The 72089-nt window shown below is 36.3% G+C and overlaps 2 protein-coding genes across 4 annotated transcripts; one reads left to right on the plus strand and one right to left on the minus strand.

Annotated features, from left to right (window-relative positions):
- Nucleotides 1-13271: 13271 nt before the first annotated feature.
- Nucleotides 13272-38580, minus strand: ENKUR (enkurin, TRPC channel interacting protein). 2 transcript variants are annotated; one of them, XM_026013680.2, is made up of 5 exons: nt 38072-38580; nt 30708-30853; nt 26741-26964; nt 22922-23068; nt 13272-14521 (listed from the first exon to the last, which is right to left on the minus strand). In XM_026013680.2, the coding sequence occupies exons 1-5, from the start codon at nt 38146-38148 to the stop codon at nt 14348-14350; spliced, it is 768 nt and encodes a 255-aa protein (XP_025869465.1). In that variant the 5' UTR covers nt 38149-38580; the 3' UTR covers nt 13272-14347. The 2 variants fall into 2 exon arrangements, with proteins under 2 accessions (XP_025869465.1, XP_025869466.1); XM_026013681.2 differs by having other exon boundaries at nt 13944-14521; nt 38064-38286.
- A 242-nt stretch (nt 38581-38822) lies between these two features.
- THNSL1 (threonine synthase like 1) lies at nt 38823-48434 on the plus strand. Of its 2 annotated transcripts, none has more exons than XM_026013678.2 (3): nt 38823-39025; nt 44717-44888; nt 46084-48434. In XM_026013678.2, the coding sequence occupies exon 3, from the start codon at nt 46132-46134 to the stop codon at nt 48361-48363; it is 2232 nt and encodes a 743-aa protein (XP_025869463.1). In that variant the 5' UTR covers nt 38823-39025; nt 44717-44888; nt 46084-46131; the 3' UTR covers nt 48364-48434. The 2 variants fall into 2 exon arrangements, with proteins under 2 accessions (XP_025869463.1, XP_025869464.1); XM_026013679.2 differs by having other exon boundaries at nt 38841-39311.
- The last annotated feature ends 23655 nt before the right edge of the window (nt 48435-72089 follow it).

The raw sequence follows: 72089 nt of genomic DNA on the forward strand, positions 1-72089 counted from the left end.
GTGAATGGAATATGGTACACAAAGGATGCTAGAGATGAATTGAAATCTTTGTAAGATATACTTCAGGTGCCCGAATACATGCCTTTATTTATGGACACCCACACTGTTCGATCAACACTTCTAGTACCAACCATTAATGGCGGGATCTTGAACAATAACCTAACTAATCGTGCCTCAGTTTCCCTATTGGTAAAGGAAGGTGGTAATCATCCTTACACCAGAAGGTTATTATGAGGAGTCAGTGAGTTTAAGTTAAGCAATTAGAACAATACAGGCTCTATAACTACTGTATATATTTGATATTATTACTGTAACAGAGAAGAAAATGTGGCAATAGCTGTGTCTCATGTTATTGGCTATGCATGGCTTATATTATAAGTCATATAATAATTTAGTTATTTTTTACTTAATTTAATGAGCAGATTTAGTCTCCACGATGAGCAAGAGCCACTGCTTTGCTCATCATACCAGACCAGAAGATACCAGATTCCACAGGCACCAGGAATTTCTGCCTCCAGAAATTCAGAACTTCTGAGTCTTTTTTTTCTGGTGTATGTGTGAGCATGTGTGTATGTATGCCCACACACACTGAGAACGTGGCAGAGATGGATCCAGCTGGTCTGAACTACCCATTCTTCTGTCATTACTCTACATAATGAAACCGTGTGATTTCTTTCAGCAAGTGCAGCTGGCACCACCTGGCCTGCCTTTAATGGACGTCATGCTCAGAAATGATGAAAGGCTTTGGATCTTACAAATGAGAATATCCTTCCAAATGAGCTGAATACTCACCACGGAGGTAGGGTAGGAAAAAATCATGGATTGTATTTTTTTTTCTCATTCAGTAAAACCCTAGTATTTCTCACTGTGTTACTTCTTGGGTAATTCAGTATTTAGATCCTTGAATAAAAATTCTTCAAGAGACTTTCCAGCAGTCTCACTGTGATCCTGACCTTTCTTTCTGTCCTTACTTAGATAGTAGTGACCACACCTTTATGTACATAGGTGTGTAAAAAATATAATTATTTAGTATATTTATATATATACATACATATATATATATTTAATTTTGACCAAATAATTTTGGCTTAACACACCCAAGACTGGATGAAATTAGTCATCCTAAAGATAAAAAGAAGTAGTAAAGCAATGCATAATTTTTTAAAAAAGATATTAACAGAGTTCCATAAACTAGGCTTCTAGTATTTCTGGTTACCAGCAAAATCATCATTGGGAGACCAAAAGAGTGGAAAATGTTCGTGGAAAATGTCATCACCTGGTAGACTTTTTAAAAGCCTATTGGTAAGTAAGATCTTATACTGTACCGTTCCTTCTTCCTTCTGATCCCCATACAGGGAGTGAGGTTTTCCCAGGCCCAAGAGGAAAGAGAATTCTGTTTCCTTTTTCTCTGACAACAATCTTCATCCAGGCCAGACAAACAAGGCAAACAAAGTGGAAGCCTAGCCACGTAGAGGTCCTCCTGCCCATGAGGTACAAGACTGCACAAATTTGCTATCTTGCAAGGCAAACTTAGCAAGCAGGAAAACCTTCTCGGTCTTTCAGCAATCTCCTTTTAAGGATGCCCACACTCCTTCAGTCCTCAAGCAGCTAATGTCCTTCATAATATCCTTTGCTCTCCAAGCTCCTCCCACGGTCCTGCCCCCTAGATCTGCCTTGAACAGCATCACTCTACGCCCATGGCTTCTTTTCAGCCCCTTATGCTGCTCCTGTTTCCTTATGTGCCTTTTGACTCCTTCAGTTGGGGCCCCTCTACCTATTTGGATAATCTAATTCCAGAGGACCTGATGAGACTTGATGGTGGAATCTCAGACACTGCAGCATGTGAAAGAGGACAGGCAGATTGTTTGGAAACCCATAGTATCATCTAGAAACCCTGTATCTTACTCTGGGTTGACCTGCACACAGAGAGTGCTACCTTTTGGAGACCCAAAAGTATAATCGCTCACTCTTTACTCTCCCAACCCATTGCATTTTGGCTTCTTTATATAAGTAGCAAGATGGATGCTGCCACCCTTCGGTAAGCTCATTCCTCCCCTTTAGTCATGAAGATTCACAATTTTAAACTCTATAGAGGACATGTTTGCTGAGGATGGGGATTATGTGCTTGAGATACAATGAACATGCTTTATAACTCCTCTTCTAAAAGCCTATCACAGAACTATAGAATCCATAGATCTCTCGTTCTGAGAGTGAGCTCTGAAGAAAACTTGACAAAAGAAAGATAAGATGAAAAGGAGACCACAGTGCAAACTTTTCTAACAAATGCTTAAGTTGTAATTTTGGTATTATCTTCTCTTTATTTCTTTCATTTTTTTGCTAAAGTAAGGTTGCAGTATATAATTTTTACAGGGAAAAATTCATAGAGGCCAATGAATTTGAAGAAAAAGATCAGGAGGGCCTTTTGTTTGCAAAATACAGGGAACACTTTTCAAAACTGTGGCTTAAGTGATGTCAATAGTTACAAAGTCCTGGGAACTGATAAATTTTATCCTGTGGAATGACATTTTAGTTCATTATTGACATTTATCCTTTCTTATCATGAGCATTCTTAGATCATTACCCAAGGAGTTCTAAAATTTTTCTAAGGAAATTCTGCATCATTTTAGAGTAGCATTTGCTAAACTTAATTGCCTTAGGAAAAAAAAAAACACTCTTTTATATCGTTTTGCTTAGCAACATCTCAAATACAGCAAACATGATGATGCATGGAAAATAGAAAGAGTCTGGGAGAAATACAGCAATGGACTGACTGGTCATGTGTTCCCAGAAATCACTTGAGGACTGTGTCTCTGCTCTTTCATGACAGCTGCCAGGGGTCAGGCTCATCCATGGTTCATATTTCCTGAAGCTCTTCCTTAACAGTTCTTACAAACAAAGCCTTATTTTATTCAGAAATCAGGTGAAAATTTTTAAAAATCAATGCTTATTGAAGGGGTAAAAAAAGTTTTTCAAGATGATGTGTATTCCCATAAGGATGGGCTGCATATTTTAGAAGTATAGTAAGTATGCACTGGTCTGAAAGTTACCATAGGAACAAAACTTTTTCCCCATTAGATGGAAGGGGAGTCACATTAGTAAATTTCCACACAAATATCTAAGCTACACCAATTGAGCATCAGTTGGGAATGAAATCCAACAGGCTGTGGATTTCATAGGTTGATGTTGGAGGGGGAGGATAAGGACTATAATATAAGGAAAATTTTTGTACATACAATGATCAAACTAGATTTGCTCAGTAAGCCATCAAAATAGGCACTTTGGTGCCTATTCCTTTTTTTTTTTAATTTTGCTCTAATTTCTCAGAAGGGCATCACCCCAACTCTTTGCGGAAAGCTGTGCCAAGCAATATCAAAGAGGAGTCTTATAGCATGGTTCATAAGAATTTATTCTGAAAAAGAGAGCAAATGTGACAGAGCACCACATAGGGTTCTGTGGGCAATGGGAAGTTTTGAGTGGGGTTAGAGTTATGAATGCCTCCACAATGAGCTGGGTTTGAGTCTAGCTCTGAATGTAAAGACATTTTAGGATTACTTTAACCTTAATCTTTTTATTTCACATAAAAATACATGAAGAAGTCTGCATCTTAAGTTGAAAAGGGCTTGAAAATCATATAAAATAAAAATTCTAAGTGAGAGATGTCTGGGTGGCTCAGAGGTTGAGTGTCTGTCTTTGGCTCAGGGCATGATCCCAGGGTCCTGGGATAGAGTTCTGCATCAGACTCCCTGCGGGGAGCCTGCTTCTCCCTCTGCCTATGTCTCTGCCTCTCTGTGTTTCTCATGAATAAATAATAAAATCTTTTTAAAAATTCTAAGTGATAAGAAAGGATTGTGACAGTTTGTTAAGATTTTTTTTTCTTAATGGTACCTGAAATGATATATCTACAATGACATCTTAAGTTTAATGAAATATGGGCATAGGAGAAGGATGAAGAAGGAAAATGTGATCTTGAAGACACGCAATAGAAAAGCAAAAGTTCAATATGTGAGGTGGAAGGGGTGGTGAAAGGTCATACCACAGAAGATCCTAAGAAAAATATTGGTTAGCAAATATAATAATTTTAGATTTAGTTTTCTCTTAAACATTTGAATAAACTATATAGCACACATGAAATCTGAAATGACTTTTAAAAGAATCTAATAATTTAAAACAGTTTTTAAAATCTATTTTAAGAAAATTAGTCTCAATGTGTGTATTAAAAGGATCTTAATGATAAAATATCAATCTAGGAGTGCCTGGGTGGCTCAGTCAGTTGAACATCCAACTCTTGATTTTTGGCTCAGGTCATGATCTTAAGGTCCTGAGACAGGGTCCCACGTTGGGCTCCACACTCAGGGGGGAGCTTGCTTGAGATTCTCTCTCTCTCGCTCTCCTTCTATCCCTCCCCCCCCCCACTCACATGTGTGATTTATCTCTCTAAAACAAATAAATCTTTAAAAACATATATCAATCTAAACACTCATTATAATTGAACTGAACTGAATTTCCGTGAAAAATACCTCAGTCTAAAAAAATCCCCCAATACCAGATGCTAAATCAATGCCAAGTAATTGCTTAAAATATACTTAAGCTTCTGAGAGAATACTAGAAACATAAGACTAAATGATGATAGAATAAATGTATCTTTTACAAAGAGCATGTTCTGCTGAAGGCCCTTGGCTTATCGTTTACTTTTTTAGAATTCTCCATTTCATTTAATTTTTAAAAGCACAAGGTCAATTGTCATCAATTTCTTGGCTCATACTGGAGTAACTAGAAATTGTGAACACTTAGAATCTTGGCACATTCTTTATTTTACTTTGTATGTTATAAAATATACTTAGGCAGAGTCTTTTAGGCTTTACTACTGTATTTTAATTCTCTAAAGGGTGTGTCAAGGAGATTTTTTTTTTTAAGCTTTGGGTGCATTACAAAACTACAGTAGTTTAATGCTATAGTAAGTTGGCAATCCAAAATCTAAGATAATGTTATAATTAATAATGCTATAATTTCACCAGTCTCACTTGTTTATACCACCCATACCCTGTAAGGCACTCGGTTTAGTGCTGGACATCATATTACTACGTGGGTGGCAACTGCCTGTCATCTCAGAAATTTTGATAAAAAGCCAAGGAATTTGTTTGAAAGTATTTGTCCAGATGAAACCACATGTGGCCTCCAGGGTGCTCTGGGCCTGAAGCCTAAGCCTGCTGGCTACGTAGAGCCACAGAGCTCATCCAGAAGAAAATTTGATGTCTCCTCAAAGCCAGTAAAGATAAAAGAAACCTGCATTAGTCCAAAACAGCACAGTTCATGTGTGGGAATTGCACAAGATTAGGGTTTGTCCTTTTTGTTGGCCTCAGAAAGGCCAGGGAATAGAAAGGAAAGTAGGCAGCTGCTGAGTCCCCTCTGTTGTGTTGTTTTCCTCCCTTACAAGAAACTTTGGACAGTTAACTTTGTCTTGATTAACCTTATTAGTGAATAAGGGGCCTTGAGCATATAATAGCAAACTCTGGCTGTTGTGTCCACTTAGGTGATACAGCCACATCATTGGAACAGAATCCTAGGAAAGTTAAGACTTGATGAGCTTTCTGTGCCTTAGAAAGTTCTGATTTCTATTATTGGTGATTGTACTGTATGGCACATAAATGATAGGAAATATTCTTGCTCAGACTAGAAAGCCATAAAATTGTCACTTGAACTGTCATAGAAGAGATACCACTCGCTTAACTGCCCCCTCGAGGGAAATTGGAAGAGTATTGTGGTAGGTTAACTGCTCCTTGTTGCTTTTATCAAGATATGATAAGAGAAAAGAAGTCAAGCAGGGGCCATGAAGTTTGCATGGAGAGATGGAAGTGAACAGATTTGTGTTTAAGGAGGGGTTCTTGGAATGCAGCTTGCAATCTAAAGTCCAAATGTGTAGGTCTCTGGTGTTAGAAAATACAATCAGAAAAGAAACACAAAACAAAGGGAGCAGTAGACTCAACAGACACTCTACCACTGAGAAGATGAAAGCAGATCTCAGATGGTTGCAGTGAACCAGGTTGGAAAATTCAGTATCCCTGGCCTCTCCTCCATCCAGAATGTATGCATAGGCTTAGTGAAGGTCAGTAGAACCATTGCTTTCCTGATGTAATCCACAATGTTGTTGGTGTATGGGTGATACAGAATGACAAGACAATAAAAAATTTATTCCTTACTTGAACGCTTACACTGACCTATGATGCCTTTCTTGGCAAGAGTCTTCTGATTCCCACAGACTGTAACAGAAGGAAATTGTCTGTCAAACTAGAGTAATTCTACAATGGATACACATATGATTGTTTTTATATTATAGGTATATATATGCATAGAATATTATTTGGAAACTTACACAAGAAGCTGGTCACAGTGTTTGCTTCTGGGAAGGGGGATTCAGTGGCTGTAGGAAACAGCATAGGGAGGCTTATCCCATTTGGGTAAATCGTGGGTCCATGTATATACATCACCTATTCACACACACACACAGCAAAGTAAAAAAAAAAAAAGTTTTTAATAAAATAACCAGGGCACATACCTTTTGACCTAGTTATTTTTTTTCCTGGGAATGATTTCCTACAAATATAATCAAATGTGTGAAATGATGTATGTTTAAAGTCATTAAATTGTAGCATTGCTTTTAATAACAAATATTAAAAACAACTTAAGTGAAATCTTAAATGTCCATCAGTGAGGCACTGTGAAGTATATTATATATAGCCATACAATTTACTATCACACATCCACTAAAAGAAATCAGGAACAGTATATATTGATAAAAATGAACTCTACAATATCACTAACTGAGAGGCAAATATTACATACACTCATTTGAATCAACAAAATGAAAGGAATATATATGTATATATAATATGTGTGTATATATAGTTATGTTTATTTTTATGTATACATATGCATACATAAATTCCTTTGTTTTTATGAAATATTTCTGAAAGGTACATAAAAGTTGATAACATTGGCTATCTCAGGAAAGGAAAACTTGGTGACAGAGGTTCGGGGGTGGGATAGATATATTTTATTCCAAAAGAATTCCACATCCATATTCCATATCACTAACAACATTTAGGTAAGTGTATACCCTTGCTTGATAGACAACATTCATTTGAGTGCCTAAGTTCAGGCATTTAAAAGTTATATATAAAACATATATATACATATATATAATATATATAATATATGTATTACTCATCCGACCATTCTTTATATAGGCAGCATCCTGTAGAATAAAAAGTGTGATTCTAAAGGCCATATCTGCATGTACAATTTTAAAAATTAATATATGCGTGGGTTTTTTACACCAATCTTGTGAACACAAGTATGTTCAGTTTCCAGGGATAATTAACATCAACTTAGTCTGTTGCTAATTTCAGTTATTTCTCACCAAGTACATTATGAAGAAAAAAATGCTCCTAATACTTTTGATGTCATTCACCAAGGAATGAATGAATCAATTGTTTATTGTAAAGACAAGATTCTTTTTCTATGTACTTATCTTTTGGCCACAGACATTGTTCTGAAAGCGTAGAGTCTGTGGCATGGTTGGAGAGAATGTTCTTCCATAATGGAACCACTCTTTCTAGTCAAAAGGACGTATTCCATTTCTTTTTTAAAATTTCCCTTCCTGGGCACCTGGGTGGCTCAGTTAGTTAAGTGTCTGCCTTCGGCTCAGGTCATGATGCCAGGGTCCTGGAATCAAGTCCCGCAGTGGGCTCCCTGCTCAGCAGGGAGTCTGCTTCTCCCTCTACCCCTCCCTCTTGCTCATGCTCTCTCCTATCTCTCTCAGATAAATAAAATCTTAAAAATTTTTTTCTCTTCCTATCCCTGTTCCCTTCCCTCCTCTTTGCTCTCCCCTTCTTTCCAGCTTTCTTTCAGTCTAGTTTCCTAGAAAGATCATTTATTTAAAGTCCTTAGACTAAAGAAGACCTTAGAGGAGTTGAAAACCTCAAGTGACTACTATTAGTAAAGTTTTCATCTAAAAAGACCTAAAAACTAGCAAGAGTTTTGCTTTAACATCCTTTCCAGTATGTCAAGTGGCAGATGGAGCTGGTGAGTGTTGGTGAAAATCATCAGTTCTGGATCTTCTAGTGATTCTATGGGCCCTGATGAGTTTAGGGACCAAACTTCTACATAAGCTAAGTTGAAAATAGTCATATGCTTTTAGAGCGATGGACCATCGAAAGTGGAGGGAGGGTTGAACAAAACCTACTTCAGTTTCTTCGCTTTACAGATGAGGGGACTAAGGTCAAGGGACACAGTGATTTCCTAAAGAGCACATAACTTACTATCAGAGCCAAATTTTTTTCACCATAGCAGGTCTCAGCCAGGAAGAAACAAATCCTTCAGAAAAAAAATATCTTGCTCTTTTTTTTGCCCTTATCTGTGCTTGTCTTTTACTTGAAATAACCAGTGTTTATGAACAAATCACCTTCTGTGGGCTACTAAGAACTTGGAAATGAGAGAAGTTATATTGCCCTCTTAGGAGTTAATTGTGCTATTAACAGCAGTGGCCATCTTACCTACCAAAAAAAAATTCCGGGAGCTGTTGAAAAGCATCCCTCACTTTGGTGATTAAACTGTTAATGTGGGCTGTAATAACAGGTTAAGTCACATGCCAATGTTGTGACATTGGTCAATGATATTAGCATATCTAGAGAGATAAGAGGATTTCAGCATAAGAGTTTGAACTGCAAATATAAAACAGGAGCAGGACAGCCAAGGTAGGAGTTGACCTGTATCCTGCTCAGAACAAGGGAGAGGAAAGCCCAGCTGGGGTGAGAATTTCATTCCCATCATCAAGCATCTCCCTTGGGTGCTTCAGTTTTGCATTTCCTTGGCCTCCTGGTTTTCTTCTGACCTCTCAGGGCACTCACTCTCTCATCTACTTGCTCCTGCCTGCTCTCCCATCTGACTTCTACATAGTAGAGTCATTAAGACCTTCATTGTCTTCTCACTGGATACTTTGTCCCAAGGTGATCTCATTCACTCATGCTGATGAATTCCCAGATTTATAGCTCTATCCCAGGTCTCTTTTCTTTTCTTTTTTCTTTTCTTTTCTTTTCTTTTTTTCTTTTCTTTTCTTTTCTTTTCTTTTCTTTTCTTTTCTTTTCTTTTCTTTTTTCTCTTCTCTTCTCTTCTCTTCTCTTCTCTTCTCTTCTCTTCTCTTCTCTTCTCTTCTTCTTCTTCTTCTTCTTCTTCTTCTTCGAGAGAGAGAGAGAGAGAGAGAGAGAAAGAGAGAAAGAGAGAGTGTGAGAGAGAGTGATAGAGCTCATAGAGGGACAAAGGGACAGGGAGAGAGAGACTCCAAAGCAGGCTCCATGCCCAGCAGTGCAGAGCCCAACACTGGGCTCAACACAACCCTGAGATCATGACCTGAGCCAAAATCAAGAGTCAGATGCTTAACAGACTGAGCAACCCAGGTTCCCCTCTGACTCAAATTATCTATCTATCTATCTATCTATCTATCTATCTATCTATCTAATCTATCTATCTATCATCTATCTATCTATCTATCTACCTATCTATCTATCCATCTACCTACCTATCTATATCATCTATCTCCAACTAGATGTCACAGGATTGTCATAAATACATGTGTAAAAGTCTATTTATATATCATCATCATTTATCATCACCTATCTATCTCCAACATCACAAGATTGTCATAAATGCAAAAGGCCTAAAATTATATTATTGATCTCTTTACCTGTCCTCCCCAGTATGGTCCACCTTTAGATTTCCCCAATCAGAAAATGGCATCTCCATTGCCCAGCTGCTAAAATCATCAATTTGGTTGTCATCCTTGAAATCACCCTCCTCCTCTCCTTTCATTACCTTTCAATCTATCACCAAATGACATAGTTACATATATATATAAATTCATTTCTTGAAGCCAACAGCTTCGCTTTGTCTTCACTACCACAGTCCTGGTATATGCCACTCTCTTCTTTACCTAGAAGACTATGATAGATCCTAGTCTCCCTCCATTCATTCATTCTTCTACTTTAATCCATGTAGTAAATAATCATTTAAAAATAGATTGTATCATCCCTCCTGTCTGCTTCGAACATGTTAACGCCCATTGCTTCCCTCTTCATCTTTAACTTGAATCCTTCTCCCTTCTTGTACATTCCAGCCCCAATGGCTGCCTTCCTCCTCTGGGCTGAGGGTTTCCTGTCCCAGATCCTTATCCATCTTGTTCACTCTGCTCAGAATTATTTTCTTTCCACAATCCTTCTCTTCCCAATCACTCTCAACGTCTATTAATTCTTCAGTATATTTTTAAGTGTCATAGAGACAGAAAGGAGAATGGCAGTTGCCAGGGGCTGGGGAGTTACTGTTTCATGGGTATAGAGTTTGTTTTATAAGATTAAAACACTTATGGAGAAAGATGGTGGTGATGGGTGCACAATACATTGAGTGTGTTTAATACCACTGAACTGTACACTTAAGAATGGTTAAAATGGTAATTTTGTTATGTATTTTATCACAATAAAAAAATTGCTGTTCAGTTCAGGTGACAACTCAGACTCATGTGCCTTTTAATTCATGTGCACCAATCTCTGAGGTCCTGAGAACAGTGAATCTGTCCACTCTTAGACTTGAGGTAAGGGCCTGGGCACGTTAATTCACTAATAAATATCACCCATGAAGCTTTGTTGGAGTCAACCTTGCAAACCCTTTTTCCTTAGTGACACTTGGCAGCATTACTGACTTAAGCTTATCTTTTTTGGGGGAATATCTGTGTGAGTAATTCAGAAAGTATTGCCAAATTATTGCCAGTTATTAAAGATAGCATCTTCCAAATGCAGTTATCATCTGCATGTGCCACTAAGGATATTAGCCAGACTAGGGCAATTTCAGGCTAGGACTTCTAAACTGTTCAATCACATCCTTTCCTGCAACTGGATTTTATAAGCTTGGGAAATTTGATTGACAATATGCTAATGGGTCCAATACTTTTGGGCAAAACAGAAGTACTACAGAATTGAAGTGCTATTTTTTTTTTTTTTTTTGAGAGAGAGAGAGAGAGAGAGAGCTCAAGTTGGCAGGGTTGGGGGGGTGGGAGGGAGTTGCAGAAGGAGAGAGAATCTTGAGGAGGCTCCATGCCCAGTATGGAGCCCCACACAGGGCTCAATCCCACGACCTTGAGAATATAACCTGAGCTGAAACCGAGAGTCGGACACTTAACCAACTAAGCCACCCAGGGGCCCCAGATTCTTGGATTCCCAGATTCTTGAATCTTAATAGATTCTTGATAATAAACGTTAGCAATAAATGTATTGCTTTTCTACATGTCAGGGACTATGCTGTTATATACATATTGTTTCATTCCATTCCCATCCCAACTCCACAAAGCATGGCTACAGGCTATCAAACCCATCTTATAGACTAGGAAAACACATCTTACAAAGATTTTGAAGCAGTTAGTAAGTGCTGAGCTGGGATGTGAACCCAAGTCCACCTGACTCCAGTGCTTGGGCTCATAAGCACTAGAAGAGATGACCTTCTCCTGACTTGATCATGCAGCTAATTGCTGTGTTATCAATTGCTTTGTTTAGTAGCCAAAATCCCTATCCTCTGAGTCTAGTGTATGTCATGATAATAATGCCAATGGGTCATTAAAATATATGTTGGGACATCATTAATTTATTCAACAAAGATTTTTTGAGCATCTTTTATATACGAGCTATGAGGAAGATTCTAAGGATGCAGAAGAAAAGATAGTCCCTTTCCCCCCAGAAGCTTGTAGTTTTGTGAGAAATGGCAGATAATCACATACACACAATACAGTATGAGCAATTCTGGAATAGGACAGAGTCTGAGGAATCAGAAAGGGGTGTCAGAGAAATGTATTGTGATCCAACTCTTGAAGAGAAGATTTTCTCCAGGCAGATATGCAGGAAGAATAAGAAAAGGGCAGAGGAAACAATGTACAAAACTTTGGGGGTGGGGCATCAGTATTATAGGAACGCCCATCACAGTGGGGAGGAGGGGAGCATTTCAAAGAACTCAACCCAAAGAGTTCACAGGCAATGGGCCAGAACACATCAGATTTTTATTCTAGTCAGAGCTCTTTTAAATAGGAATAAAACTCAAGTCAAACTAGATACAAGAATGAAGTTTGACCTTTTAGACTCAAGTGCCTGCTCCCAAATGACTGTGGTCTCTTAATTCACATCCTCAAAAAAGAGAATCTGATCAGTCACTGACCAGTCATCTGAATTAGGTGTCTGTCTCTCCTCTGTCTAGTAGGGTGGTGTGTATGTGTGTGTGTGTGTGTGTGTGTGTGTGTGTGTGTGTGTGTTGTAAATGTAGGTGGGAAATTAGTACGAGAATTTTTAAAGGTTAGGATCCCCTGTTAGGTGGAAGCATAATGTCCCAGGAATAATGGATGGGAGAGGTTCCCTAAGAGGCCTATGGAATGAGAAAGGCAATGAAGTCAATCTAGCATAACACTGTGGGCCATGAAGAAAAATCTATTCTTTAGTAGAAATTTACAGAAAGCAAGAGAAAAACCATCCATTAAACCCACAAAGATATCATTTAAGGCAACTCTCATTCATGACTCCAAAACATAACAATCACAAGGCTGAAATAACTGGAATATTTTTTGCATAACTACTGATTTTGAATTATTTAAGAATGAGTATGTATAGCAATCATTTCACAAATAAAATACTAATCTAAACATCTTATCCTTCATTGTGGCAGATAAGGGTGGCTGTACCAGCAGAGCCACTAGACAAAAGGAGACTTGAGTCCCTGAGTGACTGCCTGGAACACAGTACCCCCTGCTCCATTCATATAGGACAGTAATATAAATGAGAAATCTATGTTTATCAGGCAAATAAGATTTGGGGGTGGTTTGTGTTCGGAGGTAGTTTGTGGAACTAGGGTTTCTGACTTAGAAAATGCAAACAGGAATGACATGCACCTTTTCTAGATTTGACCTGTCCCTTCTCCCTGAGAACTCTGGAGAGAACAAGGCCTGCCACTCCATAACCCTGGGTCCTTGAGCAACTGTGTGCAAAAGAGTTCCTACTCATTTATTCATAGCATGTTATTATTGTACATTTTGGGGTTTATTGTTACAGCTATTAGCTTACCCTAAATAGCAAGCAACATTCTGGATAATCACTATCCTTAGTTTTATATCTGCTCTAAGGTAATAAAAAATACAGAAATGATTTTCATAAAAAGATGTGAAAAAACTTTAAAGTGAGTTTTCAAAAACATTTGTATATAACCATTTTTATTTAAAGTTTTTCTACAATGCTCTCAAGTTCTGTTTGTGTGAAAAAGTTTTTTAAAATGCCATTTTTTATTGTCCATAAAAATCAGTGTAAGCAGCAGATATTATTGCTCTGATATTTTATATTTTGTGTTTTACTGAATTTCTCTAATTTAAAATTTCACACAAGGATATTTTCTTTTTAGACTTTCCTTATATGCTCATTGAGTTGAAGACAGCTCTACTCACATAAACTCATTGCTTGATAATCTAACCTTAAAAGTGGAAACTTTAGAATTCACAAAATAGATACATAGGACCAAAAAGGAAAAGTAACAGCCCATTTTAGTGAAACACACATAGTGAATTATGGAATAAAGCATTTTGATTAGCAAAGTTTTTAAAAGTTGGTATGGTATGCCCAGAAGAAGGCTCTTCTCTTTCATCATCCTCCACGATGCATTTTATAAGTTGTCTTCTTGATTTTATGTTACTTTCTTCATTCCTCTCCCTCCAAATGTAAGCCTTTCGGCAGATTATGGACATGGAAAGCATTTGCAGTTGGGAAGAGCTGCAAATGACATGCACTATCAGAGTGTACGTGCCGTTAAACGTGTGGGAATATTAAGCAACATGGAGAAAACACTGGAGTAGTAAGAAAGCATACACCACTATGTGCAATTCAAAATATTTATCCATTTTTAATGTTGTGTTCTTTGTATCATGCAGTGCAGAATCTGAAGTTCTGAGTACTGACTTTATTCTTCAGCCCCCAGAAATTTATATTCATGCAAAACAAGTATGTAAAAATAATGGATCACACTACAGACTGGAACACACCACATCCAACTTTCCTTTATATGTGGAAAACCTAATGCTGTGTTAAAAAACAAGTTTTCTCTCAGGTAAGTAGAATAATTCGATGACCCTTGAATCATTGCCTATGCATTTTGGTAAAGACTATTTTTATTCTCTTCACAGTATTTTCCTCTTTGAAAAGCAAAGTTTTATTTTGATCCTTTCCAGGGTTTATTTTTTTTCTCTCTATGTTAAAACGACTATATTTTAAAAAATCTATTATTACTTATTGGCAATATAAATAATTTTGTGCTTTTCAATAATGCTGATGTCATGCTCCAGCTGCTTCATCTCTTCTTCCAGCTTCTGCTTGCGGATCTTCTTTGGGATGGAATCGATGAATACCGAGAGGGACTGGAACTCCTTATGCACCTCTTCCCAGTTCTTCTTCAGCCCCTGCAAATGGTAATGAGAACCATAAATATTAGGTAACGGCAAAAGCAATGTAAATGGTTAAAAAAATAGTGTCCTGGTGAAGAAAAATGTAAAATAGGTAAAAGAAACTGATGAAAATAACTTTACAAAACGATTATGTATGTATCGAGTACTTGGCTCCAGGCACAGAAAATATTGTGCAGAGGCAAAATCCTGTCCTCGATTGTGTGCTCAGTTCCCAGAGGGAGTATTTATTTGCTGTTTTTAATGTTACCGTTACTGTTGTTTTTGCCATTAAATATGCATATGCAGTTACGAGTAGTGTGAAACTAAGCTCATGGCAAATGCTTTGGTAAAAACAACTGAGAATCCATGTCCCCCCCACCCCACTATCACCCCCTCCCCAAGAGAGACATGTTTTTGAATAGGAAATTATTTCTTTAATAATTTTAGTTTCTATATTTAGAATTTTATTTTGAACCACTATCCCCATTCATCAAAAGACTTGATTTGGACTTGCACGGCATATTTGCTTATATTCGACTAAATGGAACTGCACAAAATGCCAAAATTCAATTTAACAAGAGATGATCCTTTGTGTATTTTTTCAATATATTAGAAAGAACTCTTCATAGAGTCAAGGGGTCTATACTTCTCATTAATGTATACCAGAAATGACTGGGATGTCATTAAATGTAACCCGCATGCTAATTCAGTAATGTAGTTAATGTTTTATATTCTCAGAAACCGACCAATTCAAAATTAGGGATCTCTAAGGAGCAATAAAGGTTATTTTCATCTGCCTATTCCCCATTTCTTATCACAGTGACTAGAGGTCTCATTGACAAAATGGGCTGAAACCTCTAATTGAATTCAAGCAATGAAATTTTTGCAAAATTGACACTTCCTGTTATTCACTATGGGTACACAAATCATTTCTTTTACATAAAAACAAGAAGTCAAACTGAAAGTAGAATTTAAAATATTACCTTGAAAAGATGGTCCTTGAAATCCATGGCTATATATTGAGGTGTAAGAGAGGATTAGAAGTGTCTTATATAATAACACCTTTCTAATAAGCCCTCATAGTACAAATTTACCTAGTAGAAACTTCTGGAAGATAATAAAATTTCAGTGGTTTATTCCTATGCCTAGGTAAAAATTATGATAGGGATAGGGCACACTGTATATACTAGGTTGGCTGGGGCAAAGGGGAACAGAGTTTGAACTCTTATTGAGTGAGACTAGAGGAAAGATTTAAGGAAAGGATAAGACAGGGAAAATACCCAGGTTACATTTTGAAAAGAGGAGGATGGGTCAACACAGTTCTTAATAGTGTATGAAATGTATTCCAAAAAGATGTCCTCAGAAGAATTCTTTTTTCATAGCCTTTCATTATGAAATGAAAAATATGTTTCCACAGTGCTCCACAGGGGTGCCTACTGCAGAGAGGAAATCTATGCATTTATATACTTTCAAATATCAAAGGTTTTTCATAGCTACTTGAGTGATATTTCCACATTACTTGTGGTCACAGCAGCTACACTCTTTCACTGGAGCCTTTATCTTTTAAAGGATAGTTTGCTTTATCTTCCAATGTGTACAAAAATGTTTGGATCAAAGTCAACAGGCAGGAATGGGAACTAAATGTAACCAATATATTATATTGAAATAGCCTCTCTGCTGTTTTTAAGACTGATTTTTGTTATTTTAGCTAAAAAAATCTTTTATTCATTACAGGAATAGTCATTTTCCTTTTTTTTAAAAATTAGCTTTTCATTTCATTTTTTTTTTTTATTCTTAGTTTGGTAAAAGCTTCAAATAAGGGAGAAGCAGTCATAAAATAAGTAAGAAGTGCCTTAGTTCCATGCTCCTTCTGTATCCACCATACCCTCATCCATTCTCTGCCTTTTTGTCCTGCCCTGGGACCAGGGCCAGGGTGTTGTGGCGTGGCGGCAGGGGTTCATCCTTGTAGGTTGGCTCCTCACATCATCCCCCAGTTCCGTTGCCCTCTAGCCACAGAGTTCAGCACTGGTGGGGGCAGAGAGAGGTTGGGGCATTTCTTCTTCCTCTCCCTTGACATTTCCTGGACACTAGTTCTGGCTCACCTGTCTGTAACTGCAACACTGCTCAGTGGCCTCTCTTCTAGGCTCCAGATCTTACCAGGCTCTGGTAACACTATTTCTTGCCTCTGCCCCTCGAGCCTAGGGTGGTGATGGATTCCCACTGTCCTTAGACCTGAGGTGCTTCATTGTTTTTTGTTGGTTCCCTTGGCCCTGCTTTACTTCTGTAAATAGTTCCTTCTTAAATACCCTTCAGAATCCTGGCTGATGGTGCCTGCATTTCTTGCTGGATCTCTGAGCTTCCTTTTGTTACTTCCATTGCACCTGTGTACAATGTAGTGGGAAAGCACTGGCATAGGAATTGGCCAATGTGGGGTTTTAGTCCTTTTTTAGCTACTAGATAATTCTGCGACCAAGGGCAAATGTAAACCAAACTCTGGTTTCACTGACAGTAAAGACTGCATTTGTCTTGCTCACAACATTATCCCCTGGACTGGATACAGAGCCTGTTCAAGTGAATGAATCGATAAATGAACAAAACTTAATAAACTTGCATTTTATATCCTCATATGTAAAATGAGAAGTGTGGAATCGTTAGACTACATGATCCTCCAGGTATAATGAGACAATTATTTTATGAAGAATGAGCAGAATGTGGCCTACTCAGGAACATACAACTATATTGTCATAGTGATGTGTGCAACTCTTAACCAGGGAGGGAAACATGATTCAGGGCTTCTCAGGAGCATAGCTGGTGGCTTTGTTACCATGGCAGCTATATTTCCTGGCTAATAAGGCATATAAGGAAGGGTCTGCTATTGTCCTTTCAAACTCTGCAGTGACCATATTAGGAAACCAAGGACTGCTTATCCACTATAGCCAAAAAGACATGGGACAGAAGGGCCTTTTCCTTCTGAGGGAAGTTCTTCCTCTCTTCTTCTTCTTTTTTTTTAAATATAACATTCTATCAGTTTCATATACATAACATAATGATTTGATATTTGTATACATTGTGAAATAATCAGCGTGAGTCTAGTTACCATATCACTGTACAAAGTTACAAAATATTTTTTTCTTGTGATGAACACTTTCAAATTTTATCTTTTTAGCAACTTTCAAATATATGATACAATATTACAACTACAGTCACCAGAGCATACATCTCCAGACTTATTTTTATAAATGGAAATTTGTATCTCTTGATTTCCTTAACCCATTTCATCTACTCCCCAACCTCATTTCCTTCTGGCAATCACCACTCTGGTCTCTGTGTTTATGCTTTTTATTTTGTTTTGTTTGTTTTTCAGATTCCACTTACAAGTAAAATCATATAGGATGTCTTTCTGTGTGACTTATTTCACTTAGTATAACACACACACACACAGACACACACACACACACACACACAGATATATATGCCACATCTTCCTTATCCATTCATACATCGATAGGCACTTAGGCTGCTTCCATATCTTGGCTACTGTAAATAATGCTGCAGTGAACAGAGGGAGGCATATATCATTTCAAATTAGTGTTTTTCATCTAGATAAATACCCAGAAGTGGAAATCACTGGATCAATTGGTAGTTCTATTTTTAATTTTTGAAGACATTCCATACTGTTTTCTGCAGTGGCTGCATCAATTTACATTCCCACCCTTTTCTCTACATCATCACCAACACTTGTTATTTATTGTCTTTTTGATAATAGACATTCTGACAGGTATGAGGTGATGTTTCATTGTGGTTTTTAATTTGCACTGTCCCAATTAGTGATGCTGAACTTCTTTTCATGTGCCATTTGGCCATCTGGCTGTCTTCTTTGGGAAAATATCTACTCAGATCCTCTGCCCATTTTTTAATTGGATTGTTTGAGGGTGTTTTGTGGTGGTGGTGGTTATTGCATTGCATGAGTTATTTATATATTTTGGATATTAACTGCTTATCAGGTACATGATTTGCAAATATCTTCTCCCATTCAGGATGTTGCCTTTTAATTTTGTTGATGGTTTCCCCTGCTGTTCATTTTTGTTTTTGTTGTGCTTGCCTTTAGAGTCAGATCCAAAAAAACTATTGCCAAGACTGATATCAAGGAGTTTACCACCTCTTCTAGCAGCTTTATGATTTCAGGTTTTACATTCAAGTCTTTAATCAATCTTGAGTTAATTTTTTGCATATGGTGTAAGATAATGGTCCAGTTTCATTCTTTTGCATGTGGTTGTCCAGTTTTCCAACACCCTTTTTGAAAAGAGTGTTCTTTTCTCATTGTATATTCTTGTCTCTTTTGCCGTAAATTAATTGACCATATATGCATGGGTTTATTTCTGGGTTCTTTATTCTTCCTCTGATCTATGTGTCTGTTTTTATGCCATTACCACACTGTTTTTTTAATTACTGTATCTTAGTAATGTAGTCTGAAATCAGGGAGTGTGATGCGTTCAACTTTGTTCTTCTTCCTCAAGACTGCTTTAACTATTTGGGATTTTTTTTTTTTTTGTGGCGCTATACAAGTTTATTCCATTTCTGTGAAAAATGCCATTGAAATTTTGATAGGCATTGAATCTACAGATTGCATTGAATCTGTAGATTGCTTTGAGTTATGCGTACACTTTAACATTATTAATTCTTTCAATCCATGAACATGAAACATCTTTGAATTTAGTTTGCCTTCTTCAATTTCTTTCATCAATGTTTTATAAGTTTCCTGTGCACAGATTTTTCACCTCCTTGGATAGATTTATTCCCAGGTATTTTATTCGTTTTGTTGCACTTGCAAGTGGAATTATTTTCTTAATTTCTGTTTCTGATAGTTGTTAATGTATAAAAACATGACAGGTTTTTTTGTATTGATTTTGTGCCATGCAACTTTACTAAATTTGTTTACTAGTTCTAAGAGATGTTTGGTGGAGTCTTTATATATAAAATCATATCATCCACAAATAGTGAGTTTTAATTCTTTTCCAATTTGGATGGCTTTTATTTGTTTTTCCTGCCTAATTGCCTTGTCTAGGACTTGCAATACTATGTTGAATGAAAGCGGTGAGAGTGAATATCCTTGTCTTGTCCCTGATCTTAAGGAAAAGTTCTCAGTTTTTCGCTCTTCAGCATGATGGTAGCTGTGGGCTTGTCATAAACAGCATTTATTGTGTTTAAACACATTCCATCTATATCCACTTTGTTGAGAGTTTTTATCATTAAACTGATATTGAATTTTATCAAATGCCTTTGCTGCATCTATTGAGATTATCATATGGTTTTTAATTCATTTTATTACTATGGTATATCATGTTGATTGACTTATGGAAATATCCATAACTATCTTTTTATCCATGGAATAAATCCCACTTGATCATGGTAAATGATATGTTTAATGTACATATGAAACATTGAAATTGGCTTGCTAATATTTTGTTGAGGATTTTTGTATGTATGTTCAACAGGGATATTGGCCTATGAATTTTGAGTGTATACAGTGTCCTTGTCTGGTTTTGGTATCAGGGTAATTCAGGCCTTGTAAAATGAGTTTGGAAGCATTCCTTCATCTTCAATTTTTTGGAAGAATTTTAGGAGGATAGATGTTTAAATCTTTGAATGTTTGGTAGAATTCATCAGTGAAGCCATCTGGCCCTGAAGTTTTATTTGTTGGAGGTTTTCTGATTACTGATTAAATCTACTCACAGTACTTGGTCTATGCAGATTTTCTACTTCTTCATGATTCAGCCTTGGAAGATTGTGTGTTTCTAGGAATTCGTCCATTTCTTCTAGGTTGTCCAAAATGTTGGCATAGAACTGTTCATAGTAGTTTTTTATGATAATTTGTATTCCTGTAGCATCAGTTGTAACTTTTTCTCTTTCATTTCTGATTTTATTTATTTAAGCCCTCTCTTTTTTTCTTAGTGAGTCTAGCTAAAGGTTAAATTGGTTTATCTTTTTAGAGAAGCAGCTCTTAGTTTCATTGATCTTTTCTAGTCTTTTTAGTTTCTTTTTCATCTATTTCCACTCTAATCTTTATTGTTTCCTTTCTTCTAGAACCTTGGGCTTCTTTTGTTCTTTTTCTAGTTCCCTTAGGTATAAAGTTAGATGGTTTACTTGAGATTTTTATTGTTATAAAATTCCCTCTTAGACTGTCATCCCATAGATTTTGGTTGCATTTTTATTTTCATTTGTCTGAAAATATTTTTTTAAACAATCTTATTTATTTATTTATTTAGCATGAGTGGGAGGAGGGGCAAAGGGAGAGGGAGAAAGAGAATCTAAGTGCAGAGCCTGATACAGGGCTTGATCCCACAACTCTGAGATCGAGCCAAAACCAAGAGTTGGACACTTAACCAACTGAGCCACCTAAAGTATTTTTTCTCCTTTTATTTCTTCATTGATGCATTAGTTGTTAATCAGAATATTGTTTAATCTTCATATGTTTGTGAGTTTTCTAGTTTTCTTCTTGTAATTGGTTTCTAGTTTTGTGCCATTATGTTTGGAAAAGATGCTTGATATGATTTCAATCTTCTTAAATTTATTGAGACTTGTTTTGTGGCTTCACATATGATCTATCCTGGAGAATGTTCTGTGTACACTTGAGAAGAATGTGTATTCTGGTGTTTTGGGATGGAATTTTCTATATATATCTGTCAAGTCCATCTGGTCTAAAGTGTTGTTTAAAGCCGAGGTCTCCTTATTGATTTTCTGTCTGGATGATCTATCCAGGTGTCTTTCCCTGTTTTTCAGCATTGGTTAGATATAAAAACCTGGCTTTCACAAAAGCATGTACTTTTTAAAAATGGTAGAATCTAAACTGTAGAGAGATAAAGTGGGAGGAGGGAAAGAAAGAGGAAGAAACAGGAAGAGGGAGGAGAGAGAGAATGGACCAAAACCCAGTACTCTCTGAAAATGACATCCAAAGTCCCACCTCCATGTATACCAGCCTTCTTCCTTTCTTCTGTCCAGCACACACATATAAACATCTGTGTTTATAATGGGCACTGGGTTAGATATGAGGGAGACTTCTTTCAACAAAAAGACACAGTCCTTGTCCTTAGGCCTCTTCTGCTGTCTGGAGTACTCTTACTGTGCAGTGTAGAGCCCCGCTAACAACACGTACCTACATCATTCAGTGGATACTCTGTCTTAGCACCTGATAAAACTTACAGTCTCTACACACACACACACACACACACACACACACTTATATCTACATATGTACATCTATACTTATTACCTTACATTCATTATATTACAACATTGTCTACAGTAGAATCTTATTTTATGCCCTTTTTAATATTCTTGAGGCTTAGCATGATAGTCTTTGCAAAAGAGGAATATAGTAAATGTTTACTAATGATTATGACATTGATAAATGTTAAGAATTTATAACAGCATACAAATACATTTTCAACAGAAGTTAATGTGGAAAAAATTTTCTGTTTTTTTAAAAGGTCACTAGAAATGACTTGGTAGAAATCTTTTAAAATAACAAAACAAGAATAAAGTACCATTTTTACCTCTGTAAGATATAGCATGATTATAGAAAAGTACAGTTAGGTGCTTAATAAATACTCTCTAAAGATGATGACAGAGCAACCCTGCTCACATCCCCTAATATTCGGGTAAAAGTCTTACATTAAACACCTAAGGTCATATATCTTTAGGCCTATTTAACTCAAAATAAGGAAAATATATTTTAAAAACTCCTAACACTTGGATATTTTAAAATTTGGACATTTGGTTTATAGGAAAGAAAGAAAAGTTGGTCTCGGAACAGTTTCAATTATTCTAGAGCTCCATCTAGTGAAAAATATCTATTTTATGGGTATTGTTTTTGAAAAATTCAGGAACATGACAATGAAATAAAAATGCCTTTTTGCTTTCCTTACACATGTTCACAAAGGAGAAGGTGGGCTTCTTTACAGCACTAACTACCCCCAGGAAAAAAACAAAGCTCACAAACTTGGAAACAAAATATTATTCAATAATTCCTTTTTTTTAAAGAGATTTATTTACTTATTCATGAGAGACACAGAGTGAGAGAGAGAGGCAGAGACACAGGCAGAGGGAAAAGCAGACTTCCTGCAGGGGGCCCGATGGGGGACTCGATCCGGAATCCCAGGATCACGACCTCAGGATCACGACCTGAGCCAAAGGCGCTGGACCCCTAAGCCACCCAGGCGTCCCTCAAGAATTCCTGATTACAACTTTTGCTCTCCTCAAATAGTCAATGTGCTGTACTGTGAACGTTGCCATAACCCAAAGAGAGTGTTCTGATTTCAAAGACAAGGTACAGGCTTTCATAATCATTGATGATGGGCTGTTCTTTCAGAGATGTTCTAAAGAGCTACATATGAATATAAATTATAGAATACTTACCTGAAGAACCGCCTCCCTTTCTTCATCAGAGAGCCTTTTCATAGCTGCTTTCCGAAGGTTTTCCTGGATATAATTATCATATTCTTCTTGGGCTTTCTTTACTTCCTCATTTCGCTTACATATATATTCAGGTGTGACACCATAATCCTTATAAGGATTTTTCAGAAAAAAAAATCAATATCCTGAATGCAATCTTAGCATGTGTACATATCAACTAATGACAAGGAGAAAAAGAAATGTTACCAATTTAAAGCCTCGGCTCAAAATATGGCAAATTGACAAAATTCAATGTTTTTTTTTTTTTTCTTTTACTATTGGGAACTAGTTGATTCTCATCTTTTAAAACTGAAATGTTACTGTGGCTGCTTGTTTGTTCTCTTCTGAATGTTTCCAGCACCTGTTCCTAGCTAATGACTGTCCTTGCTTTACCTCTAAGAGTTAGCTTTTCTTCATTTCTTTTAGGTGCTTCAGCTTTTACCTTTACATATCCTAAGTATCTTAAGGTCTCTTTTGCAAAAAAAAAAAAAAAAAAAAAGATCTTGTTAAATAAAAGGAGATAAATTCTTCCAAAGCATTGTAAGAAACAAATACATGAAGCTCGTCTACTTTAAGTGAAAATTGACCTGGAACCCGTAGGTTGTTTTTGGAATACAAAATCCATTTTTAAGGCACCTGGGTTACTTGCAAAGACTGACAGTGAAACAATCTGCTGTGATTCTTTCAGATCAACTATGATATCACTATGTACAGTAACAGAACTACTCCTTGTTTAATTTTCAAAACATTGAGAATTTACTTGATGCCAGGTATACTATAAGTAAGAAGGGCGAAGTTTTTGTCCTTATAGATGTGCATTCTATGGTGGGAGAAACTTATCAAAAATAGAGTATAAAATAATATATGTATAAGTGCTCCAAACTGAAACAAAGAATAGTAAGGGGAAAGAAAGAAATAGGATCTACTTTAGATAAATAAGGAGGTCCAGTGAAAAACTCTGAGGAAGCAGCTGTTAAGAGGTATGATAGTCATTTAAATTATCCATAAATATTCTGGTTCTTCTCCTTCTAGGCAGTTGATAGGATAACACTTTCCTGATTCTCTTGAAATAAGTAAGATGTGATCATGTGATCTGACTTGCCCAAGGAGAGAGAAAGTGACCTCTGTCCCTTTTGGGTAGAAACCTCAAGAATTTATGGATGACTTGCCATGTTCTTTTTCTGTCTAATATAATGATAGGAAATGTTTTAGGTGGCCTGGGTCCTGGAATGAGGACAAGAAGCAGAGCTTCCAACCCTTAATGGACATGGAGAATAAACAAACAATAAAACTTAGTTGCTTTTAGCTACTAAAATTGGGGGTTATCTGTTACCAAAGCATAACTTAACCCATCCTGGCTAAAAAAAGGATAGATATCCTAGCTATAAACATGTCCTGGCAAGTTGCAAAACACTCTACAAATAAATTCTAAGAGCACAGTATTCTGGTAAGTTAGTGCAGTGGTAAACAGTCCAATTCATTTCAGGAAACACTGAGGGCAAAACGTCGCTATAGCTCAGTAGTTACTGAAACTCATAATGATGATTCTGAGTCATCACAAATTGTTAAATTATATTTGGTATACTCTGTTTAATAAAGGGAATAACGTAATACATTTTAGGAAAAAGAACTATCTTACAAATGGGTGAAAGCTTCAGTGCAGTGATCCCCGTGTTGGATCACTGAGGGCTAATACAGACTATTGACATTAATAATTAATAATATCCCTCTCTATTGAACTTTTATTAGGTCTCAGATATTTTGTCAAGTGCTTGATAGATTTTATATCATTTAATCCTCACTACAACCCTGTGATAAATATAATGTGTGAAAAATCACAGAGTTAAGTGGCAGAGGCAGAATTTGAAACGCTATCTTACTACCAGCGCTGTAGACCTCAGGCAATCATCAGTGCTTCAGTTTGTTTTCACAGATGGTTTCCTGTGGCACAAATGGGCATATCATATTTTACTTGTAATGAAAACACTTTTTTAAAAAAATGGCATTGCCCTTTAAAGACTTGCTATCTCACTTACCATTAATAGATTTTAAAAACTTAACCCCAATCAGTGGAGAGTAAGTTGAGAAAGTCCTTCATGAACACTGAATGCCTCGCCAGCAACACCAAGAATGTAATATGTACAGAGCGTTTGCATGGCTTGGTAAACAAGCACAGGGAGATTAACTTAATATTTTTCTGTCTCCATGACGAATGCTCAATTTTCTGTTCAGGGCAGAGAATATATTGAAGTGGATAGCTTATGCAGAAGGCAGCCAGAAGGAGGGGCACAGTGTGGGCACTTGGTAGCATAACCCATAACTGGCAAAGGAGAAGGGTTTTTGCATCACAGTGGAGAAATAATGGATTGGAAGTTGCTTTAAAGAGCCAGCCAGAAGAGTGAAATTTCTGTTATTCCACCCCCTATGGGACAAGGGCTATGAACAGCCTTCAGGGCACAGGAGGACACATTCCGAGAAGCCTGGAATAACTTTATCATCATGTGCTGCCAACCCTAGATACCTGTTAAGGTCTTCCAAACTTGTCTCAGCTTATTGAGTGACAAGAGTTTCTAAGAGAATAAGTGTGGTACTCTGACAACAGCCTTGAGGTTCTCATTTTGATTTTAAACAGGCATTGGAAAAAAAAAAAACAGGCATTGGATTCATCTTGGTATATCACTGGACTACCTCAATGCAAACCCCTCATACATGACTATTTTTCCTCTTCTTTCCTTTCTTCCTTTTGCAGTTCCTTTCTTTTTTGCCACAACTTATTATTATGTATTATTATTCTTTAGGTTTTACACTCATATTTTACGTGTATTCCAAGCAATTTTGCACTCTCTAAGTATACAAAGTAAAATAGGTTTTCTCTAAGGTATTTTTGTAAGCTTTTTAAATTTTATTTTTATTTTTTAAGCTTTTTAAATTTTAAATATCTTCTATATTTAAACAAACTAAAGCTCCTGTAATTTTAAACATTGAAATTGTATGCTAACCTGATAAGCATTTTTTCAGATATAGAGGAAGGCCCCCAAAGGACGATTATTGTACAGTACTTTCAAGGTCTGCTTTACTCTGAATACATTCAAGTTGAAATTGTAATCTGAATTATTTACACTACATTGATAGGATGGATGGCTCTAAAATTATTTTCATCTTCATTTTTCCTCATTCCAAGTTACTGCTACCTGATGACTAAATCTTAGGACCTTTCTGAAAGGTTCTTTCTTTCCTTCTTTTTTTTTTTTTAAGATTTTATTTATTTATTCATGAAAGACACACAGAGAGAAGCAGAGACACAGCAGAGAGAGAAGCAGACTCCATGCGGGGAGCCCAATGTGGGACTCGATCCCGGGTCTCCAGGATCACACCTTGAGCTGAAGGCAGATGCTCAACCGCTGAGCCACCCAGGTGTCCCAAAGTTATTTCTTAGTAATGACTCATTGTAATGACCACGCTATTCATGAAATTTCCACCACACTAAAAATTAACATCTTTTAGAGAATGTTTGTTGAAATTGTGAAACATATTAATAATTGAAATTAAGGGAAACAATTAAAGCTTTCCCCCTTATTGGACTACATGGTGTTATTCATTCCAAATTCTCCATAACTTCATCACATTAGATTTGGACCAAACACAAATTGGAGAGGAATGAGAATTGGCAATCTAGATAATTTGCCCAGTGAGAACTCTATTAATAATAATATGGACAATCATTATGAACACCATACTTAAATTATTTGCATTTTAGGTCTCATTAATATACCACAAGGCTACCTTTTTATTGATGTATTTTGGAACTAGTCCTGAGGTTTCAAGATCATGCTTGTCTCCAGTTCTTTTGTCAACATAAATTGGTTTAGGCTTTTTAGCCACTCCCATAATGACATCGGCTGCATTTGTGTTTACAAAATTTTTTTCACTCTGTATTCCCATGACTGGATGATCAGTCCTCAGTGGCACAGGAGGTTTTCTGGGCTCATTCCGATCAAACATTTTTTCTGTTAAATACAACATTTCCTTGTTAATATTAAATGATAAACACTGCTATTCAGTACTATTTATAATATCTAGATATTTTACCACTAGTATGTTAGAGTTTTATTAATAATATATTCAAATATTTGGGAGAAAAATCAGTAATCATAAATCCCAAAAATCAAGCACAACATAATTAATATGTTGAAGAACAGTATACCAATCTAAGAGAAGAAAGAAAGCACCCCAAATCATTTGCTAGCTAATTAACATATTTTTACTAGCTATCGTGAAAATATTTTCTTATAAAGATATCAACAACAAATGTTCAGCTTTTCCACTGAAAAAAATTCAAAGAAATATTGAAACTCTTTTCTGAGTACTAGCAATATTACTAAGAATTATTTCTTCAGAGGAAAGTTACTATAAAGTCACCAGTAGGTCAAACTTGATAAAAGTCCAAGAATTATGGACTTTTTTCAGTAGAACTCTTGTTATTATAAGGTATGAAGATCATAGAGTAGCTATGTATCTAACATGCAGCTTAATGAATAAAAATTACACAAACACAGTTGAAGTTTCCAATTCACTCCTCCCTGGTTGCATCTCACTTCCTGAAATTCCTACTATCCAGAATTTATCTTATTTCTCTCTACCACATTCTCTTCATCAGCAGCAGATGAAACTGGCCATTTTTACACAACCTCTTCAACTTAACCTTTCTGACTCATCTATTTTTATATAGCTACATCAAAATGGTTTGTCAGAATGCTAAAATGTAAAATAATTACATTCTATTTTCAAGAACTAAAGGCAATAGCCTGAATCTTGGGCAGCCCTGGTGGTGCAGCGGTTTGGTGCCTGCCTTTGGCCCAGGGTGTGATCAAGTCCCACGTCAGGCTTCCTGCATGGCTTCTTTCTCTGCCTCTCTTTCTCTCTCTCTGAATAAATAAATAAATCTTAAAAAAAAAATAGCCTGCATCTTCACAAAACCTTACTCAAATCTTAGCCCCACACAATTACTAGATACTTTGATTTTATTCAATTCTGTACTGCTTGAACTTTTTATGAGTTTGTGTAACTTTTATTAGCAGGAAAAAAGATACTTATTATTAAACGTTTAAGGATTGGATTAATCTCTTGCTATGGGCCAAACTGTGTCTCTCTCAATATTCATATGTTGAAGCCCTAACACCAGTGCCAAATACACTTCTGTTTAAGCAACTGGGTCTGTGATACTTTGTTATGGCAGCTCTAGTAAGCCAATACTTCTATTAGTTCTGCACACCCAGAAATATAAAGGAGTTTTTGGATATTTATTTATTCATTAATTCATGCAATATGTTTTTGTTAAGCAAATACTATCTCCCCAGCTAATGCTCTAGGAACTGCAGATACAGTAGTGAACAAGAGACAAAGTCCCTGTTCTCATGGAGTTTACATTATAGTGGGGAAAGAAAAAATAAAATTTAATACGTAGAATATAATGTAAAAACTTGCTTGAACTATTTGTGAAAGAGGCCATGTTTAATTATAAATTGAAAGTGCATGCAAATGTAACTATAAGGAAATCTGTAGCTTTAGAAATATATATGAGGTAAAAATGAATTCTTAGAAAATGAGGAAACACTTTAGAAAGGCTGATAATTTATTCTTAGATGAGTAAATAGAATAACTTATAACCCTTTGTTGGTTGTGGTTGTCCACTGGATGGTGCCTAGAGCTGGCCCATCTTTCTCTTATGTTATACCTATTTAAACATGATCTTTTCTCTCATCCTAGGGGCAGGGGTTGGCAGTGGGTGAGGCTTGCAAAATGGGATGAGGATCTTTTTACAAATCATTGTTAGTCATAATTATAAATCTAAACACCAAATGGTTTGTTTTCTTAAGGTTATATCAAAATGGCAATGTCAACATAGCCTTGTAGTCATGCAGATGTTCTAACAATTGAATTTACATAAATGTTCATGCACCTGTTAGGTATTGTTCAGTGTGTCTAGCAAATTATTGCCTTCAAAACTATTGTATTCAAAATGACAGAACATGCAAAAAGAGCCAGGAAGCAGCCTTGGTCTATATTACCTTTAACTCATTGGACTGAACTCTCACAACACCCCAACCTTCTTGATTATTCATAGGTCAATATAATTATGTGTTTGTTTTGTCTTGTTATAAGGGGAGAGATAGACTTCTTCCCTTATTTGATATTTAGGATTTATTTATTTAGCTTGGTAGTTATATAACTTGCTTAAATCTAGAGAAGATACATGAGAGGTTAAATAATATCATTAAAACAGACTAATTCCATTTTAAGATTTTCCAGTGTTCTCAAGTGATTGGGGGTCACAAAATACCAAAACTCCCCTTGAGAAAGATCCAAAAGAGACTTTTGAAAGACATGAATTTATGCATGAATGTCATAGTTTTAGATTTGCTTTTTCCATCTTTCCTGATAATATCCTCAGCCTTTGTCATGGCATTATGGGTATGAGAGAGGATTGTAGGATATAAAATACGGCCACGGGGAGAAGTACTTTCACCTTTGTTTGTTTGTTTGTTTGTTTGTTTTTAATAATAAATTTATTTTTTATTGGTGTTCAATCTGGTACTTTCACCTTTGTCAAAAGGTATACCCTAGCTGGATTTGAGATGTTGCATTATTTCCCTGATGCCAGGTAACATAAAAAAACTAACTTTTCAAAAGAGCAAGACTAATTTTCCTCTCTCTATTGTCCTAAAACATCAGGAAAGACACATTCAGGGATAGGAAGAATCTGTTTCCATGCATACATACCTGTCCATTTTCCAGATAACTTTCTTCCTAATATCTATATACTCTATGACTATGATTGATTACATGATTTGCAAGGCCTCCATGACAACATGGAGCTCCTTGATCAAAAATTAAGAATTTCAAGGTGGCAAAAGCAGTGCATTAAACCAAGCTTTTAAGCATGAGGCCCTGTGTGACCACACACAGTATGCTGAAGAAGCTGGCTTTGGGGATCCCTGGGTGGCGCAGCAGTTTTTTGGCCCAGGGTGTGATCCTGGAGACCCGGGATCGAATCCCACGTTGAGCTCCCAGTGCATGGAGCCTGCTTCTCCCTCTGCCTGTGTCTTTGCCTGTCTCTCTCTCTCTCTGTATGACTATCATAAAGAAAGAAAGAAAGAAAGAAAGAAAGAAAGAAAGAAAGAAAGAAAGAAAGAAAGAAAGAAAGAAAGAAGCTGGCTTTGTCTCCCACTCATTCACGAAGGCCCCTCCATTACACCTGACTCATTTACTGTCCTAACGGTCTTAGAGATCTGGGAGGCTTAAAGCCCATGCCGGATAGTTGCTTCAACCAGTTTTAATAGTTCTGATTCTCATCTCTTGCAGAAAAGACCAGACAGAGTTTAGGTGCCAGGTACTCTTCTTACTGGGGCTTAGGACACTTCTTATCATTGCTATTTTTACTGAAATTGCATGGCTATGGACAAAGATGGTGAAGCATGTGGTACTGGAGGTGGGGCTTTATTGGATAGTCCAAGATGGTAGTTCAGATGCTTGCACCATCACAGGGAAAGCCTATTTGGGAGACAACTTAGCATTCTCCACTTTCTTTTGCCACTGCATTCTCTACTTCTACTTTCTCCTAGAATTTCAGATTCTCTTAAAAATGAGGAAAACATCACTTGTGAATATTTAACATTCATTGGCAGTAAGATAATTCTAGTTAAATGATCTGTTAGCACTTTTAATATTTAAAAAAAATGTTAAAACCTACTGGGTGGTAGAGTTTTTTCCTTTGAATGTTTCTTCAGGAAATCCTTTGGAGAAGGTACTTCAACTTTTGGTGGTCCCATAGACTTCATTGCCATTTTATGTTTTTGCATGTTGTCTTTTATAGACGTCTTAAAAATAGATATGTACCTAAAATTAAAAAAAAAAGTTGTAACATTTGTATTTCCAGTAAAAGTGATTTCAAGTTAAGAAATGCATACATTTTGGGCAGCCCAGGTGGCTCAGCAGTTTAGTGCTGCCTTCAGCCCAGGGCCTGATCCTGGAGACCCGGGATCAAATCCCGAGTCGGGCTCCCTGCATGGAGCCTGCTTCTCCCTCTGCCTGTGTCTCTGCCTCTCTCCCTCTCTCTCTGTTTGTGTCTCTCATTAATAAAATAAAAACTTAAAAAAAAAAGAAATGCATACATTTTAAATACATATAAGCCTATATTCATTCAGAGATAGATGTAAAGTGTAATTATCTGAGCTCCTATCAAACACCCTTGATGGAAGCTTTGCCCTCAGAAAGAGGTGCCAGGGTAAAGATTATAGTATTTCTTTGTTAACATGTGTGGCATCAAGAGTGATGTCACTTCTCTCACTCCTAATATTGGTGACTTGTGTCCTCTCTCTCTCTGCTGATCAGTTTAGCTAGGTGTTTACTTCATTGATCTTGTCATTGTGTTTCTCTAATGTTCACATGTTTTCCATTTCAATGATTTCCACACTTTATTATTTCTCCTTATTCTGGCTTACTTTGCCCTTTTTGTTTTAGTTTCTTAAGGTGCAGGTATTTGACTTTAACCAAATAGTTTTCTAACAGAAGTATTTAAAACTGTAGAATTCCAAGAGCTGCTTTTATGGCTGCATCCCACAAATCTTTCATTCAGCTCAAAATATCTTTTTAATTCTTTTTTGACCTCTTCTTCGACTGAAGAGCTTCTTCACATGTGCTTTGTTTGGTTCCCAAATATTTGGGGATTTTCCAGGTGTCTTTCTGGTTTCTAATTAATTTCTACTATGGTTAGAGAATATATTTTGTACAATTTCAATTCTCTTAAACTTTCTGACACTTGTACAATGGCACAAAGTATGGACTATCTTGGTAATTGCTCTCTAAACACTCAAGAAAGTGTACTTGGATGTTCCTGGCTGGAATATTCTACAAATATCGATTAGGTAAGACTGGTAGTGTTTTCAAATGTTCTATTAATTATGGAAAGATGATGAAATCTCTGTCTACAATTGTGGATTTGTTCATTTCTTCTTTTAGTTCTATCAAGTGTTGTTTCATATATTTTGAAGCTGTCTGAAGGTTCATAACATTTAAAATTATCATATCTTCTTTTTAAAGATTTTAATGTATTTAATGTTGGCAAATTGAATTTAAATAAAATACATTTTTCTAAAATTTTATTTATTTAACAGAGAGAGAGCACAAGCAGGGGGAGCAGAGGGAGAAGGAGAAGCAGGCTCCCCACTGAGCAAGGAGGCCGATGTGGGGCTTGATCTCAGGACCCTGGGGATCATGATCTGAGCCTAATGTAGATACTTAATCGAATGAGCCATCCAGGCACCCCAAATTTTCATATATTCTTGAACTGACCACTTCATCATTATAAAGTAATGCTCTTTATCCCTTTTAAAACTCTGTATAGAGACACCTGGGTGGCTCAACAGTTAAGCATCTTCCTTCAGCCTAGGGTGTGATCCTGGAGACCTGGAATCGAGTCCTGCCTCAGGCTCCCTGTATAGAGCCTGCTTCTCCTTCTGCCTCTGCCTCCTGTGTCTCTGCCTCTCTCTCTCTCTCTCTCTCTCTCTCTCTCTCTGTGTCTCTCATGAATGAAATCTTAAAAAAGATAAAAATAAAAAAATAAACTCTGTACTCTAAAATCTACTCTATTTCCTATTAAAATCACTTCAGCAATCCTTTGCTCTATGGCAACAGTGTTTTTCCATTCTTTGAGATATTTGCTCTTTCTTCTTCTGTATGTGATGTTTCTTTTTCCTTTGGCTGCTCTTACGTTTTTTTTTTTTTTTTTTTTTTTTATTATTACTGGTTTTAAGAAATTTGATTGTAATGTCCCTTGGTGTGGTTTTCTTCTCTTCCTCCTCCTTCTTTTTCTTCTTTCTGCTTGGAACTCATTGTTCTTGTATTTGGAAGCTTCATTAAATTTGTCAAAATTTTGGCTGTTATTCAAATACTTTTCCTGTTTACCCATCTCTCTCCTCTCCTTCTGCAATTCTAATTATAGTTATGTTAGGCTGCTTGATGTTGTCTACAATGCACTGATTGACTATTTTCCTTTTCAATTTTTTTCTTTCATTTTGTATTGTTTTATTACGATGTCTTCAAATTCAACAATATTTTCTTCAGTGTTTTAGCTACTGTTAATCCCACCCAGTGATATCCTTTATGTCCAGAAGTTAGATTTTGGTCTTTCTTTTTTAAATCTTTTTTTAACCTTTCCATTTCTTTGTATCTTACTCATGTTTTCCTTTACGTTTTTTGAATACATGAAGAATATTTAAAATAGTTTTAATGCTCTGGTCTATCAAATCTCTCATTGATGTGATTTCTTTGTCTGTTTGTATTGACTGATTTTTCTATTGGTTATGCATTATATTTCTGGATCCAGAAGAGCTTTGAGTCTAGTTCTAATTTGGCCCCATTACTGAGGCAATATACTTTTGAGTGCACTGCTCAATGCCCTGTGTCTTAAGAGGTGTTTCCACTCCGGCTGGTGGAAATTTGAACTTTATCTGGATCTACTGACTTCTGTTGGTTATTTATGTGGCCTCAGTAGTTTCATCATATACATGTACTGTCAACCAACAACTTCAGAAAAATCCTCTTGCATATTTCCATAGCATACACTCTCTCTAATTTTCTTTCTCTCCAATTCTCTTCTCTCTGGTACTGTGTCTCTGTGTTGTGAATTCTACATGCCTTAACCTCTCCAGACTCTGAATTCTGTCTTCTTTAACTCAGAGAACTGATGGGTTTTCTTTAAATTCCTTTTCCCTGGATTTTGGTCTAGAAACTTTCTAGGAAGAGTGTTGGGGCAATCCTAAAGCTTGTTTCTTTCTCCCAGGAATGACTGGTGTGTGCTGTCTCTTGTCCATTTTCTGAAAACTATTGTTTTACACTTTTTTTTCCCTGGCGTTTTAGTTGTTTAAGGTGACAGGTAAATTCCATCCTTGATTGGAAGAAGTTTAGCTATATCACTTTTAACAGCTTGTATCCTCTTCTTATACGGATAAATTTGTTTGAAGAAACTTTGAATTGTTTCTTGCTTTTAGGGGCCTTTCCTTAATCTTGAACTCAATGTCTAGGGATTAATTATGGTCTAAACTGAGTTTATTAGATACTTTCAAAAATAATGTTCAATCCAACCTTGTGCCTTAAATTTCATATGCAAGTTGGACCTGGTAAATATCCCTTGATTAATAAAATAACTTTCCCTGTGGTAAGAAAAAAGTGTGTATATGCTTACTTCTTTTTAATTTTCAAAATCTTGTGATTCAATACATTATTTTGTGAGCTGAAAGCTTACCCATTTGTTATACAAAACAATAAATTTTATTCTATAGGAATAATTTTTTACTTTTCCAAATTATAAAAATAAGAAAATATGAAACTAATATAGCAGTATATGCCAATCACAACTCAACTTTTAAAAATGAATAAAAATATAGTTTTCCTCTATCTCCTCAATCCATTTTCCAAATACATTTTCTATATTTTTATTTATGTATGAAATATAACTTGATTTTAAAAACTTAATATGATGATCTCTTCCCATATTAGTAGTTGTAAAATTTACTTTCTTTTCTTTACAAGAGAGGAAGAGAAGTGTTATTATTATGAAAGTCTGCTGAGACTAGACAGCCAAATTAAAATCTGAATAGCAATTTCTAACACTGTTATAAAACTCCAAGACCATATATTGGAACAATGGGAATTTTAACATAAAATTGAAAACATACTGAAAACAAAAACTTTAGAATATTTTTTTTACATTCTTTGAATATAAATTAATTTTAAGGGACTACTGCTTTCCCCAACTTAATTATTAGCTACAGAATATCAGCAAAGTAGGTAAGACCCTCAGGAGAAAATGACCCTGTCATCTAAGATTTCATAATAGTCAAGATTGCTTAGCAAAGTTAGATACATAACTGGACTTTAAACAAAGAGATGTTACAAAGCCTCAGAAGATATAGATTTAACAGAATGGAAATTGAATAAAATAAAAGGTAGTCCAAGAAGGATGAGAACCTCTGAAAATGAAATTCTGACTACATACCATAGATAACACCAATGAAAGCCGGAAAGCCTTAAAAAACCCCAGCCAACTAATGGGTAGTTAGACTGTAAATATTCCCATTTTTAAAAAGCATGCATCCAGAAATTCCACAAGGGTGAGCCTGATGTCAATTTTGGAAATCATCTGAAAGCTTGTAGAGAAGTAATGATTAAATGAGCCATTTGGGGTTTCAGGTCATTGAAATGAACATCATATTTTTTACAGATTATTTGACTCATGAATCAGGCAACTACCTTAGACATAATAATACACAACTTTATGTTAGCAAAGCCTCTTATCCTTACTTATAAGGTAGATAACTATGAATTGATTAATGGATGCATATGGATGACTGACTGAACTCTTAAAAACAGTATTGCTGTCAGCCTAGAAAAAGGTGTCTAGTAGCCTACTGAAGTGCAAAGTATTTGTCCTACTTAATGACAGATGGAGATATAAAAGACATTAGATTTGCAAATGTCACAAAGCTGGGAGGGATGTTTGAGACAGTATATGAAAGATTCAAAGTTCAAAACTATCTCCATAGATAACAATGAATTTAGATAAAAAACAATCAGTTACATTAATTATACGATGGGACAGATGACCTTAGCCATAATTTATGAGGGAATTTCAATGTGAGGCAATGGGAGAATATGAATGTCAAAATGCTAATAAGTGCATTAATAAAAGTATTGCGCTGTAATGAAAGGTATAATGGTCCATGGCCTATTCAGTACATACCTGGAATATTACCTTAAACAAAAGGAAAAGACAGAATGATTGGTGATGTTAACTAACCGGAGCCATCAATGGAAGGGTGACATATTTGGTGAACATCTCGGAAACCACCTCATGCATCATGAGCAACTGAAATTTTGAAAACGGATTCATGGCTTCTCACTGACTTTAACACTGTCATATCTTGAGTCCCAGATCATTAAGTTCAACCTGCAAGAGGATGCCCTTCACCCCACTTTGGTTCCATGTATCCATTTTCTATGTTCTCATTTAGTTACTTGCATCTCTCAGTAGGACTTCCAATAATAAATGGTTTTATTGTTAGTCAACATGTTAAAGTTTATATTGTAGTGTCCCAAGGAGACTGGAACTTCTGAACTATGGGAATTTCACAACGCAGTCAGTTGTTGAGGAATAGACCTCTTTGTGAAAGTTGGACGGTCATCTTGCTGGTCTTGCACAGAACTGCAGTGAGTTTTCTTGAAGCTGAATTTATAACTCAGTAATGCAAATAAGCCTCGGAGGTTAATATATTTCTTTCTTATGATTAATTCTCACTATTAGTAAAGGGATTGGGTCAGAGCAAGTTAGTGTGGTGAGAGGAATTTGTTAAATGTGTTAATACACTCTGTTTTTATGTATTACTAGTTTGCTTGCATGACATCTTGTCAAATTAAAACCCCCTCAGGGTTGTTGCAGACAATGTAGATTGTTGTCTTCTCACCCTAACAGAGAGAGTTCTTTGGCACTACATTTGGATGCCTTCTCTCCCCTTCACCACGAGGTCCTTTTCTCTACTTATTCCTTCAGAATCAACCAAGGAGTTTGTGCTGTCACTTCCAAAATTCCCCAAGAATATTCCCCAAGGGCAATGTTATACATATTAGGGGCTCAGTTATTGCTTGCCAAATTAATAAAGATTGTTCCTATAAAATTTCTTGAAAAAATACTTAGGTGCCATAAAGGTGTGCATCTTTTTAATTTACCAGTAACAAAACGCCTATCTAATAAAATATCTTACCATTCAAATTCAGTACTCAATAAAAAATACAATCTACCAGTGGTTACAGAAAGGTTACAGGAATTTCTGAGCATAAATTCATTCAGCAAGAGTTAATTAGAATACTCATAAATTCTGCAATTCCATCACATCTTACTTTACATTCCTCTTTCCATTCTCAACTAGATTTTGAGAAGCTAATGGAAAATAATATGGGTACTGCTCTTGTTAAAATTAGACACTTGGGCTTAAAATGGAAGGATTTTCCCACTTGTTGATGTTATGTACCCCAAGTAATTACTAGTAAAAATAATTGACCATTAGATCTGAAAGGAATCTAAAAGATTAGCTGAGTCATTTAGTTTGTTTTACACATCAGAAAACAAATGAAAATTTATTCATGATTCCCAAACCAATTAGTTTCAGAGCCTACTTTTTAGCCTGGTACTCTTTTCAGTGTGGTTTTGACTTGCATCAGCAGCAGAAGAAAGGATTAAAAAAAAAAAACAGCACATATTTCAAGTACTAGGAGGAATAAGATTTTCTGCACTGGTTATCTTCCATTCTCCCCATGGATTACATAAATTCTAAGCCCCTACACAAGTGAGTGACTGAGATATTTACTTGGGGGTTAGCTTTTTGGTTTATTTCAGTAGGGTTAGCTTTTTGAAATGAGGGGAGTTTAAGGGGTCCTAACACCTACACAAAATTTTAAACTCAATTACGTATTTTGGGGTCTCCACCCATCTCCTCTTCCTTCTATCCCACTATCAGATTTGAAAGAGACTTTAGAAGCTAATCTATTTTGTTTCACCTACAACTGAGCCTCAGAAACACAAATTTACATTTGACTATCATCTCCGAAATAAATAACTACTATCCCTTTGGGGAGGGAGCGGTAGTGTAGTCAGAAATAAAACAATGAACTCCTGAAATCACATAACAAGTATCCTAACACAGAATAATAAAACTGTGATTTTCCCTTTTCAACAGCAACAAGAGATTTCACGCTATTTTGTATGCCACATCATGTATGAACAATTAGATAAATTAGAAAACAATTACATACTGTATTAACAGGCAGCTAACGTAATAAAATGGCCCTCTGACAGCACTGGGCGGTCCTCTCTGTGAATTGGGAGATGATAAATACCTAGATTTTGCAATCACTTCTTTAAGAAGCTGACATTCAAGTCTACTTCACTGAGACAAAAAAAAAATACATATTTTCAACGTTATATGATGCTTAGTTAATCCCGAAATGGCATAATTATTTCCTATTCTAATTTCAAGTGATAATCTTTGCTTACCCACATACCTAGGACGGTGGGGAGGCTCCTTCCAGTCACTGGGTATGAGGTTATAAATGCTCTCAGAAAAGCAAGTTGTATCCATGGCCACCAAAACGACTCCTTAAAAATACTCAACTTTTTTCCTCACTATCCCAATATCTGTGTCTCTTCACTGTTCCCCTTTCCTTTTCCTACTCTTCTCACGGAACTAAAGTTTCTCTCTTTTGCCTAATTTCCCTTTGACCTCTTCTTAGCAGTCCTCTCTTGGGACGAAAATAAAATAGCCCTTCTAATTCTCTTTGGGGTTGCTTAGCGTTAGTTGACGGCGTGGTTGCCTTGGAAACGGTTGCTAGGCTACGGGGAAGTGGAAGGCAGCCCCGCGCACGAGGTTTCCTCTCTTCCCTCTGCAATTTTTTCTGCTTGAGTTCAATAAGGAAACCACCGTTTATGTGTGCCTTTGGGAATAATGAGCGGAATGGCGACCCCTTAAAGACATTGCTCGTCTCTGTCTGGGCGGACTTGGACAGAAAGACCCACTAGAGAGTAGGACGCGCAGCGGATTCGCAGGCGTCACACAATGAGTCTCTTGTGCGCAGGCGCCGATCCCTGAGTGGGCGGGGCCAGCCGCCGAGGCCTCCGCGGAGAGCCGCCCCGGGAGCGGGGGGAGGAGCCTGAGGAGCAGGGAGGATTCCGGTAGGTGGAGCGCGGCCCGAGAGTCACGTGCCCAGTGTGCGGGCGCTCGGGGCGTGGGTGTGGCGCGCGGGCACGCAGGCCCTCACCGGCGCAGGCGCAGGCGCAGAGGCCGCCGCGCGGGGCTGGGGGCCGGTCCGGCCTGGCGGAGGCCCTGGGCCTGGGCTGTGGGCGCGCAGGTGTGAGAGCCCCAGAGGTGCGGGACCCCGTCCCGAGGCGGCGGTGGTGGCTCCTGGACGCTCCTCCCTAGTTTCTTTCCTTTCCCCCGTCTTCTCAGTGTGATTTTCTTGGTGAGTGATTTGAGGAGAAAGAAATGGAACCTGTAGACACCGGTCCGTCCCGTTTGCATGCCCTTCCCCACTGCGTTCCTTGTTCCCCTTCCCGCTACTTCGTCGTCATCCCGCCGGTGCGCTCGTCTTCCCCGCCGCTTCTGCCGGGCTTGCGGGGAGCTCGCTGCGCGGCCCTCTCGCCACCTGTGGGAGTCGCGCCCCCGCGCGCCCCCGCCTCCCCGTGCACCTGCCGCACCGGGCTTCGCTGGGCCTCCCTCTTTCTCCGGTTCGCTGCCCTCGGCCCCAGGTACCTGCTGGTCGGGCCCCTCCTCTTAGGTCTTTATCCGCAGACGTGTGCACTCGGTAATTTGTGCAAAAGCAGCCTAAACTAGGAGGAGCCTCTTAAATGGGCCCTTGAATTGTTACCCATTTTTATGGTGTCCCCCCCCCCCTTTTTTTTTAATTGTCCTCTCGGGAGCGGTGTTCCGTTTTAACCGTCTGCTCTTCCAGAAACCTCTTTATGCTGAAAGAAATTCGTACAGAAGCCTTCGCCATCGTGAGTCTCTAAAAGACATTTTGGCAATATTTTGGAAAGACAGTTGGTCTGAATGAACCTGACAAAGGCCACTGTCCACAGGGCATAAAGATGGTCAAAGATAAGACACCACCAGTTTTGGTCATTTCACTGCCAGGGTACTCGGTAGAGAGAGAAAAACAGCACGATGGCTTCATTAACCATTAGTTCCTACTGAAAAGGCTGTGCAGAATGGGTGGGTCCTTATCATTTGGGACTCCTACTGAATTTCCTCAGATAAGAATAAATTTAGGTTTTTTCTTATCCAGTTGATCAGATTTTTATTTTTATCCCAGGCGTTTAGCATTTTATTTCAGACAAGTGGCGCTTTGGTGATGATGCTCCTGCTCTTCACATCGGATTTTCTGTCTTTCAGAACTTTTTTTTATGTATATACCACTTTGTTGTTTTCCTTTCCCCTCTGAATATTTTATGTTTTCGGTTTGGAGGTTATTTTGTTTGCTTTGCTTAGCATGTATAGAGAAAAACTCTCTTTATTCGTGCTAAGATTTGAACTAAGACTTAAAATGATGATACCATTAACCAAGCAGATGGTCATTGGCCAAAGCTTATAAACTTTCTAATGAAGAAGCAGCACTCTGGGACGTTTCATATGCATCATTTCACAAAAAATGATTAGGGCAAAGCATGATTTCTCCAATTAGTATCAACCAACCTTAGCTAGTCTTGACTTTCTGGTGTTATGGAATACAGTAGTTTCACTGATAATCAGTATATTTATTGTGGTTTTAAAAATACCAATTCATGACCTCCTCACTATTAGTATAGGTAGTTTACAGTCATGGAGAAGTTGTTAAAGCATTTAGAAAGGAACTTTTTTCCTTTCTAGATACTTTCTCTATAATTCTGCTTGCCTTTTGAAAGCATATTTACAAAGAACATATTTCTAATTTTTATAATTGCCTCAAAATGGCAGTACTGTTCAAGGAAATGTCTGTGTCCAATATGCCTACAGGGAATCAGCATTTGTCCACTGACAGAGGTCATGAACTTTATCTGTAAAGGGCTAGATAATTAATATTCTAGGCCTCTACAGGCCAAATGGTTTTGATCAAAACTGTTCAACTCCACTGTTGTAGCTCAAGAGCAGCCAAAGACCATACTAAACAGATTAATGAATAAATAAGTTGTGTTCCCATGAAACTTTATTTTTAAAAAGGGTAGTTACAGTTTTGCACAGATTTGGCCTGTTTGTGCAGACCCCTGCTATAAATGGTTTTACATACAAGTTAGAGTGTTTTGCTGAAGACTAATTCTAATTTATATGAATAAAATGAGCTTAGGTAAGAATGTAAAAAGAGACAACTAGGAGGAAAATTAACCCTGGATAAGAGATATTCTTTATAATAATATAATTCTAAGTTAGAGAATTAAAAAGGGTACTTAATTAAAAAGTCTTTTGAATTAAATACTCAAGACCATTAGGAGAATATCTAACAGTGAAAGATTAGCAAGAAGAAAGGCTTAATGAGCTTTTGGTACTAAGAGGCAAAGATGAGCAAATGAACTTGTAATTCTACGTTTGATTGTAAGATCCCTGTGATTACAGCATGGCACTAGAGTGTGTGGTCTTTCCACCCTCTCCACCTTGCTATTTCCAGGAAAATAATAGCTGACTAACAAAGGCTTGCTGAGAGGATTTTTGCTCAGTATTCCAGAGCAGCAGAACTTTACCTCCCCTGGTTAGTTTATGTCGTAGCAAATTTGCATTTTTTAATGTACTGGAAAACAATTTATTGCTGTAAGGATGCAGTAATTTTTAAGGATTTTTAAAAAAGTATCAGGATATCTTCATAAGATAATGGACCAGATTTAGTCATTCTTCTGAGAAATTTAGGTTGCATTAATATAGGATAACAAGCAGAATCATGGCATAAATATTTTTAGAAGTTCACTGAACCACAGCCAGTTCTCATGAAACAATTTTTTAAATGCTGTGTCTTACATTTTATTTTGGAATAGTATGTAACAAATATTTTAAATGGGTGACAAATGCTAAATCATCCTGACTAAATAGGATTTGGATAATTTCCCAAAGGAATTGGAAACTAGATAATTTTATAATGGAATTGAAAAATTTCTCTGGACCATTTTGGAAATAAAAATTGATAATGGGTATGATTTTAGTTGATTAGCAATCATCTAGTGGTGTCCTTAGGAAAACATCACTGTGAATAGGTTGATAAAAATTAATATGCATTTCTGGTTTAAAAATGTAAGTTTATTAGTATTCATAAGAAATAATTTTAAAATAATTTTAAAAGTGATTTCTGTACTTTTTTTTCTTGAATTCATTGTTCAGTTTTGATCACCTTACTACAGTAAAATTGTAAAGTTTTGTGCCTTGAGCTCAAAGAGTACTTGAATTATTTTATTTATGTGGACATTCTGTTTTTGTGTTTTAAAGTCTGCTGTGACACTGACACAGCCTTTTCATTTGTCTATTTGAATGACAAGTGTCTATTATGTCTAAAAAGGAACCAGTGGAGTTAGTGGATCAAAGAGCCCCACTATATGTGATCAACAGGAAAACCTATTTAAAAAATATTAATGTATAATGGAGCTGTGTAGATTTTACATCCTCTGAGGAATTAGAGAGTATGACTAAAATGTTTTCATGAAGAACTTGGCTCTACAAAAAATACTTAAGAACATTGACATAGTAAAACACGAGTACTTTATGGACAAGAGATTTGGTCTTTAAATACTGCTTTTGTTTTCTGACTCCTGTGATTGACTTACATTTAATTTGAAAAAGTTTTGTCCTTTGGCCAAAGAAAAATTGCCTATTCATGACCACTAGACTGAAATACATACTAAAGTGAAAATAAAAGAAAAAGCATAATAATATGGCTTTCAATCATATAGGAAAATGATATGCAGTTGATCCTCCCTTTTCACGGGTTCCATATTTGTGAATTCTACTCACTAAAATTTATTTATAAGCCCAAATTAATACATGCGGAACTTGTACATTCATTCATGGACACATGCATAGTGATGAAAAATTTGAGTCTCCTGGTGTGCATGCTCTTAGCTGAGACCAAGCAAGATGATGCCTGCCTTGCTGTTTCAGCTCAAATACTCTAAACGAGTGTCCTCCCATTCTATTTAATATCACATTTTTCTCATTTTTGTGCCTCTAGTTGGTGATTCTGCTGTTTAAAATGGCCCCTAGATTGTTGTGTTGCCTAGTGTTCCTAAGGTAATAAGGCTGTGATGTACCTTACAGATAAAATGTGTGTGTTAGACAAGCTTCATTCAGGCATAAATTAGAGTGCTGTTGGCTGTTCAGTGGTAATGAATCAACTGCATATATAGGTATAACTTATATACTAAAAATGTATAAAATGACTTTAAACAGAAACACATAAAATTGTTTGGAATGGAACAATTTGGAAGTGTGGAAGCAATGGGAATATTCACTATTAACTAATTCAGTATGCATGCTGACTTTATAGAATAATACCATGAATAATGAGAATTGAGTTTATTACCTCTGAAGTCAAAACTTAATTTCCAGATGAAAGTTACAATGGATATTATTCCATCCTGTCTATTGGTTTGCTTACAATGGATGTTGAAGCCCTAAAATTAATTTGTGGCTGAAATGTCATAAAACAAAGTTTTAGGGGCAGCCCAGGTGGCTTAGCGGTTTAGCACCGCCTTCAGCCCAGGGTGTGATCCTGGAGACCTGGGATGGATTCCCATGTCAGGCTTCCCTGCATGGAGCCTGCTTCTCCCTCTGCCAGTGTCTCTCATGAATAAATAAATAAAATCTTAAAAAAAAAAGACACAAATTCTATTATGTTACTTAGAATTCATCTTCTTTATTTTTCTTTAAAAATGATAATACTTGTTACATTTTGTAGCCTTTTAACAACTGCCTTCTACTATTTTCAGGAAGATTTTTATTGTGAAATAATATTGATACCAAATTGCATTAAATTGTCATAATTTATATAAAGTAAGGAAAACTAAGGTTACAAAAGGTAAGGTGAACAATGCATAATGTTTGTGTCTAATGTTGTCTTCTACTTTTGATGGAATTGATGATAAGCATTGTAGCAACCAACACAAAGTGGAAAAGATCTGTTAAAAGATTTGATGTCCATACAAACCAACCAGCTATTCAGGTAACAAATACTACAGTTACTGCTAATACAGACATCCAAAAGTTACACATTGAGAACCAAAAAAGAATACACACTCCTAAATAGGAGGTAAGTCAGGTGGTTTTAGAAAGTGTTCCTCCTCCTCCAGGAAAACTAGCTGGTGTTAAAGTACTTTATTAGAATACAGTTTAATAAAAGACATTGCTGATATGATTCAAGTAGACACTTCTCTGATCCTTGGTTTACTGCAGGCGAAGAATTAGACTGTGCATAACAAAACAGTTTTTGATTCATGCTTAAGTACCACTATTTTCTCTGAAGGCTTAGCAACTAACCAAACCATAAAAACATACACCTACACTTGAGTCTAGATATTCTGATTCAATTTATGTGTTTTTGGTCCATTGTCATTGAGTAGCAATAATTAATATTTCTATATATGAGAATATTCTTTGTGCCAGCCACTATGATATGTGTTTTGAATTTATTATAAACTCAAATAGCCAGGGAGTACCAGTGTGTAGCAGACACTGTATTTGCACTTTTTACAGCAACTATTATTACATACAAATCATGTAGTGATTCAGATGGATAAAACAACCTATAAGAGTAATTCAGACATTGATTTCATAGCTTTAGTCCACTGATTTAAATTTTTCTCTCATCACTAAACATCCAGTTAAATAATTAAAATTTCAAGTATCATTGTAAGAGATTGTATATTTGTTCTTATTTGGTTATATTACTTTTGTATTGCTTGGTGGAAGAAATTCCTTTAGTACTGTTTAATGAAATTTATTTTCCGTTATAAGACACAGATGTTGGAAAAACACAGGATCTTAATATTTTAATAATAGATTTGGGGAAACTATTGAAAAAGGCCAATTCATTATTTTTCCCTACTTTAAAATTTTCAGGTGGATATTTTAATAATAGACCAGTCTATGTGTGGGAATTTGTAACATTGCAGTAATGATTAACTTGAAAATTTTTCTATTATAGACTCTGTTTTTTCCAAAGATTGACTTTGCCTCACCATCAACAAACTCTTCATCTAAGATTGGTTCCTGGGTGTCATATGTTTACAAGTCAGTGGGAATTAAGCGCATCTCATACATGCTGAAAAGCCAAATAAGGAAATGTATTCCTTCTCTTAACAGTTCTAATTTAACTTGTAAGTTAAATTCAGTGTTAGTTTTCAAAATTCTTTAAATGTTTAATTACAGAACACAGTAGCAGAGATAATCAGAGTAATAAATGATCGAAGGTTTTTAGAAAGTATTTGAACATACCATCTAAGATTTAATATGACTTAATTGCAGAACGTGTGAAAAGCCCCAGTACATGTGTGTGGAGTTCCTTTAGTCGATTTAAATGAATGTTGCAGCAGTTACTAAATTGCATTTTACATATACTCAGAAAGAGTTTGACTTGTCTGGCATGCATTTGTGTTTTAATGGTGAGTATATTTCCAAAGACAGAGATTTGAGCAATATGGGGAATTGCAGAGCTTCTTTGGATGCCAGAATAATTATTTCCTCTAATCATTGGAAACATTCCTGAGGGGTTTTTTTGCTATCACTGTAGAGTCTGGAATTTGAGTTAAGTGTCTCCACTGATAATGTTTAGAGGACAGAAACAAAAGTGACTGTTTCATGCAGATACAGTTATAGATATGTAGCCTTTGACTTTGCTGTTAATTATCAATTTTCCTTAATTTGCATAATATACCTTTCATTTTAGATTTTTTTTTAAAAGAAGGACTTAGATATGAAAAATATCTAAGATTGATTCTTTACGGTATGCATACAAAAGGCACATAAGAAAGAGCATGTCATACCTTTGCCCTATAGTTTGGAAAGTTATTTAAGTATTTTGTAAGCAAATATTTTACTCTACTTTCTGGTTGTGAATTTTATGAGAAATTTATGAATAGCATGATAGTCTGTCAGCATGTTCATATAACTAGAGTTAGAAATTAAATATAAAGAATAATGTTCAGCTTTTGTGAATTGCAAGTAAATAACATTCCAAATAATCCTTGTTTATAGGGATCATAGACCAAGAAACAATTTTCATTACAGGAAAACACATACTAATCTAATTTAGTATTTTTTTTTAAGTATGATGTGGCATTTTCTGAGTTAAGTGTAGCTTTTAGAAATTGTTGAAGTTTTGATTATTTGGTCTTGAGATTGAAAGATTATTTAAAGGGATAATATGTAGTATGTGAGAATTTTAAAAATGTCCCATACATTTGAAAGATTTCTAAATAGTTTATGATGTGGTTATTTTCAGTCCTATTTGGGATTTTAAGTCTGTTAAAATTAGTAATCAAATGTCTTTTTTTGTTTTTATGTTTTGAAAAGGGCTAAAGCCAGTTTTTAGGTTGACTTGGGCAGAAAAGTGAAAAGAGAATGCTCCACTTTAACCGATGTCCGCATCTGAAACAAATAGCCCAGAAATGTTTTTCTAGTATACATGTTAGAACGGATAAACATGTGCAGCTGTTTCTTTCAAGAACCTTTGCACTTGCAGAATTCAGGAAGTCATGGCACTCAACCCACTCTGTTGTTGGAGACAAAAATATTATCCTGATGGGACCGCCTGGTGCTGGGAAAACAACTGTAGGCAGAATAATAGGTCAGAAACTAGGTTGTTGTGTCATCGATGTGGATGATGATATCCTTGAAAAAACCTGGAATATGAGCGTGTCTGAAAAATTACAGGATGTTGGTAATGAGCAATTTTTAGAAGAGGAAGGAAAAGCCGTGTTAAACTTCTCTGCATCTGGAAGTGTGATTTCCCTTACGGGGTCCAATCCAATGCATGATGCTAGCATGTGGCATCTGAAGAAAAATGGAATAATTGTATACCTGGATGTACCTCTAATAGATATAGTCAGCCGTCTAAAATTAATGAAAATAGATAGGATCGTAGGTCAGAATGCTGAAATATCTCTGAAAGACTTACTTAAGTTTAGAAGACAGTATTACAAGAAGTGGTACGATACCCGTGTGTTTTGTGAAAGTGGGGCTTCCCCCGAGGAGGTAGCTGACAAAGTGCTTAAAGCAGTTAAAAGATACCAAGATGTGGACTCAGAAACATTCATTTCAACAAGACACATTTGGCCTAAAGACCGTGAACGGAAGGTTTCGACAAAATTCTTTAGTGAAGCAGTGATTGAGGGGTTAGCTTCTGATGGTGGACTCTTCGTTCCTGAGAAGGAGTTTCCAAAATTAAACTGTAGGGAGTGGAAAAGCCTAGTAGGAGCAACCTACATAGAAAGAGCACAAATACTGTTGGAAAAGTGTATACATCCTGCTGACATACCTGCTGCCAGATTGGGAGAAATGATTGAAACTGCTTACGGGGAAAACTTTGCCTGCTCAAAAATTGCCCCTGTCAGACACCTTTCAGGCAACCAGTTCATCCTGGAGTTGTTTCATGGACCAACGGGATCATTTAAAGATTTGTCTTTACAGCTTATGCCTCATCTTTTTGCACACTGTATTCCACCAAGTTGCAATTATATGATACTTGTAGCTACTTCAGGAGACACAGGGAGTGCAGTCTTAAATGGCTTTAGCCGTATTAATAAGAATGATAAGCAAAGAATAGCTGTGGCCACATTTTTTCCTGAGAACGGAGTAAGTGATTTTCAAAAAGCACAAATAATTGGCAGTCAGAAAGAAAATGGATGGGCAGTGGGTGTCAAGTCAGATTTTGATTTTTGCCAGACAGCTGTGAAAGGAATTTTTAAAGATTCTGATTTTACTGGCTTCCTTATTATGGAATATGGAACAGTCTTAAGTTCAGCCAATTCCATAAACTGGGGCCGACTGCTTCCCCAAGTAGTTTATCATGCTTCTGCATATCTTGATCTTGTTAGCCAAGGATTTATTTCCTTTGGAAGCCCAGTTGATGTCTGTATTCCCACTGGAAATTTTGGTAACATTTTAGCAGCCGTGTATGCCAAAATGATGGGAATCCCTATTCGAAAATTTATTTGTGCCTCTAATCAGAACCATGTTTTGACTGATTTTATAAAAACAGGACATTACGATTTAAGGGAGAGAAAATTAACACAGACCTTTTCACCAGCAATAGATATTCTTAAAGCTTCAAATTTGGAACGACATTTACACTTGGTGGCTGATAAGGATGGAGAATTAATGACAAAATTATTTAGTCAATTAGAAGAGCAACATCACTTCCAGATAGAGAAGATGCTAGTTGAGAAACTTCAGCAGGATTTCGTGGCTGACTGGTGCTCTGAGGGAGAGTGTCTGGCAGCCATTCATTCCACCTACAATACTTCAGGATATATTCTGGATCCACACACTGCTGTTGCAAAAGTGGTTGCAGACAGAATGCAAGATAAAACCTGCCCAGTGATTGTCTCATCTACAGCTCATTACTCCAAGTTTGCACCTGCTATCATGCAAGCTTTAAAGATTGAAGAAATCAACCATAACTCATCAAGTCAGCTTTATTTACTGAGTTCATATAACGCACTGCCTCCACCGCATGAAGCTTTATTAGAGAGAACGAAACAGCAAGAGAAGATGGAGTACCAGGTCTGTGCAGCTGATGTGAATGTCCTGAAGAGTCATGTGGAGAAACTAATACAAAGTCAATTCATATAAAAATTTTTTGAATAAAATATTTCTTTCTGGCGATAAGCATATGATAATAAATCCCAGATGTTGATTTGGAATACAATAGCATTTTCATTTTTTTTTGTTAATATATCTACATGTAGATCTTTTCTCTTTTCGAATTTCAATAACGTGATCTCTATAACAACATTGTACCTGCACTTGCCCATTGGAACCTTATAATCTGGAAGTGACAAAAGGGTACCATAGTGCATGGACCTTTGTGTTGCACTGTGCTTTGCACTCCTGAGGGATATATCAGTTTCCACTACCTTATCCCCACTTTTAAGTGGATCAAAATGTCTGGTATTCACCTGGAAATTAAATATTTAAGCATGGCTGTTAAGTAATACATGTGTAACCAGTACTAGTTTTCTATTGACTAGAAAGGTAATTTATCATTCAAATGGCTAACTTGTACGGAAGAAGTAGTAAGCTCACTCTTAAGATAGGGCGAGTGTTTTTACCTCTTTTCAAACTCCCGTTTTGGACTACAACTAACTACATATATCCTACACCATCCAAATTAGCTAAGTGCTCTGTCCTTGACTCCCCTTTGGATGGTTATAGTTAGGATGAGGTACTTTGAAAATCATGAAACATGATTTAAATCTAGGACGTAATAGTCAACATATAACTATTTAGTAGTGGATATAGAAGTAAAATTACTTATCTATTTCATGAGAAAAATTTTCCAAACTTCAGAGTATCTGAATAGTCTTAATAGAAGTATATTTATAGTTATAGGTAACAGTTTTTCTGTGTTATTTGGAGTCAATTGCTATATAATTTGTCTCTTTTCAATGAACATTGTCTTTTTTGACAACTGAAGTCACACAATTGATACACACATATCTAGATTTTCTTTCTTTGTAGTGATAATAATTTTGACCATGATTTACATTTATGAATTTACTGGATATTTTATTTCTGAATATAAGATTGTTGCTGAAAGGATCTGTAGTGTAATGGACTACTCCCAACCACAAGATGGCATTCCTAACATAATTTGTCTTTGTTGATAACATTCTGTTTCATTTTCTAAGAGAGCTACCTCCATGAAGAAACACATTAAAAGTTGTAAGGAAAAAATTTTTATTTTTTTATTTTTTTATTTTATTTTTTTTAAAAACACATTGTTTAAAATTTTTTTTAATTATTTATTTATGATAGTCATACAGAGAGAGAGAGAGAGAGGCAGAGACATAGGCAGAGGGAGAAGCAGGCTCCATGCGGGGAGCCCGACGTGGGATTTGATTTCGGGTCTCCAGGATCGCGCCCTGGGCCAAAGGCAGGCGCCAAACCGCTGCGCCACCCAGGGATCCCAGAAAAAATTTTTAAATAGTCTAATGAGTGGAAACAATGTGTTTAAAAAATATTAAAAATCAAGCCAATTTTGTGTTAACATTGGATCTCTGGATTGGCTTCTGCAAAGTTCTAAAACTAAAAATTGAAAACCAGAAGCAGTGACAAGAAAATAATGGAGGATTCAAAGTTCCCTTATTCACGTATTCTTATTTTTTTCTTTTGTTTTTAAGAATATCTGTTTAAGTGGATGATATGTTTAAAAAATAGAAGAGTGAACAGCTAAAAGTTCACCATGCATTTGAGAATGCACTATTTTTCTGAAAGGGGACCAACAGTGCTAAAAAAAAAATTAAAAAAAAAAAGATGAATTCTGTCCTCAAGCACTATAGCTAGGGAGACCACATGCAAAAATGAAGCCACATACAACACAAAAGAGTTCCTGCAAGATAGTTTATGAGTAAGTAAAAAATGAGTGATACAGTTAAGTGCTGTAAGGATTATAACGAAAGGATTGACCTGGAATAGAACAGGTTTCACAGAGGACATAGAACCTGAAGTGGGTCTTGAAGGATGGGAAGATTTTCTAGGTGAGAAAGAAGGGGAAATATATTCGAGACAGGCCAGAGAAACATGTAAGGTGATATGTCCAAGAGAGCACCTGTGTTTGTGGTCAGTTGTTAATCTCACTGCCCCAAATTGTCACTTGATGCCCTCATTTCTTCTCAAACCCAGCTTCATCCTTCCCCTCTAAGCTAATAACCTTGCCTTATTCAAGAAAAATGAGCCACCATATCTGATGCATCTCCATTTCCCATCAATTGTATAAATCTGTGCGCATTATTCTAGCTTTTCCTACTTCCAGCTGCCTGAATGAGTCGTGCTTGTCCTTCACATGTGCTATATCTCATCAGTTATCCCTGCTGTTTCTTCAGCCTCCGGTCTCTGATGGAACCTTTGTGTCATTCAGGTGCTCTCTCTTCATATCTTAAAAGCACAAGAGCAAAACAAAATTTCTGTAAACATTCACATTTCTTCCCATCTATTATTTCTTTATACTCAAGATCAGTGATCTTCAAAAAGAGTTGTCTATACAGTCACATTTTCTTCTCATTTTCTCCAGTGTGTAAAGTCTATGTAAAGTTTGATGAGTAATCAAATACCCATATACTCACCATCTCGCTCTTAATAGTAGAGCCTTACACCTTTGATATAGTATGCTGTCTCCTCTTTGATGACATGCACTTCTCTCCCCCACAGGTAACCATTATCCTAAATTTTCATCATTCTCTTGTTTTTATACTTTTTCACTGCTTAGTTTTGCCTTTTTGTTTTGAATTTTATGTAAATGGAGTCACATTGTATGTATTTTTCCATGCCTTTGCATTTTGCTTGAAAACCTTAAAATAAAAAAAAAAAAAGAAAACCTTAAAATCCATCCATGCAAATGAGTGGAGTCACAGTTCATTGATTTTTATTACTATATAATATTCCATTGTATGAATACCACAGTCTATCCATTTACCAGTTAATATATATATATAGACTAATTTTTATCTGTTCTTGTATGCTGTAGGTATATTGTTTTGTAAAACTTGTGTTGGAGACTAGTGAATATGGGCTTTCAAATGTTTGTGCTTATTTCCAAGAATATGTAAAAATAGATTTCATGTCTTGGTATTATTAAAAACTAGTGCTTTGTTTATGAAATGAAGAATTATTAAATTTCAGACTACAATTTCTAGCTTTAACTATCTTTGAGAAATTGTTTTATAATGTCATAGTGAATTTAAGATTTGGGGGGAAAATAAGATTTTAAAATTACATATTAATGGAAGTCAAAATATGTTTCTGTCAAATTAGATGGTGGAAGGCAATAAATTGTTTTTTATGAGGTTTTTGTTGGATTGTAATACTTCACTTTGAAAAACAATAACTTATGGCAAATACTGTTTGAATCCATCAAATAATTTATAAACCTTACATAATTCAAACTACTTAATGTTAGTTTTCTTAAAAAGGCTATTTTCATGTGAATCTCAAACCCATAAAATAATAAATAGTACAGTTTTTGTACCAATCCAGGAACATGAAAAATCTCCATATGAAATAGTTATCAGTATGGGCACCATGTATCTACTCCAACCATTAAATCATTAGTTTTTCTCTCTTCCAACTTTATTTTTTTTTCTCTTCCAACTTTAAAAACAAATAGGCTCTTTCCAAATTAAAGTTACCATAAGCTCTTCTGATTCAAAAAAGTAGAGCCAAAAAAATTGCCGGTGTTAAGTGAAAGGGACTGTCAGAAACAAAAAAATCAGCATGATGTCTAGCAATATTCTGATCAATTGGCAATATTTTCATGAGAGCTCTACATCAAAAAGTTGAGTTTGCTTTCTACAGTAGGGTGCATTAATCAATTTAGCTTTTTTTCCTAAACTCTGAGTTGTTAAGACTTTCTTCATCTAAGTGGTAATAATTGTCTTGAGTCACTGCACTGAAGTTACATGTGGCAATATGACACTAATTCAGGTTATCATTAGACACTTATTGAGAGCTTAGTGGTTTATGAAATGCAGAGTTGCTAATGGCAAGTTAAACTTCATTTATAAATATTAGAGGAGTTATGACTTAAATTACTTAAATTTACAATGAATTTTTTAAAATAAATTCTCATATTTGGTAAATGAGTCCTAAAATTGTTCAATTTAATATCATCTCCCAGTAAGTTTGAGGTGTTTTTAACAAATGCTTTATTATTGTTTTTCAAAATGGAAACTTTGAGATCAATATTCCAGAGTTTATGAGAAATGCCAAAAAAAAAAAAAAGAGAGAGAGAGAGAGAGAGAGAGAAAAGCCTCCAGGAACCATTTTGAACAGATAGAAGTTAATTTTTTTTTTTTTTTGATAGAAAGGTATGTTCCTGGCACTCTTTATGGCACAAATATTAACACATTAATATTTAAATACTCAATAATTTTATTTCAGATTAAACTAGGCTTGTTTGTATAATGCAGCATTAAAATGTAATTTAATTATATGCTCAACAATAGGTTTTCTTTGAAGCCATGTAAAAAATATTGTTTTGGGTATACTTGGCAACATATGCCCCAGACTGGCAATCTGTGTGATAGTAAGTACGTCATTTTCCTTAAAATTAGAGGCCTTCTATACTTTGTTTTGTTTACAGCATTCATTATCTCATGTTATTATTGAATAAAAAGTATTTTGGAAAAATTTATTGTATAAGATATAAAGTTTTTATTTTAGTTCTTTGAGGAAAGAACTTGAATACTCTCACCTGTTACCTAAGGTATCTATCTGCTCTTTGGTCAAATTAAATGGAGACTCAACTGGTAGGACCTAAAATTAACATAAGGCTTGGTTTTGATTTGGGTTCTGAAAAAAATTATTTGTCAAGTACATCTGTGTTTCCTTCAGCTACCTCAAAATTGGATTGACATTCCTTTTACCTAATTTGAGTTACTGTCAGTCTATGGTAACATATTGGCTACAAACTTGATAAGCTGTATAATATTTAAAACTGGGGTTCATAGAATTAGGAATTGAGAAAAGAAAAAAGAAAAAGAAAAAGGAATTGAGGAAAAAGTGCTACATAAGCTGGCCTTGGATTCACAAGTGGAGATATGTGGTGTGGTGAGATTAGCTGGCAAGAGGAAGTTTCTGATCTCCATAGGTTATGAGGATGTCAGTAGTGATCTATGATGTACTCTTTAGGAGAATGGAATTCATCTTTGAATTTCTACTGTAGTAAACACAATATATGATAGTAAATGTTTATGATAGTAAATGTTTGCCTCAGTTTCTATATGTGTACCAGACGGATAATATTTATAATTTTCCCCATTCTTTGGAGAACAGTGATTGTTGGGATTAGTAAATAACTAAGCCCACTTTGGAATTAAACTGCTATATAAATTTTTATATAAATTGGACTGTTCTATAGCAACTTGGGTATTAATTCCTCAGCTGGGAGTATATGCCCTTGATCAGGAATGCTAGAATGAATTGAATGAAAATGGTGGTCTAATACATTCAGAATATAGATGGTTTATCCCTAGAGCAGCAGATTTCAAACTATAATGCACATCAGAATTAACTTGGGTGCTTGTTAAAAATACTGTTTCCCCGGGTTCAGCCTTAGGTTCTGACCCATTAAGTCAGAAGTGGTACCTAAAAACTTGTATTGTTTTTAATTATTTATAATTATGGGAAGATGCACATAACATAAATTTATCATGTTAGTCATTTTTAGGTTTACAGTTCAGTACTGCTATTCACAAGGTATATTCACTTGTGCAACCAATCTCCAGAACTCCTTGCAGCTTGCAAAACTGAAACTCTATACACAATTAAAAACTCCCCATTTCCCCCACCTGCCAGGCCCTGGCAACCACCATTCTACTTTCTCTTCCTGTGGGTTTGACTAATCTAGGTGTCTCATATAAATGGAATCATATGGTATTTGGTTTTTGTGACTGGCTTATTTCACTTAGCACAATGCCCTCAGGTTTCCATCCTCATTGTACCACATTTTGTTTATCCATTCATTTACCAACAGCCACTAGCATTGCCTGCACATTTTGGCTATTATAGATGTGGCTGCTATAAAAATGGGCATACAAATATCTTTCCAAGGACCACTTCCAATTCTCTTGAATATATTTCCAGAAGTGGAGTTGCTAGATCATATAATTCTACTATAATTTTTTGAGGAACTGCCATACTGTGTAACACAGATGCTGCACCATTTCCTATTCCAACCAGTGAGGGGCTTGTATTATTTTTTAATTATGTTTTTAATGACAAAGTTATACATATACTTAATTTTAAAAGTCAATTTTGTAAAACTGAGGAGATGGCAACTATCGTTCTAAAGAACCATCTCCTGGTGCATGAGATTTGAGCTGCTTCTGTGTCAGGAAGGGAGGAAGTGGGAGGAAGTCGGAGTCAAAAGATGACTCATGTCTGTAGACATCGAAGAAGGTTGAGTAACTTCTCTGTCCTTGGTCAGTTGGTCTTTGCGTACAGGAATCTGGTCATGTTGTTCCTGTAAATCTTAAACATAGCACAGTCATTTCTGTACATGCTTCCTTATCTCCACAGGTGAGGCAGATTTTGGGTAAAAAAGCACTTTTTGCAAATCTTAGCTATAACATGCATACATGTAGGGCTAAGCAGGAGTTTCTAAGGTATAGGTCACAGCAGCTAGGGAAATAGAAGCAACATGGAGTCAGACACGCTAAGTTTTTCCCTAATACACATAATAGCATATTAATCTTGCTTTCAGGAAACTTGTTTCAACTTCATTTAACCCTTTCTCCCCAAATTTATTTGTCAATCAAAAGAAAATTTGTAAACATTTTGCAGGACACACTTCAAAAAATGTCAGAATAGGTGAATATAGGCTGAGGACTTTGAAGAGGTTTCATGGTCATAAAGTAGTGCCTCTACACCATTTTTTTAAAAAGAGGAAGCAATTTAATCCAACCTATTTGAGAATGAAATAAAAACTAGACAATAATGAAAGTACAACATAAAATCTATAGGGTGCAGCTACAGTGGAAGTTAGACATGTAAGGTCTGCAATGCTTTTAATATATATGTACATATGTGTGTGTGTGTGTGTGTGTGTGTGTATAAGCTAGAAAAAACCTAATAAGCCCCCCAAAGATTTAAGAATTGAGGAAAATATCAATCAACACTCGTGACTGAATTACATGCCTACATTAATCATAACCATAGGTTGGCTATGGATGTAAAGGTTAGACAAAAATTAACTAAAGAATTATGTGAAAATCAGTTGGCTATATAGAATTACAGAAAAGTATTGTATATTTTATTATTCATAATTTTTCTATACACTGTTTAATCAGTAAAAGTCATAATAAATGTATACACACACTTTTTTTTTTTCAGAGAGGCTTTTACTACCACTGCACTGAATATCTGGCAAACACAAAATATTACTTTTCTAAAATCTGAAAACCTTTTAATTCCAAAATATATACCCTATGGGTTTTAGATAAGGGATTATGAAGCCATTCATTTTAGCACAACAGGGTTTTCTAATAGAACAGAAAATATGTGCAAGAAAATAGCATTTCTACTGGGTCAAGTGATGTAATTAAATGATTTACGATCCTGGTTTGACAAAATTGAGGATTATTAATCCTTATTTTGAATTTTACAAGGCTCAAGTTAAGTAACAGTTTTCAAAAAATAATTTTACTCACCCTCAATAGTAGTTTTTTCTTTCTAACCTCCAAGCAGATTATTTCTCCAATCTGTTTGAGATTTTAAATATAATTGGTTGACATAATATTTAAACAACTGCCAAATCAATATGAGTCGTTACCAGAAAATACATCATTTCTTGTAAATTCCACATCTGTGTAATTTTTTCTTTAGTAAAGCAATGTAACTTAATCCTAAAAGATCCTAATAGCTTATTTTTTCACAGTATTCTGTATATTTTCCAGAAGAACAGTCATCCGGTCATGGGGTACCCCCTTTTTTTTCAATGTTGTAGCCTACTATGAAGAAATACAGATCATCTTTCTCTTGAGAAAAGTTGAATAGAACAATATTTTACTGGCAACAGAAAGAAGGAAAATATTAGTTTAAATCAGGTCAAGAGCATAAAATTTCTACTGGTCAAAAGTAGTACCAAAATGAAATAAAATTTTAGGACAAAAATAATCAAAACTAAAATATCCTTTGAAATATGCAGACCATTCTTGTCAAAGAGGAGAAAATACATGTGGGGATTTTATAATTTTGAAAGTGATTACACATATGTTATTTGATTTGATTTTCCCAAAACCTCAAATAGGTTGATGTGGTCCAGAATGAAAGGTCCAGAAATTATGATTTGTCCACATACACACAGTTGATCAGATTTTGAGATATCTTCTACTCCACTTTCAGGAGAACAATGTATAGACTAGAATGCAAATTTACTGATTTATAATGATAGATATATTTTTCTAGGAACTATAGACTTAATCTTCTCCATCGGGGACTCTCCATTCCTTATATGAAAGTAGAAAATGGGCAATCAGTATTATACTTGATAAGCATGAGGGCAAGTCAAAGAAAGGACAGTTTTAAGGGATATTTCACTCACAATTTTCTGTGCTTATCCCATAATAAAGACTGTCTCTTTAGTGAGCATATTATTCTTATCTGTTTGACTCAAGGTCATTCTTCTCTGGGCAATGCTGCTGTCTGGACACACTGCTAAATTTTGATCTTTGGGTGTCAGTTCATTGTATTTCAAGATCACACATTTGGGTGAATATGTTCCTCTTTTGGGCTTGTTACAAAACAAAAAGTCATAGTCTCAGCACTTGGGAAACTTATGGAGAACTTTGATAAGTCATTTAAGTTATTGCAAGATCAGGACCAGATAGAAACACGGTGTTTACTGAGAAAGCTAATTAGATCTTTGTTTTCCCTTCAGACTGATGTTCTTCAACTATCTGACCCACTTTTCTTTTGGAGAGAGACCACAGTTTCGTACAGACCCCTACGCTGCAAGCATGGTGCAGGGAAGGATGGAGGGGGACCTCTGCAGAGGATACCCTGTCCTATATTGTTCCAAACAGTTTAGCTCTGACTCCTAACTGGAAATTCCTAACCAGCAAAACAAAAACATGGGAACTAACCAAATGTACCTTCTTTGGAAGGAAAGCAGTTTAGAAAACATTTATTGCTATTCAAGCATATTCTTGGGTCTTCTCAGACTTCTGATCCTTAGAAGCATATCAAAGTAGTTCTTTTAACTACATAGAGTATTGATAAACACAATGTTCTCTCTGCAATGTTCCTACTGAAGACTTAGTCTTCCTTAAGATTGGCGCCCTGGATGAGTACCTGGCTGACCCTTCCCTCATCCACTTCAGGCGATGATCACGTTCTAGACCTAAGGCTATTGGAAGAGAGCCAAGAAGAGAGACAGACATCCAAGTGAGGGATTCAAGAAGGTGTTCTGGAGGAGATGATCATATGAGTCAAACTTTAAGAGTCAAGTGACAGTTACATAGGTAAATTGGTGGATGGAGGGAAAACAAAATGGCATGGAGTACACCATATGTATAGTTGAGTTTGCCTGGAACAAAATGTGTGAACGTGGGGTTATAAAGATGAAGCTAGAGGGACACCTGGGAGGCTCGGTGGTTGAGTGTCTGCCTTCTGCTTAGGTGGTGATCCTGGAGTCCTGGGATCAAGTCCTGAATTGGGCTCCCCTCAGGGAGCCTGCTTCCCCCTCCGTCTATGTCTCTGCCTCTCTCTGTGTGTCTCTCATGAATAAATAAATAAAATCTTTAAGAAGAAAGAAAGAAAAAGAAAGAAAGAAAGAAGAAAGAAAGAAAGAAAGAAAGAAAGAAAGAAAGAAAGAAAGAAAGAAAGAAAGAAAGAAAAGAGAAAGCTAGAAAATCAGAATCTATGAATTTACATTTTCTGAAAGCTAGGAGGTGTTACTGAGGGATTTTAAGTAGAATACCATAATCAACATTTTGTTTTAGAAAGATTATGCTGGCAGTGCTGGAGACAGGGGACAGGAGGGGTGGAGGGAATGACCTCGGGCCTGAGACCAATTAGGAGTCCAAAGCATGGACTAAAGAAGTGTTAGGAGTGAGCAGTTTCAAGAAAACCTGGGAAGTCGCTTTATAGGATTTGGTGACAGAGTCAATGAGAAGGGCCTGGAACGAGATTCTGATTTATAAATTAGATGGATGGTTTTATCATTCACAAAGATCATGAATATAGAAGAATGTGCAGATTTGGTGACGAATTGGGGGGGGGCATTGATTGTTTTGCACACCCAACTCACTGAACACTTAATTTGCACTTTTATTTTCCACCACATCTTAAAATAGTCTCCAATCTCTCTTTAAAGAAGAAAAAGGAAAATACCTCAATCACTAATGAAAGCCTGTGGGGATTTTCGAAGTTTTACCTCCAAATAAATGCATTTCTACTTTTTCCCTAACTTCCAAGTCTTTCTTGCTCTTTTTTCCTCCTTATCTTGTTTACTAAAATGACTTCATAAATCCTAGCCATCTATTTGCCAACATTTTTATGCTGTAACTCAGGGTTTTACTTTGTATCATTCTTCCCTGAGCCACCACCATACTTGGTCTTTTTAGCTTTAGTATTTATATGCTTTATAATAATTTCTAGAGTTAATTTGTTAAAATCCTAGATTTCTTCCTGCTAAATATTTATCAATTTGACAACTTATTTTTTTTATTTTTAAAAATATTTTATTTATTCATGAGCGACAAAGAGAGAGAGGCAGAGACACAGGTAGAGGGAGAAACAGGCTCAATGCAGGGAGCCTGATGTGGGACTTGATTCCGGGACTCCGGGATCACACCCTGGGCTGAAGGCAGCTGCTCAACCGCTGAGCCCCCCAGGTGTCCCACATTTTGACAATTTAATTACAACTCCCTTTAGTAGTCTAAATCCTTTGGTACCTGCCAAGGGTAACAGTATATTATTGTTTAAAGGATAAATTCTTAGTTAAGTGACTTCTTAGTATATGTCATTCTGATAAGTGACAATTCTGATAACTCAATTACTGTATTTGAAGCTTGTTGGGCAGCCTTCTCTGTATAATGGAACATTTTAACTTGAAGTCATTTTCCAAGGTACAGAATATTATAGGATATTTCAGATTCTCTCCGGGTGTCATTTTGTTCAATATCTACTCATTTATTATTATTATTTTTAAAATATATATGGGGTAAAGTATCACAGGAGATGATAGTTTCCCTTTAAAAGGAGCTATTGTTTTACTCTTTTGGTTATCAGGAAACATGACAAAAGTTTGATAGCTGTCTGAAAGATTCCCATGAAATTTATGCTTTAAATAGACAGGGAACAGGTTATGTCCCCATTTCCCCATCTACATTATCGTGCTGACTGCACCGAATGTCATGATCTCCAAGTGACAATAATATGTGAATTAAGCATTAGACATTTAACTCTTAGGGAACTTGGGTTTACAGCTTAAAAGATACTCTTATGACAGTGACAGTAAGCACCTATCTCATCTATACAGGTCCCTGTTTCTTAATCTATAGAACTGATATTTACCTATTAGGGGTATCTAATAAAATCATGCATGTGAGTAGATTTTTGAAAGACTACAGACATTATTATTATGGGTGCTGTTACTATTACTGTCTTAAATTTTGAAAGAACTTAGAAAAAGAGCAATGTCTTTATTTTTTTTTATTTTTATTTTTTGAGCAGTGTCTTTAGTAGCAGCTTCCTATTCGGAATGATTTTAACGTATTCATGAAGAATCCTTGTACTACTATATTAGGCAGGTTTCTTAAAGGAATGACAATTATTGACACTGCGATAGAATGGATAAATATGATTTCAAATGCACACTTTTGTTTCAAATTGTGTTTTTTAAAAAATATTTTATCCATTTATTCATGAGAGACACAGAGAGAGAGAGAGAGAGAGAGAGAGAGAGAGGCAGAGACACAGGCAGAGGGAGAAGCAGGCTCCATGCAGGGAGCCCGATGTGGGACTCGATCCTCGGACTCCAGGATCACACCCTGGGCCAAAGGCAGGCACTAAACCACTGAACCACCCAGGGATCCCCCAAATTGTTTTTTTAAAAATAGCTTTTGAGTGTAGCTATTTCTCACATGTCAACTCTATGGAATGATGGACCTACATTACTTGCTTAGGACTTGGAATGAGAAAGATTCAATAGTTGTCAAAGGTAGTATGACTTATTTAAATAGGGATGTATATACTGAGAGTCACTGAGATCACTTTGGCAATTTGTTTGCATAGCAGATGTCTCTACAATGAATTCAAAATTTTCTCTGCCATGAATTTTGATAGTCACTTTAGCAGAACATTGCTTTAAATGATTTATTCTGTTACTGTGAATTTTCAAATGTACCTTGGTGAAATGAATTTAATGCTATATTACAATTCTAAGTGCCAGAATCATAAAGCTTAAAAAATGTGATGCTTTCCTGGAAAGAAAATTCATCAAGCTTTGCCTGAATACCTAAATTTGGTCTTTTTAATAAAAACAGTTTTGCTCTTGCATGCTCACTCAAAATGGTCACCATATTATGTTCTGGACATTTTCTTACTCTCTACCTGTACGCAGTATTTATGTTGGTGTAATGATTTCTAACTGAATGGTAATGTTTCCATTACCTATGCATGACAAACTACTACAATACTCAGTAGCTTACAAGAACGATCATTTATGCTGACTCCGTGGATTAGGAACTCAGGCAGCACTCAGTGGAAATGGCTCATCCTTTTTCCACGTGGTATTAGCTGGAACAATGTCACTAGACTTGAAGGATCCCAAAAAACTTCACTCCCAAGTCTGGGCCTTGGTGTTGGCTGTTGGCAATGGTGCCTTCATTCTCCTCTGTGTATCCTCTCTCTTCCCACAATCTCCCATCCTTCTGGGGCTCACTCCTCATGTGACTTCTCTTCCCAGTAGGATAGCCTTTACGTAGTTGCTGTGCTCCAAAAGCAGAAGCAGAAACTAGCAGGCTACATAAGACATGGGCTAGATAATCCCAGAATCCCACATTCAGGAGAAATACACTCCACTTCTAATCAGGAAGAGTCGAAAAGTGACATGGCAAAGGGATGTGGACTCAGGCATAGTTCATTGAGGACCATTTTAAACAATTTACCATGGTTATATTTAAATGTTCCTCTTAAAATTAAATTGAAGTTCCTCTTTTTAAGAGGAACTCACTTAAATCCACAAGACAGAGCTTCTTGGTCATGATTTGGGAATCTTAACACACAGATAAAATAATGTTGAAAATAATAATAATATTTGAAGCTAAGGGTAGTTTAAACATTTAGTCTTTCTTCCTTAGACAAAGCTGTGATATTGTCTTCCTTGATTTGGTGAGAATTTGTGTTCATAAATTCAGAAAATATGCCATGCATGCCTTTTTAAAAGCTTGCTTTCCAAATTTGACAAGATTGGGGGTATTTTCCTGTGTCGATAAGTATATTAATAGAATTTTAAATGACTAGATAGAAATTTCTATAGCACCTGGGTGGCTCAGTCAGTTAAGCATCCAAATCTTAATTTTGGCTTAGGACATGGTCTCAGGGTCCTGAGATCAAGCCCCACATTGGGCTCCACACTCAGGAGAGAGTCATCTTAAGATTCTCTCTCTCCCTCTCCCTATGTCCCTCCCCCTGCTGACACATGCACACTCTCTCAAATAAATAAATCCTTAAAAAATGAAATTTATACAGATGCACAATAATATATTTAATCTCTTTTCTGCTGATATTTATTTATTTATTTATTTATTTATTTATTTATTTATTTATTTATATTTTTTGGTGTTTTAAGCAACACTGGGATGAGCATTTTAGGTACTTTTTGATCATTTATTTATACCAAATTCCAAGAAGTGTAAATTGAGATGAGGGGTATAAACATTGAAAAATTTGATGCTGTTCTTTCGTAAGAAGTTATTCCACTGTCTTATGATTTCCAGGGTTTTGATGAGAAACTGCAGCAATCTGGATCATTGATTCTCCCAATGTAATCTATCTTTTTCCTCCAGCTGTTTCCAGGGCTTTTCTCTGTATCTTTTATTTCTAGCAGATTATGGTGTATCTAGTCACCACTTTCTTTGAATTTATTCCATTTAGAGTTGAACTTCTTGAGTCTGTAAACTTTTGCTTTTCACCAAATAAGGGTAGTGTTGGCCATTATTTCTTCAAATATTTTCTTCTGTCCTGATCTCCCTCTTTGTCTAGGACTCCAGACATTTTCATGATGTCAGACAGGTTCCTGAAGCTCTGTTACTGTTTTTTGTTTTTTTTTTTCCTGTTCTTTTCCTCAATGTTTTTTCTCTCTGTTCTTTACATTTGATCATTTTGATCGGTCATCAAGTTTACTGGCATTTCCCTCTGCACCTCCATTATTTTTATGAGCTCATCCAGTGATTTTCTTAGATTAGTTATTGTATTCTAAGTGTTCCATTTGGTTCTTTTCACTGTTTTCATCTATCTTCTGATATTTCCCATTTTTTGAGGGAAGTTATAAGATAACTGTCCTATACTATTAAAAATTCCAAGATCATGAAAGATATAAAAGACTATACAACTGTCCCAGATTAAAGAACACAAAACGGTTGTGACAACAAAATGCAACCTGTGATCCTGGATTGGATCCTAGAGCAGATATTATTTTTTCTTTTGAGAAAAAGAACATTAGTGAGTTGATTGACAAAATGTCTGTAGATTAGATAAGAGCATTATATTAATGTTAATTTTCTGAGTTTAATAATTGCATTGTGGTAATATAAGAAAAAAGCATTGTTAATAGAAAATTCACATTGAAGGGGCACCTGGGTGTCTTAGTGGTTGAGTGTCTGCCTTTGGCTCAGGTCATAATTCCTGGGTCCTGGGATCAAGTCCCACATCGGGCTCCCTGTAGGGAGCATGCTTCTCCCTCTTCCTCCCTCTTCCTGTGTCTCTGCCTCTCTTTCTGTGTCTCTCATGAATAAATACATAAAATCTTAAAAAAAAAAAAAAGAAAATTCACACAAGTTTTCAGAAGCAAAGAGGCATCACAGCTGCGTTTTTCTCTGAAATGCTTTGGAAAAAAGAAAGAAGAGGATCCCTGGGTAGTGCAGCGGTTTGGCGCCTGCCTTTGGCCCAGGGTGCGATCCTGGAGACCCGGGATCGAATCCCACATCGGGCTCCCGGTGCATGGAGCCTGCTTCTCTCTCTGCCTGTGTCTCTGCCTCTCTCTCTCTCTCTCTCTCTCTCTCTCTGTGACTATCATAAATAAATAAATAAATAAATAAATAAATAAATAAATAATTTTTAAAAAAAAGAAAAAAGAAAGAAGAAAAGCATGTTAAAATGGTTAAGATGTGGAGAATCTGAATACAAAACATATAGGAATTCCTGTACTCTGAAAATTTTGTTATTCTGAAATTAGTTCAGAATACAAAGTACAAAAAACTTCAAGGTCATGAAAATTAAGGAATGATCTATAAAACCTGTTCAAGATTGAAGAGTACAAAAGAGATAAAAATGCAATGCATGATCTGGACTTAATGGTAGATCTATAAATGACATTATTAGGACAATCAGCAAAATCTGAGAGAAATGTTTGGATGACACCATGGTGGCATATCAGTATTAAGGTCCTGATTTTGAGAGTTGTGCAATTGTTATACATGAGACGGTCATTGTTTTTCAGAAATACATACTGAAATATTAAGGAGTAATAGGCCACCAATACAAAATCTGGAAATTTGAGAAGGGAAAAATAATCACTCATAATCCTACCACTGTATTTATTTACTTATTTACTTGCTTACTTATGATTTTATTTATTCATGAGAGTGAGAGAAAGAGAGCATGAGCATGTGGCAGGGGCAGTGGGAAGGGCCAGAGAGAGAGGGAGAATCAGAATCCACAGGGAGCCCAACTTGAGACTGTATCTCAGGACCCTAGGATCATGACCTGAGCCAAAGGCAGATGCTTAAAAGTGAATGAGCTACTCAAGCGCCCCCCATCACCACTCTGATAATTATTACTATCTTTATTTTTCTGTATATTTTAAAATAGTTTATATGTTACATATAATAACCCTTTTTTACTCAATTTTTTATCTCGTTTTGATTGTTTGTTCCTTTTTGATATAAAAAAAGAAACAGCACTTCTTTTTAGTTAATTTTAATTATAAAACTTTTTGCTCCAGAATTTCTTAAAACCACTGAAATGAGATAATAATGAATGTAGTAGAATTAGTTTAAAATCTCATTAGCTATATTAAAGGCTATTTATGCTCTAATTTTGACATTTTTAAAATTTGTTCAATTTATAATTTTTTAATCTTTTTTTTAAAAAAATATTCCACGTATCTATTTGAAAGAGAGAGGGAGAGCACAAGTGGGGAGAAGAGGGAAAAGCAGGATCTCCATGAGCAGGGAGCCCAACATGGGGCTTGATCCCAGGACCCTGGGATCATGACCTGAGCTGAAGGCAGATACTTAACTGGGCACCCCTCAACTTCTAATTAAATATCAGTCATTATTCATACCTTTTCCCATCATTGTTCCTCTGTATGAAACATCTTTTTCCCTGTACACAATATCTTTTTCCATTGGCTGCTTTCAAGAATCTTTATCTAGTTGGTTTTTTAAGGTGATCAATCCTTTACTTCCATTGTGTCCAATCTGCTGTTAACCACGTCTAATACATTTTTAATTTCAGATGTCGTATCTTTTTGGTCCTAGAATTTCCATTTGATCCTTTTTGATACTTCCCATATTTCTCCTAAAAATTCTCATCTCTTTATGCATTATAGTTATATTTTCCAATAAATGTTAAGACGTTTATTAGAGTCATTTTAAAGTCTTTGTTAACTTCAACATCTGGATCATCTGTGGGACTGTTTGTATTAACTGATACTTCTCTTAAATCTAGGTCACATTTTCCTGTTTTTCTCATGTCTAGTACTTTTTTATTATATACCAGACATGGTGGAGAGATCAATATAAAGATCCTGAATTCTACGATCTCTGCCTTTAAGAATGTCAAGTTTTGTTGTAGCAGGCAGGTAAATTGCTTCCAGTAATTTTTAAAAAGATTTTATTTATTTATTTGTTTGTTTGTTTGTTTGTTTATTTATTTACAAGAGACAAAGAGACAGAGGCAGAGACATAGACAGAGGGAGGAGAAGCAGGCTTCCTGCAGGGAGCCCGATGTGGGACTCAATCCTGAGACTCCCGGATCACACCCTGAGCAGAGGGCAGATGCTCAACTGCTGAGCCACCCAGGCGTCCCACTTGACAGTCATTTTGAACTTGTAGAAGTTTGGTTTTAAATGTCACTAGTGTAAGTCTATTTTAGTATTTCTCTGAGTTCCCAAGCAAATCCTTTATATCTGGGATTTGAACTTCAATTTGAAAGTGTGGCCCTTCTGGGTTTTCAATGAAAATTTTTAAGTGTTTATCAAACTCCTCTAAATTTTATGGTCTTTAATTCCCTTTGTCTTCTCTGCAATAGACAGCTGTTAAAAATCTCTGCTCTTTGCAGCGTCCAGCTCCTGTTTTTCCAGAGGCATCCTTTAAGTCATGTCTTACATGTGCCCCATTCCAGATAAACCAAGTACTTAAAAGTAGCTTATGCTCAGATTTGAGTGCTTATCTCTACCACAGTTTCCCCTTTGCCCAGGAATTTGCCTCCTCAATTTCCAACCACTCTAGTAGCTCCTAATTCCATCTCTGACCTCTAAGCCTAATAAAATGGCTACTTCTTGATTGAACTGTGTCCATTCATGCCTTGCAGTCCGAAGAATACTCTCAAGGAAAAGTTGAATAAATATGGATTATATACAGTATAGTTTCCTTATTTCAAGTATTTAATCCCTTCGAGTTTCTGCCTCCGTTTATTCACCCCCCATTGTCTTTAAATGTCTGTTTTATTTGTATGTTGTCTAGCTTGATAATTCATATTCTTATGTGAGTGGGTCTGATAGCCATTTGGCCATATCAGTAGATGGTGGAATGAGCAGGATGAGTCTAGGACCTGTTGGTCTCCTGCAGTGTATTTTTACTACATGATCTATCCTGCCCTGGAGCTTTTCTTTCTTTTCTTTCCCCCCCTTTTTTTTTTAACTTGATTTACTTTTTAGTCATCTCTAAAACACCCAACATGGGACTTGAAACCATGACTCCAAGATCAAGAGTCCCACCCTGTTCCTCCTCCAACTGAGGCAGCCAGGGGCTCCTGAAGCTTTGCTTTTGAGGGCCAGATTTCTATTCTTTACTACTTCATGGGAAAATAAGATGAGAATATGGTATTAGCATAATGATGTTTAGAAGTTGTAGTAATGAGGAAAATAATACATGTCTCGCTCAGTAATCAAACAGCTCAAAATATTTCTAAAATATAATATATGAGCATACAAATTGTAAACATATCACTAATAGGACTCTTATCAATGAACACGATTTTATAAATCAAACCTTATTTCCAGAAATTATTTAAATCAGTCTTTGGTTTGATTTAGCATTGATTAAAGCCTCAGTCATTTTCTCAGTCTTTTTTTTTTTTTTTTTGTGAACAACAAAAGGGTTGGAAGAAAAAACTATAAGAGGATGTAGAGTAGTGCTTAACAAATGCTATGGAAGGAGTTTTAATTAATTATTACAATTCAATCTATTTCCTCTTCTTCACCAGGAAATGGAGTATCTCCTAGGCAAACAATTAAAATGACACTATAAGCTATGTCTTTGCAAAGCCAAAATGGTCTACAGAAATTTGAAGTCCATCTATCAAGTCTAGAATTAATCTCTCTGATTAAAAAATGAAAAAGAAGAATTAATGGTCAGTACTATCTATGAGGTTTTGATGAGAGCATTATGTTAATCATTAGAACTATCACCTTCATTTTCTTATGTGGGTGGCAAGCTCTAACTCTATAATTTTTTTTTTTTTTAACTCTATAATTTTTTAAAAGAGTTACTTACTTTAGAGAGAGAGGACGCGAGCAAGCGCAAGTGGAAGATGCAGAGGGAGAGGGAGAGAGAATCTCAAGCTGACTCCACATGGAATATAGAGCCTGAGATAGGGCTTGAACTCACAACCCTGAAATCATAACTTGAGCCAAAACCAAGAGTCAGATGCTTAACCACCTGTGCCACTCAGGTGCCCCTCTAGTTCCATAATTTAAATGTTCTTTTTTTTTTCTGTATCTTGTAATCTCTATAATATAGCATAGGTGAAAAAGTTCCCCGTTGCTTTATAGAGACCATTCTGGGGTTAGGTCACCCCTAGGCAGCTCCTGGTGCAACACCAGCTTCAAGATGCTGGGAAAGTTATTATACCTTCTAAAATGTATGGATAAAAATACCTGCCTTACTGGGCTGTGAGGATGAAACAAGATAGTTCATCTAAAGCACTACAATCCTTTACTTTCATCAGACTTCTGTAGGATTAGCGTAATTTGTTCCATAAAATACTGAAATCTCACTATAACTTTTCTTAAACAGATGACTTTTTACCAAGCTCTGTTCCGTTGTAATCTAGCCAAAATATTTATTTACTGGAGTGCCCATAGGTCTTTGTTGAGTAATTACTGTACTTAAAAATAAGTTCTATATGTTAGTTTCAATCTTTTAGAAATAAACAATGCTTAAGTAGAGCTATTTTATTTAGATGGAAAAACTGAAAATTTGTCATTTGCAAGCTAATTTGAGATTTGGGCCAAACTAGTAGGCCTTCACTTTGCTTTTCACCAAATAAAATTAGTTTTTGGCAACAAGATTCGAGGTAATTGACTATGAAGCTGCTGGTGCTTTAAGTATTGTCTAACCAAATTTTTATAGTTTAGAGAACAGAAAAAAATAATCTTCCCTCTTACGAATTTAATTCAATGTAAACACTAAACTTTTAAGGTTTGTTCAGGGATGCTAATTAATTTCTTCTTCAATATTTCCCGGATGAAGCTTTCTTGGATGTCAGCAAGCAGGATTAAACCTCAGGAGCATGTGAGGCCACTGGGAAATGCGTCATTGTCTTTCTGTCTTTCTGGGTCACTCAGTATTTGATTATCCAGACTAATTGTAGGAAGGGAAAGCATGAATAATTAAATTGCACAGACAAGCTCTTGTACCTTATTTTGGCTGAAGACTCTTATTCTTAAACTATTTTCCAGAAGAGCTAACAAGTAAAGTAAAATGGTTTGTTTCTTGTCTTTGCTCTATTTCCTTCATCCTTTCAGAGAAGTACTGACAAATGACAAAATGTCTCCCTCCTAAGGACCCTATTTCCTCTGCCAGAAAGAAGCAGTATCAACAATGAGGAAACAAGCAGAGATCTAGGTAATAATTCCCTGAAAAGGTAGACTTGCCTATTCTAGAACTTTCTGGTTATAAAAAGAAAGAAAGAACTGGAAGTGAATTTGGCTCCTGGCTTTTCCTTTTCTTGATCATTTTCCAATGAACTTAAAAAGCTATTTTCCTCTTCCCATTACAGGCTTTTCTGGCACCTCAGAAGTAACAATGGAAATAAACATTTAACAGATGGTCCCAGCAGTCTCATATACACAAGCATACACACACATACACACACACACACACAGTACAAAACGGAAGCATACATAATGGAGTCGATTAGATCTTATTATAATTTATGTTATTTCCCACAGAATAATTTTTAGACACAATTTGTTTGTTTCTGCCTTTTATCTCTGTGGTCCCTTACATACAGTTTCTGGACTGTTCTTCAAGGTCAGACCCTGTACCTGTTTTCACCACATCTGCACCACAGAGAACAGTGCTGTTCTCATATCCTCACAGTCTCATACTGTTAGCATACATGGGTTTGCCACAGCTCCCCTGCAGAAGTTCTTTGGGAAAAATGAGGTAGGTTTCCCACATCTGCATGTGGTTCTCTCATGAAACCAGAGGTCACAGGGCTAGAGGTCAGCTGAGGAATATCAGCATGAAGAGGAAGAAAGGAAAGAGTTAAGGGGATATCCTAAGGGCCTTTCATTGATAAGTGGAGAATGAGAAAAACCTAGGGTGTGCACGTTAGCCTCAAAGAGGTATATTAATTGACCATAACTGGGAGTCTAACTTTTCCTCTTGGCCTGGAGATGACATATGGGTTCAACGCCAGAGTGTTCCCAAATGTAAACAGGCCACATAGTCTTATTATAAAAAGCAAGGCCAAGTTCTGAATCCAAGCATTCCAAGGCATGAGATGACAAGCAACAGGTCACCAGGATAAGCTCTGTAGGAGGAAGAATAATCAAGCAGAAGGAAAACCAAGCCCAGGCCCCAGTCAGGGGATTCACAGCAAGCTGGAGATGCTGATAAGTAGAGTCCTGCACAGACAATGGCCCAGATCAGCAGCAAACTCAAATCCAGGAGTGAAGGTCTGAGACAGCTGCTCTGCTATGCTCTGCCCTGTGTTTATAATTCATCAAGGGATGTGAGCAGGCCAGGCTTGTGTGACATGCTGGGGACCTGGGAGAGGCAAGGGATTCTCACAAAGCCATTCTCAGGCGTTGGACTGCCTGTGGTCTTGCTCACCCCTGTGACTTGGGTAAGGGTAAAACTTCAAGGTTTTATCCTAAAGGCAGATACATATTGACTTGCAAATTACTAGTGTTCTATGAGTGAGGAAGGAAGTGGAAATGGGTGTAGGGAGGGAGGAGGAGAGAGAAGGCGTCCAGTGCTTTCTGAGACGCTGTATATAGAGAAAGGGAGTCAAGAAGGCCAGCTTCCCCAGCTGATGGATGTGTTAGCTGTGGTGATCAGTTTGCAGTATGTACATAAGTCAAGTTGTTATTATGTATGCTTAAAACTTATACAATGTTAAGTGTCAATTATATCTCAGTAAAGTTGGAAAAAAAAAAAAGAGAAGTCCAGTTTTGGAGTCACAATACCTATATGGAAATTCTATCTCTGCCATTTGCTAGCTGAGTAACCAGGGCAAGTTGTTGAACATCTTTATGTCCCACCTATAAAGTGAGGATACTAAAGTCTCCTTCTTCATAAGGTTATTGGAAGGATTAATTATAAATTGCTTAGAAGAGTTCCTTGTACAAAGTAGGGGTCTCTCTCTCTCTTTAAAAAAAAAAATATATATATATATATTAAAGATTTTATTTATTCATGAGAGACACACAGAGAGAGACAGAGACATAGGCAGAGGAAGAAGTAGGCTCTCCGTGAATAGCCTGATATGGGACTTGATCCCAGGGTCCTGAGATCACGACCTGAGCCAAAGGCAGACGCTCAACCACTAAGCCACCCAGATGCCCTGGTCTCAATATATTTTAGCTGTTGTGTTGTTCTTAAATATATTCTCAGCAGATAGTTGTTGATTATCTATAATTGATCATCTAGGCACCTTGCCAGGTATTAGGAAAACTGTGCTAAACAAAATACACATAATTCTCATGATCTTAGGAAGTAATAAGTGAACAGAATTTGGAAATCTAGGTATGGGTCTGTAAATAAAACATTATGGAAAGTAAAAAAAGTTTGATTTGAGTGGCATGAGATATCAATAGATAGTTTTTCCACTAATTAAACTGTGGAAATAGCAAAGAGTATGAGTATCTTGGAGAGACCAGTCAGGGAATCTGTGTCATCATGAGAACCATGTTACAGTAATGACAAGGAGCAGGTGGTGATCAGAGTGTGCAGAGTGCACAGTAAAACCAGGGCTACATACTTGGGGTTTGTAGAAAATTTCTTGAAATGAGGTAAATGTGTCAAAACGAGCAAAGGAATTTGGTATATGAAACCAACCCTGTCTCTGAGAACTGGACTAAGCATTACAGATCTGCTTGACTGGAGAGCTATCACGATGGTGAGGATTTGCTGAGCCAAGATCCAAGAGAGAAGGAGCCCCCATAGAACCAAAATCACTTGTGCCATAGTTCTCCTTCCTGGCTTCACTGACTATGGAAAACAGAGCTGAGAGGCTAGAAAAACTGAGCAAAGCTTTTGTTGGATTCATGGGGTGGAGAAAATAAAAATGGGAAAAAACAAATGCATGGGGTAAAGTTTAGGGCCGCAAGGGGAGAATCTCTGGTAAATACCCCCAACTTTTTAAAAAATATTTTAAAAAAATAAATAAATCTTATTTATTCATAAGAGAGACCGAGAGTGAGAGCTAGAACAAGAGCAAGAGAGCATGAGAGAGAGAGAGAGAGAGAGACATAGGCAGAGGGAGAAGCAGGCTCCATGCGGTGAGCCCAAAGGGGGACTCGATCCCAGGACTCCAGAATCACGACCTGAGCCTAAGTCAGACGCTCATCCACTGAGCCACCCAGGCATCCCATAAATAGCTCCAATTTTCACTGGGACTATCAAAGTAGATTTAGCTATTCACAGCCTTAGTTCCTCTATAGAAATTTCAGTCAGTCTGTTGAATTCCTTAAAAAAAAGTTCCATCAGAATTTGAATTCCATCTTCCCCATTCTTTGTGGGTGAATAAATATTTTTATAATAATAAGTTGCCCTTCCTTAGAACATGGAATGTGTTTCTGTTTATTCAGATCATCTTTTATGTCCTGGAGTTTAATAAATTACATACTATTGGATAAATTAATCTCTAGATATGTGTAATTTTTGTTGTCATTGTGAATGGTAACTTGGATATAATTAGTTATATAGTTGGATAGGACTGACAGAGAGAAATAGCATGGATTTTTGTTCTTTGATCTTGTATCCAGCAACCTTGCCAAATTTTCTTATTTTGTCGATTTTTTTTCCCCAGGTAGGTGATCATATTAGCTGTAAACGATGACTTTTTTTATCCTTCGTCTCTATTTCTCTTTTTTTCTTTGTAATGTTGGCAAGGACCTC

The sequence above is a fragment of the Vulpes vulpes genome, chromosome 2 (genome assembly GCF_048418805.1).
Source record: "Vulpes vulpes isolate BD-2025 chromosome 2, VulVul3, whole genome shotgun sequence".
In the NCBI taxonomy this organism is placed as follows: Eukaryota; Metazoa; Chordata; class Mammalia; order Carnivora; family Canidae; genus Vulpes; species Vulpes vulpes.

Bases quoted from the DNA above. Each gene is read 5' to 3' on its own strand.
- ENKUR (XM_026013680.2), bottom strand. From the start codon at position 38,148: ATGGATACAACTTGCTTTTCTGAGAGCATTTATAACCTCATACCCAGT. The intron at 26,965-30,707 runs GTAGGTTTTAAC...TGTATTTAACAG, and splicing joins GGAAAAAACTCTACCACCCA to AAAAAATGTTTGATCGGAAT. The intron at 23,069-26,740 runs GTAGCCTTGTGG...AATCCTTATAAG, and splicing joins CAAAATACATCAATAAAAAG to GATTATGGTGTCACACCTGA.
- THNSL1 (XM_026013678.2), top strand. From the start codon at position 46,132: ATGCTCCACTTTAACCGATGTCCGCATCTGAAACAAATAGCCCAGAAA.